General features: G+C 43.7%; 4 protein-coding genes across 11 annotated transcripts in view; 2 read left to right on the top strand and 2 right to left on the bottom strand.

Moving 5' to 3' along the window:
* The first annotated feature begins 12,263 nt into the window (after positions 1–12,263).
* Positions 12,264–35,507, top strand: myo1ca (myosin Ic, paralog a). Of its 3 annotated transcripts, none has more exons than XM_015960995.3 (33): positions 12,264–12,486; positions 17,157–17,342; positions 19,920–20,078; positions 20,166–20,281; positions 21,338–21,536; positions 21,673–21,753; positions 21,897–22,076; positions 22,148–22,246; positions 22,390–22,503; positions 22,581–22,652; positions 22,737–22,856; positions 22,951–23,033; positions 23,116–23,221; positions 23,312–23,392; positions 23,463–23,554; positions 25,778–25,872; positions 25,993–26,039; positions 26,152–26,232; positions 26,336–26,441; positions 26,576–26,693; positions 26,779–26,892; positions 27,439–27,515; positions 27,803–27,871; positions 27,954–28,038; positions 28,123–28,282; positions 28,392–28,475; positions 28,566–28,659; positions 28,735–28,790; positions 28,868–29,003; positions 34,649–34,719; positions 34,791–34,888; positions 34,976–35,075; positions 35,207–35,507. In XM_015960995.3, exons 2-33 carry the CDS (start codon positions 17,325–17,327, stop codon positions 35,231–35,233), a joined length of 3,138 nt encoding a protein of 1,045 aa, XP_015816481.3. In that variant the 5' UTR covers positions 12,264–12,486; positions 17,157–17,324; the 3' UTR covers positions 35,234–35,507. The 3 variants fall into 3 exon arrangements, with proteins under 3 accessions (XP_015816481.3, XP_015816480.3, XP_015816483.3); XM_015960994.3 differs by lacking the exon at positions 12,264–12,486 and adding an exon at positions 16,887–17,071; XM_015960997.3 differs by lacking the exons at positions 12,264–12,486; positions 17,157–17,342 and adding an exon at positions 19,178–19,313.
* Positions 35,508–35,564: 57 nt separating this feature from the next.
* LOC139072094 (uncharacterized) lies at positions 35,565–36,459 on the bottom strand. Its single transcript, XM_070555314.1, has 2 exons — positions 36,078–36,459; positions 35,565–35,973 (listed from the first exon to the last, which is right to left on the bottom strand). The coding sequence occupies exons 1-2, from the start codon at positions 36,234–36,236 to the stop codon at positions 35,788–35,790; spliced, it is 345 nt and encodes a 114-aa protein (XP_070411415.1). The 5' UTR covers positions 36,237–36,459; the 3' UTR covers positions 35,565–35,787.
* A 14,666-nt stretch (positions 36,460–51,125) lies between these two features.
* On the top strand, positions 51,126–52,675 carry epd (ependymin). Its single transcript, XM_015960993.3, has 6 exons — positions 51,126–51,277; positions 51,464–51,495; positions 51,579–51,716; positions 51,801–51,987; positions 52,063–52,144; positions 52,247–52,675. Exons 1-6 carry the CDS (start codon positions 51,202–51,204, stop codon positions 52,371–52,373), a joined length of 642 nt encoding a protein of 213 aa, XP_015816479.3. The 5' UTR covers positions 51,126–51,201; the 3' UTR covers positions 52,374–52,675.
* A 5,688-nt stretch (positions 52,676–58,363) lies between these two features.
* Positions 58,364–69,469, bottom strand: part of taf1 (TAF1 RNA polymerase II, TATA box binding protein (TBP)-associated factor) — a 14,405-nt gene continuing 3,299 nt past the window's right edge. For 2 of the 6 annotated variants that reach the window (XM_070555707.1, XM_070555708.1), the window contains exons 12-41: positions 69,411–69,469; positions 68,641–68,748; positions 68,329–68,502; positions 68,019–68,192; positions 67,829–67,933; positions 67,549–67,749; positions 67,319–67,460; positions 64,660–64,790; positions 64,510–64,590; positions 64,270–64,419; positions 64,064–64,183; positions 63,778–63,953; positions 63,467–63,699; positions 63,159–63,366; positions 62,870–63,041; positions 62,508–62,719; positions 62,313–62,421; positions 62,138–62,236; positions 61,886–62,063; positions 61,717–61,784; positions 61,517–61,639; positions 61,345–61,437; positions 61,186–61,270; positions 60,568–60,635; positions 60,369–60,485; positions 59,976–60,083; positions 59,726–59,821; positions 59,394–59,604; positions 58,993–59,158; positions 58,364–58,797 (exon numbers count right to left, since the gene is read on the bottom strand). The exon at positions 69,411–69,469 is cut by the window's right edge and continues 69 nt beyond it. In XM_070555707.1, the coding sequence (XP_070411808.1) occupies positions 58,575–58,797; positions 58,993–59,158; positions 59,394–59,604; positions 59,726–59,821; positions 59,976–60,083; positions 60,369–60,485; positions 60,568–60,635; positions 61,186–61,270; positions 61,345–61,437; positions 61,517–61,639; positions 61,717–61,784; positions 61,886–62,063; positions 62,138–62,236; positions 62,313–62,421; positions 62,508–62,719; positions 62,870–63,041; positions 63,159–63,366; positions 63,467–63,699; positions 63,778–63,953; positions 64,064–64,183; positions 64,270–64,419; positions 64,510–64,590; positions 64,660–64,790; positions 67,319–67,460; positions 67,549–67,749; positions 67,829–67,933; positions 68,019–68,192; positions 68,329–68,502; positions 68,641–68,748; positions 69,411–69,469 (4,190 nt within the window). In that variant the 3' untranslated portion in view covers positions 58,364–58,574. The remainder of the gene's footprint in view (positions 58,798–58,992; positions 59,159–59,393; positions 59,605–59,725; positions 59,822–59,975; positions 60,084–60,368; positions 60,486–60,567; positions 60,636–61,185; positions 61,271–61,344; positions 61,438–61,516; positions 61,640–61,716; positions 61,785–61,885; positions 62,064–62,137; positions 62,237–62,312; positions 62,422–62,507; positions 62,720–62,869; positions 63,042–63,158; positions 63,367–63,466; positions 63,700–63,777; positions 63,954–64,063; positions 64,184–64,269; positions 64,420–64,509; positions 64,591–64,659; positions 64,791–67,318; positions 67,461–67,548; positions 67,750–67,828; positions 67,934–68,018; positions 68,193–68,328; positions 68,503–68,640; positions 68,749–69,410) is intronic. The other 4 variants (XM_070555710.1, XM_070555711.1, XM_070555712.1 and 1 more) reach the window with 3 other exon arrangements.

Genomic DNA, 69,469 nt, shown 5'->3' with positions numbered 1-69,469 from the left:
GAAAAGGGGGGGGGGGGGGTCAGACAATCAAAAATTAAAATAAGGAAAAAATACATTTGCAAATATCAAATCAGGCAAACACAGTACATTTAACTTTTGTACATATTAAGAGACCATGTAAATAAAAAAACAATCTTCCATATGTTGTCTGACAAGCACAAATACAAACTACAATAATCAACTTTAATTGACTATAGAGTAATGTGGTCCCATTCTTTGTCCCTTTTCTTTATTTCCAAAGGACCTAGTAAGGTCATTATTGAAGGCCACATAACACCTTATGCTGGCTCTTTGGTTTAATCATGCACCACGTTTGACCCTTTCCAAGCAGCAGTTAATTGTGAGGAGTGTGAAATCACTTCATTAACAGTATTATTGCACAGCTTCAATTTGTTATCAAGAAGTGTTGTTGTTGGCATCATTCATAGTCAGTAGCAAAGCATAATGAGAGCCAAGTCACAAGAACGGTGATGCCAAACAGCTATATCTCCTCTGAGAAGCCACATGGATTCTTGCTGTACTGTACGATGGGTAAAAAACAGAATAAGAATTTATGTTTTTTTAAAGGCCTTCATCCAAAAGGATATGTGGTTGAATTGATCGGGTTTTTTTTTCTTTTAAAAAAGGTGGGTCATGGTCTGACATGATTGTGTTAAAAACCACTTTTATTAAGAAAAATGTTACTTAAATCTGCATGTCTTTGTTGGTTTTTCCTACTTTTTTTGGTCGGATCGTGAATCAAATTTATTCATTTGCCTAAACATGTGGTGAAATTTTGAGATAAGCAATCTGATCATGACATTTTAATATTTTAGAAAATGGAGGAATACTCTTTAAATTCCTATATCAGATAAGGAGCAAAAAAAAAATCTAAGAACAAACAGTTTGGGAGTTGTGCTCTTCAAGTGACATTATCAGCTGATCAGTAAGCGGAGTGACAAGCATTTAAATGACTCTGTCGTTGACAGCCCACTGAGCCCAGTCTCCATTTTTATCCCAAGCATCTTTTGGAGAGACTAAATAAAACAGCAGCTTCCATGTGCACCTCCATGTACAAGATGATCACACAATACCATTTAAAGCTGGGGGGGCATTGAACTTGTTCACCCCTTCTACTTTAATGCACTGATAACTGCTTCCAGTATAGCTTCTGATGTATATGTTACAAACGTTGTCTCATTATTATTTGAAGTGACAGATTATGCTGATGTAGGATGAAGCATGTTGTGATATTTAAAGCATTAACCCATCACGTGTGCTGCCCTTTTCAGTGAAGACAAACGGGGTCAAAAGCAGCCAGGCCAGCTGAGCTAGGCCTGGATCAAAACACACAAGTTCCCTGCACGCTAAAAACCTGCAGAAACGACTTTTATCTGGCAACTCTGGAGCAGCTGCGGCCCGTGCAAAGAAGCGGCCCGTGTTCTGCAGAGGAGCGTGAACATGGGCTTCAGGGTGCACACAGAGGGGCTGACCACGCTAGGCCTGATGCCGACATGCACCGCCTGGATCTGGGATAGATGACCTGCCTTCTAAACACACACCGATTAAGGGGAGCATACGGGTGTGTGTGTGTAGGGTGTAGCCGTATTCATCTTCACTATGAAAGAGCCAATAAAGAGGAGGAGAGGGCTTGTACATACCATCGCGTTTCTCCCTTTCTCCTCTCGCATCTGCCAGGCCAGCTCTTGCCGCAGCCCTCTCCGCCGCCCGATGTGCAAAAAGCAAAAACCGCAGAATTACCGCTCCGAGTCGGAACCATTCACAGAAATCACAGCGGTCGGCGCGACAGACTGAAATTAATCTTCATCACCCATGTCTAGATTCTTCAGCTTAGTTTCCCTTAACACCGTTTTATTGTTGCAATCAAACACCGGGGTGGAAATAAATGTCCCAAACAAAAGAGCGATGCAGTTTTATTTCGGCAAAGATGCTTCTTGTCTTCCTCTAGCGAGATTCAGGGGTGTAAAAAAAGTCTGCTTCAGGTCGCCTTCCTCTGTGTTCACCACGTTGCTTTTTCAATAATTATTCTGTCCATTGTTGTGTCCACATATTAACGCTGGACCGGCCACGAGACAACACGGAGTCTGTTGTAATCGCAGCGGCGTTTCCTTTAAAACAATGTTCCTGCTGCAACGCAGTTCACTGGTGTCCCGGTGAAATCTGGTGGACAGACTGCGTGTGTGAAAGTGGGATTTCTGTCAGCTTTCCGATAATGGCGGCGGCCCTCCTCCTCCCTGGACCTAGATCTCCTCTTCTTTTCTTTGGGAAAAAGGAGCTGTGGAGATCGAGGTAGTAGAGAGAGGGACTCACCCAGCGGCGCCCTCACACAACTGCAGCAGGTCGCCTCTCTGTTGCTACTCACCACTACACTTCTGCCTCTGCGGAGCTTCACTCAAAATGCTCACTTCATCAACCTTCGGTCTGCATTTCTAAAGTAATGTTGCAGTTTTGATTAATATAGGAATATGTCATTCATACCAGAGGCGTGCATACTTCACATGGAAGGAGACCCAGCCCACAAGGGGTCCACCCCAGACTCTGATTTACCCTCTTCTTTACTTCTGATATTTTAATCTTTACCCAGATAATTTAGACCAAAATGCTGAATAAAAAAAATCACACATTTTTGATAAAATGTATATTTTTTCTCAGATGTGCATTTCACACAGAGCCAAAGCTGAATAACAGGATCTGGGTAAAACTAGAGGGACACAGAATAAAATGGCTTCTACAGCACACAAAGTAGCAGTAACAATGTGCAAAATACAGTGTAATGTCATTGTTGTGATCTTGCAAGTTAAGTGCGGAGGATGGCAAAAGTCTTGAGGGATTTTTTGATCTTGCGAGTCCAGCAAGTAAGCTGATCCCCAGCCAAGAGTCTCCAGGTGTGTAATGGGCCGCATCGAAGCTCACAAATACAACGTTCCACCAATGTTCTGCACTGTTGATGTGCAGTGTAAAATAGGGGCTAACCATGTCCCAGATGCAAGTAGGGCTGTTTGATTATGGAGAAAATTATGTTTTATTTTATACTGAAATTACAATATTTTAACACCTATTAAATTAATTAAAATAGAGTTTGCATTTTAAGGAGATAAATTTAAGTCAGCAGGTGGCAGATTTGGGTTTAGTGATGATGAGACCAAAATTACTTTTATCATACTAGAATCATCTACTAAAAATGTATAGGCTTACTTACATTAGCATCAGCTCCACTCCACCTGGACTGTGTTGGGAGATTTCTATTTTAGGATTTTCCTGACATCTTTTCAGCCCCTCTTTCGAGAAGGTCTGCCTGGAGCCAAACAGGGCCGACACGCCTACTGCTGACTGACTGGCTGGATTAAAAGCACACCTACCATTAGGGAGAGCCTCCGATTGGCGGATAGAATCAGTGCGCGGGGGCTTCTCGCATGTGCGATTCATTATCGTTCTGGATGCCGTGGTATTAACGAACCTCTGACTTTAGTGTGTGTGTGTGTGTGCATGCGTGCGTGCGTGCGTGCGTGCGTTCGTGCGTGCGTGCGTGTGTGTGTGTGTGTGTGTGTGTGTGTGTGTGTGTGTGTGTGTGAATGATTGTTTATCTCTGTGTCCCCGTGATAGACTGGTGACATGTTGGATATGTCTGGCATGTATCGCTGCAGACTGCTGTCGATGGTCCTGGCTCTTTGAGCATCAACTCTGCTTTTGGCTCAGTGTTGACACAGCTCCGGTAGCCGAGTCTACAGTCCCATTTTCGGGCAGAGAATCGACAATGACAGACTCGTGGATCTTTGACTGTGGGGGACCAGCAAAACCCGATATCTTCAGTCATCTTACCTAGTTATGATTTCTTTACGAAGCAGGCTGGAGGTGCCTTCACTTTGAAGTCGCTCTACCGTGTTTTTCTTGCTAAGAACGCTTGGAAAAACACTGTTAGCTTCGGGTTACCATAGCTAATGTCCCGTTGATCTCCAATCGTTGTGCTTGAGCTGATGTAAAAGGCCACAGCACCGGCTACGATTGCAGCGGTCTGAGGCTTTGCTTGTATTTTAACAGTCCAAGTCCATAATAGATCTCCACAGATGACCAGCAAGACTACAGCGTTGCACCAAAGCCAGTTGTCCGTGTGGGTGGGCTACCCCGGTCCTCGGAGCTCCTTCTTAGTCTGGCAAGGTGGGGAAGCGAGGGCCCGGGCGGGATTCAATCCCCAGACTCCTCGGTGAGAGTCATGCAAAGGGACATTCCCGTGGCCAAGTAGCCAGGGTGCATGATCAATCGGGATACAGTGACAGGATGCTCTCACTGTCACATTAGCTTCTTAGGTTGGCTAAGTTAGCTAGTAGCTACATTGGTTCACTTGTTCCAACTGTAACAGCCCCTCCATCAGCTCCGCCTCTTTTCCCATTTTTGCATTGTCTGGGCGTGATGGGACGTGTGACATAGTCAAAATGGCGGTGGTGAGAACCTCCCAATTGGAAACAAAACCTTGTAATTTGAGTCTATGTACATTACATGTCCAGTATATATGTCGATGCTGCATACATACATACAGAAATAAAGTTTTCTTCAATGTTATTCTAAGTGAAACATTGAATGGTTGGGAATAGTTGTGCACTCTGTGCAGTAGTACCTGGATTGGAGTGAGTAGGGTGTGTATGCAGAGCGTTAGTGGGTGTATGACATACTTCTTAGTGTCTTTAGGTTGAGTGTTAATGGATGAGCACAAGGGTTAGAATGTGTGACTGTATCTGTCAGGTGGGGTCTTGGAGTCTTTCCCTCTTCTGGGACATCTTGTGGTGCTACAACATATTTGCCTACCCCTGTCACATTTCCTGCTGGTAGGTGGTGTCTCAATTTGCCTGCGTATTCAGCAAGCTGAAGCTATACTGCTCCACCTGTGAGAGTAAAACTGCAAGGGTTGTCTTCGGCACTCGGACATCAATTCTGGTCGTTTTACAGCCAGATAGGACACGGAGGGGGAAAATGAAACAATGACATCCTGTTCCAGGTGCTACCATGTTGTGATTTTGGAACCAGATGCTGTGTTTAAATTCAGGGGCTGGATCTTTTGAAGGGCTCAAACCAAGCCTACCCTATTTTTGACTAAAATATGTAGAAAATTCTTTGACAAAAGCCTGACAACATTTATCCTTCCTTCCATTCTGCCTGCCTTGGGATAGAGTGGACCATGAAGGACACACCAAACCGCCCTTCAAATTTGGTGTAAAGAAAAAGGTATATGTGGTCTGTATTTGAAGAAACCTTCAAAGATGCGCATCCTTTGTTGCACCACAAAACAGCTGCTCATTGTTCTATACTTCTGTCTCCATTACTGAGTCCAGTTACTTATGTAAAAGGTCTTATTTACAAGTTTTTAAAATTCATTTGCTGTGTTCCCTTGTATGAATGATTGATTTCTGAGTATTTTTTATTTTTTTTTTGCGGAAGAAAAGCTCTCGTGCTCCTATTTGAGAGGTACAAATTAGGTCTAGATTATACTTCTCCATCTGCGAAGGTGCTAAGACACACAGCACCATTATCCATTGGCACAAGTGCTCTCCGACAGGCAAGCAAGGACAGATGGAGTAAAGTTGTCGTCGTTGTCTTCCTCCGCTTATCCGGGTCCAGGTCGCGGGGGCAGCATCCCAACTAGGGAGCTCCAGACCTTCCTCTCCCCGGCCACCTCCACCAGCTCCTCCGGCAGGACCCCAAGGCGTTCCCGGACCAGATTGGAGATGTAACCTCTCCAACGTGTCCTGGGTCGACCCGGGGGCCTCCTGCCAGCAGGACATGCCCGAAACACTTCCCCAGGGAGGCGTCCAGGAGGCATCCTGACCAGATGCCCAAACCACCTCAATTGACTCCTTTCGATCCGGAGGAGCAGCGGTTCTACTCCGAGTCCCTCCCGAATGTCTGAGCTCCTCACCCTATATCCAAGGCTGAGCCCGGCCACCCTACGGAGGAAACTCAATTTGGCCACTTGTATCCGCGATCTCATTCTTTCGGTCATTACCCAAAGCTCATGACCATAGGTGAGGATTGGGACATAGATCGACCGGTAAATCGAGAGCCTGGCTTTCTGGCTCAGGTCCCTTTTCACCACGACAGATCGGCTCAGCGTCCGCATCACTGCAGATGCTGAACCAATCCACCTGTCAATCTCCCGATCCCTCCTACCCTCACTCGTGAACAAGACCCCGAGATACTTAAACTCCTCCACTTGAGGTAGGACCTCTCTCCCGACCCGGAGTTGGCAAGCCACCCTTTTCTGGTCGAGAACCATGGTCTCAGATTTGGAGGTACTGATCCTCATCCCAGCCGCTTCACACTCGGCCGTGAACCTACCCTGCAAGAGCTGAAGGTCAGAGCTGGATGAAGCTAGGAGGACCACATCATCCACAAAAAGCAGACGAGATTCTCCTGCCACCAAACTTGACACACTCCACACCACGGCTGCACCTAGAAATTCTGCCCATAAAGGTAATGAACAGAACCGGTGACAAAGGGCAGCACTGGCGGTGTCCAACCCTCACCGGAAACAGGTCCAACTCACTACTGGCTATGCGGACCAAACTCACGCTCCTCTGGTAAAGGGACTGAATGGCCCTTAACAGAAAACCACCCACACCATACTCCTGGAGCGTCCCCCACAGGGTGCCCCTGGGGACATGGTCATAAGCCTTTTCCAAATCCACAAAACACATGTGGATAGGTTGGGCAAACTCCCATGCCCCCTCCATCACCCTTTCAAGGGTATAGAGCTGGTCCACAGTTCCACGGCCAGGACAAAAACCACATTGCTCCTCTTCAATCTGAGATTCAACTATCGATCGGACCCTCCTCTCCAGTACCTTGGAGTAGACCTTTCCAGGGAGACTGAGGAGTGTGATCCCCCTATAGTTGGAACACACCCTCAGGTCACCCTTCTTAAAGATGGGAACCACCATCCCGGTCTGCCACTCCACAGGAACTGTCCCCGATGACCACACAACATTGCAGAGACGTGTCAACCATGACAGCCATACAACATCCATAGCCTTGAGATACCCAGGACGAATCTCATCCGGCCCCGGGACTCCGCCGCTGTGTAGTTGTTTGACCACCTCAGCAACTTCTGCCCCCGAGATTGGACAGTCCATCTCCAGGTCTCCCGGCTCTGGTTCCTCCTCGGAATGCGCGTAGGTGGGATTGAGGAGCTCCTCTAAGTATTCCTCCCACCATCCGACTATAGCCCCAGTTGACGTCAGCAGCTCCCCATCCCCACTGTAAACAGTGTGAGCGAGTTGCTGCCTTCCTCACCTGAGGTGCCGGACAGTTTGCCAGAGCCTCTTTGGAGCCAATCGACAGTCTTTCTCCATGGCCTCACCAAACTCCTGTCATGACTCGAGGGAGATGTTTAACCCAAGACATGCAGAATCAACACGACTTCAATGGTGAGTAAAGAAAATTCCTTTTATTTTAGAACAGGAACTAAAGGAGCACTGGAAGGTCCAGTGAGGGTGTGCCGTTCGGCTTAAGTCCATTTAATAGTCCCAGATATGTGGAAAGGATGTCAGCCTAGGTGAGCATAGGTGGTGACACAGCGGGCTGAGGTGGATGAGGCAGCGGAGCTTAAACGAGCGGGCATGGAAGAGGAGGATGGTACGTGGTTCTGGAGCTCCGGGGTTCGAGCGGCGAGAGTAGTGTGTAGAGTTGAGTATCCTAACAGGTGCAATCATCCGGCGTAGTGTGGTGTCTCCATCCTCCCTTTATACCCGACCTCCAGATTGGAGATTCGGCACACCTGCAGCTCCCTCCGCTCCTCACCTGTGGAAAATTTCCTCAGAGATGGTTGTTGTGGAAAGTGCTCACCTCAGCTCAGGAACATGACAACTCCTCCCACGCCCGAGAGTTTGCCTCAGCAACTGCCACTGCTGCACCCCGTTTGGCTATCCGGTACCTGTCTGCTGCCTCCGGAGACCCACAGACCAGCCATACCCTGTAGGCCTCCTTCTTTAGCCTGAAGGCTCCCCGAACCTCTGGTGTCCACCAGCGGGTACGGAGGTTGCCACCACGACTGGTACTGGCCACCTTGCAACCACAGCTAGCAACAGCCACCTCAACAATCGGCGAGTGGAACAAGGCCCACTCTGAGTCAATGTCCCCTACTGCTCTCGGGATGTGGTCAAAGCTCTGCCGGAGGTGGGAGTTGAAGACCGTCTTGACAGGTTCTTCTGCCAGGCGTTCCCAGCAGACCCTCACTATGCATTTGGGTCTGCCAGGTCTAACGGCATCTTCCCCTGCCATCTGATCCAGCTCACCACCAGGTGGTGATCAGTTGACAGGTCCGCTCCTCGGGTGTCCAAAACATAAGGCCGCAGGTCAGATGATGCAACTACAAAGTCTATCATCGACCTGCGACCTAGGCTGCCCTGGTACCAAGTGTACCAATGGGCATCCTTATGTTCGAACATGGTGTTCGTCATGGCCAAACTGCGGCTTGCACAGAAGTCCAATAACGAAACACTACTCGAGTTCAGATCAGGTGGGCCGTTCCTCCCAATCACACCCCTCCAGGTCAAGCTGTCATTGCCCACGTGAGCATTGAAGTCCCCCTGCAGGACAATGGAGTCCCCTGATGGAGCACTATCTAGTACTCGTCCCAGGGACTCCAAAAAGGGTGGGTACTCTGAACTGATATTTGGCCCATAAGCACAAACGACAGTCAGGACCCGTTCCCCGACCAGAAGGCGCAGGGAAGCTACCCTCTCGTCTTGGTAAACTCCAACACACAGGCAGAGAGTCTTGGGGTTAACAAAAAGCCAACCCCAGCCCTCCGCCTCTCACCCGGAGCACCTCCAGCAAAGGAGAGTGTCTAACCCCTCTCAAGGACTTGGGTTCCAGAGCCAATGCTATGTGTCGAGGTGAGTCCGACTATATCTAGCCGGTACCGCTCAACCTCTGCCACAAGCTCCTGCTCCTTCCCCACCAGAGAGGTGACGTTCCATGTCCCAAAAACCAGTTTCCTTGTCTGGGGATCGGATCGCCAAGACTCCCGCCTCGGTCTGCCACCCGATCCACACTGCACCCTTCATGGTCCTCCTGCGGGTGGTGGGTCCACAGTTGGATGAGCCCATGTATCCGGTTCGGGCTGGGCCCGGCCGGGCCCCATGGGCAACAGCCCGGCTACCAGGCGCTCGCTCATGGGCCCCAACCCCAGGCCTGGCTCCAGGGTGGGACCCCGGTAACCCTCCGGGCCGGGTACTTTAACTCTGATTTTGAATCCATGAAAGATCCTCTGAACCGTTCTTTGTCTCACCCTTCACCTAAGACCAATTTTTCATGGGAGACCCTACCAGGGGCACAAATTGCCCCAGACAACATAGCTCCTAGGATCATTAGGGCACTCAAACTCCTCCACCATGATAAGGTGACGGTTCAAGGAGGAGTCGTCGTCTTCCTTCCGTCGTCTTTTTAATTGTCTGTCAAAGGCAACTGAGAGTGCACGTCAGTGATTGGTCAGCCCAACAACAGTCCAAGATCATTTCCAGCTTGATGCAACTTCATTTAAATTTGTCAGCAGTGCTGATTACTTTGCTCTTGTTGAATTCTTTGTAACAAAGTTTTGTTCCTCAAGATCAAGCAGTTCCAGCTCAATGAAAGCATGCCCTGTAAAGTGACGTTGAACAGACATTGCTGATGGTAGGCAGGCCTGCTAGAAAAAGGTCTACGCCCCCTGATGTCCTGGAGGAGAATTGCTTTGGAACCTTGACACACCAACTGAGAATTTGAAAATGTGTAGCTCAGAGAGATTGATTGTATTTTAAAAAAAAAACAAGAATTACATGATTTCTCAGATAACAAGACCATTCAACAATGCAAGCGTAACACTTTCTCTGGATACTTTGCATTCAAACACTGAATGTTGGTGAATAGCTAGAAAGGTGCTTTGCTTGGGAATAATTAATGAGATACAAACAACACTAATTATAAAAGGACTGAAAATAAAAATGATCTTACTGCAGCTACCACCGCTTATCATTGCTGATGTAGCCATATTGGATTCTCAGATCATTTCGATTGATTTCTTATTTTATGCACCATTCCAGCTGATTTTCCTGACTTGGAACTCTCAAATTTAGACTTTGGAGTAAAAATAAAATTCACCATCATTCACTAATGGAGTTCTAAATCCAGAAATTTCTTTAATGTTACTGTTTTCTTTCATTCATTGTTATAAAGCCTTTTGTGCAGCAGTCTTCACAGAGAACTTTTGGGAGTGGATCAGAGCAAACAAATCAACTACCAGGTGGTTATTATATCTGTTTTTGCATGAAGTCTTTCACAAAGCTGAGGATTTGGGGTTTGGAAAAATCTTTTAAATGCACATAACCAGAGGTGTGGACTCGAGTCACATGACTTGGACTCGAGTCATTATTTTAATTACTTCTGACTTCACTTGATAAAATCTATAAAGACTTACTTGACTCGAACTTGAATGCCAATGACTTGCAACTTGAATCGACTTGCATCTGTTGACTTGATGATGACTTGAACATATTTGCTTTAAGAAGCTTTATTTCTGGGATTTATTTATTATCATTGTCATTAAAATGAAGTTGGATAGATGACTTGATTATGACTTGAAAATTCAAAGTTAAGGACTTGGACTTGACTTGGACTTCCAGATCATTGACTTTGGACTGGACTTGGACTTGGTTGTGTTTGACTTGGACTTGACTCGAGACTTGACTAGAAAGACTTTTGACTTACTTGTGACTTGCAAAGCAATCACTTGGTCACACATCGGCACATAACAGAGTCAAACATGCCTCAATTTCTAAATAGATTGCTTTTGTCTGAAATGTAAAAGCATGCTGACATTTTTCACTGTCTTTTGCCTCATGACAAAACATTGAACAGTGATGACACTGCTTTTCAGAGGCTCCACACCGTTTACGTGCCAAATGCCAAGGTCCAAATAAACTCAGTGAATCCTGAACACGATGAAGTACAGGTTATGCATTAACCCTCGGGTCATTAATTGTATTTTCCATGTTTGTGTTGGACATTTATGTTGTCTGACAGGTGGTTTATGATTTGAGGCAACACTCACCCAATATTTTATGGAGAAACTCCTCACATTTAGCTTGTTGTCATCAGACTGGTGAAGAATAGACCTAGCTGCAGCTTTCAATAATGAGTCAAGGCAAACACGATGAGATGAGTCTCCCTGTTAAGACCCCAGAAAGAAAGAAAAAAAAACATGCAGGCTCAGGAAGAACATGCAAACTCCACACAAAAGGTCCCAGTTGAGATCTGAATGTGTAACCTGCATAACATTCTCAATTTCACTTCAATTCAGTTTATTTGTACAGCGCCAAGTCACAACAAGAGTCGTCTCAAGGCACTTCACAAAGTAAACGTTCCAATAGAGATCAGTTTATTAAGCCAATCAGTAAAAAGTTTCAACTAGTCACTGACTAGTGTCAGAGTACTTACAGCAATCCTCATATTAAGCAAGCATGCAGCGACAGTGGAGAGGAATACTTCCTTTTAACAGGAAGAAACCTCCAGAGGTTCCTGGCTCAGTATGAGCAGCCATCCACCACGACTCACTGGGGATAGACAGAGCAGACACACACACAAATACACACAAATACACACACACACACACACACACACACACACACACACACACACACACACACACACACACACACACACACACACACACACCTCCTGCACCACAAAGTATCTTGCAGGGAAATCTTTACTTTCTATATATTTTGATACAAAGAACAGTAACAGACTTGAATTTTCCTGCAGGTCTTTCCCTGCAAACAGTCAACGTCGCATGGACGTGCAGATCATGTCTATATTGATTCCGTCAGTCCAGACCATGTCTGTAGGGCATCCAAACTAAGTCTTTGCAGTGGGTTACTACTAATTTATATGTAAACGGAAGAATTGTCTAACCATCAAGTTATCACATCTGATTCAGTGTCTCGTTAATAATAATGAGGTTTTCAGGTTACTACAGGAGTTATCCAGGATCAGCTTGACAGACACAACGATGTGATGGGTGGTGTAAGTGTGGAGCGGTTGGTTGAGAGAGAGAGCTGATCCAGTCCAGCATCAGCAGTCACTGGCTGCATATCTGATTACTATAAAGTTTACTGTTGCTGCCTCCTAGTGGAGTTATACACCATAAATTGTAGCTGATGATTCATTTCTCCCCTCCATGAGATCTGGTCACAGTGTGTGTGTGTGTGTGTGTGTGTGTGTGTGTGTGTGTGTGTGTTTTATTTTATTTAAACCTTTTACTCTTAAAAACTTTTAATGTATTTTCTTTTTGCTTTTCTGATTGCTTTCAGAAGTTCCAGACAAGTGGTGCAGATGCTTGTAGAAACGATGGATTTTTCGGTCAGCAGGCTGCTGTAAGCTGTAGCAACCACCGGACTGAGTGGAGGACAACATGGTGGAGAACTGTGACTGGTCAGACTGATCATTCAATGGAATCAGGTACAATATTTTATAAGAATGTGTTTAAATGTAATAATTGATCTGTTTTTTCATTGACATTTAAATAAAAACAAAAGGTTTGTCTTAGTTACATGAATGATTGGTGCTCAGCAGAGACAATAGGTATTGTTTTTCTGTAAAGGTGAATGAAATGTCCACCTTTGTCTTTACAACTACTCAAGTTCTATGTAACTGATATTACTACTACTAGGCAGAGCTCTAAACCTATCCTCAATCCAGAACACTGCTGCGTAGCTGTTGTTGCAAAAATCTAGCAAATCATGCCTCCAATGTTTTCTTTACGTTTCTGTCTCATTAAATAATTAAAACCTATTTAAATGTTGTTGTACCCACAGCTTTTTCCAGAGGGGTTTGTTTTTCACATCAGTCCGTGTATAAAGCGTCCTTTGTGGTGTAACGAGGATCAGGGGAATGAGAGGTTAGACCGGGGTGAAGGGAACAGCAGATGGGAACTGAGGGAGCTCAGCACAGATGGACAATAGACAGGAAATATATTTTAATAACAAAAACATAAGGTCAGATAGGTTGCATTTCAAATGCTCAGCTTTTTCTACATATTTTTGAACTGCAGTGTAATAAATGCAATGTAGATAGCTGAAAATAGTGAAAAGAGAAAACAGCCAAAAAGGATCAAATTTAACTTGACTGCTGACTGAAACTGGCTTTGGGTAAAGCAGGATACGGAGAGAGAGGAGAGTTTACCCCACTATGAATAAGTCACAATTCCTCATTCCTCATGGATGAACTGAATTGCAAAACCTCTGAAATCTCAGTAAAAAACAAAAATATACGAGCAGCAAAGCAGTTTAGGACAAGGAGCTCATGCTGGAATCTCTGGATCTCATCTTGTGACAGATGTTCAGGATTAGTTTGGAAATGTATAATATGATTATCTCAAATTGAAATCAGGCAGAGCGCAGTTGCATAATAAAGAAAGGAAATAATGAAAAAAAGAGGAAAGGAGAAGCATTGCTGGGATAGCCCGATCTCTCGTTCCCTTTCTGTAAATGTGCTTTGTCCTGTTCGGAGCGGGGGGGGATGCCTTACCCTTCTGTCATCAGGTGAGAGGTCACCTGTCCATCACGGGACCAACACAGAGACACAAGAGACAAAGTAACACTCAACTTCACATTTGGACTGTGGCTGAAAACAGGAGAAAAAACTCACATCTACACAAGTTTCAAACCAGAAACCTCCATGTGGCAAGGCAGTGGTACTAGCCACTGCTCTACTGTGCAGCCCGCGCACTTCAGCACATTTGTGCAATAAGAATATTACAAAATCTGACGTGTTTTTGGATAAATCCAGAAATTCTCTCGACTCTGTCACATCAAACACATTCAGTTCTGGTTAGGTTACACCCTGGATCACGTTGGTGTTAAATGAATCATTCACACAAACAAAAGAAGAGGAAAATAATGCTTTTGATGGAAAATCCTGAACATCAGGAAACATTTAGGAAGGAAATCCTTCTTAGAGGAACTCCTGAACAAAGATAGGAAGAGTGACTGAAAAACAACCAATAGGTGTGATGGACAGACTCGGCAGCGAGTTTCCTCTATTTCTACACTTACTGCCTGGATGATTTGTAGTAAGTGCTGAGGGGAGTTCTCTAATGCTTTTCACGTTCCTAAAAGTAAGTGAAAGTAGTATTAGAGGCTTAAAATGTCAAAAATATCTAGAAAGTGACATATATGGTCACTTCCAAGCAGTAAATGTGACTCAAGCAGCTTCATGATGTTTGAAACTTTTTTTTTTGGACAGATGCCAAAGCAGAACTGATAAACAGTGTCCTGGAATAGCTGCTTTGGTCAGAAATGTTTGCGTTCAGTTAGCCGTCAGAGTGTGTGTTATGAATCACTCTATCTGTCAGTCAGACTGAGTTATAGCTGTGTTTGTTTGTGTTTGCTAAAGCTGATTAGCTGTGGCAGTCGTCGTCTTTGGGTTGGACTCCAAAAGTTAATCAGTTGTAGACGAACATCCGCTGATTACTTTCTGAGAGTTTTATTAAAATCAGTTTAGTGGTTCAGGAGGTATGTTGCAGAAAATTAAACGGCACACACAGGCAAAAACATCGTTTGCCTTTCGTCATTTTCAGCAGTTAAAATGTTTCATGAAAGGAGTCCAACATGCTTTTGTGTTACAAGTAAACAACCATCTGTCAGTGTGTTGTACAGGCCACTGCTGGATTCTGATGTTGATCTGCAAACTGATGAATAAAACTTTTTCTCTCACAACAAAATTACAGATGAGTACATCGGTGCTTTATTTAAGGTGTGAAACACCGAAAATACATTTTTAATTCCTATTTCTGATCATAATTGGTCACAACATTTTTCATGCAAGCTGAACGTAAAAATAGTCTTCTACACCTAGCTCATGTCTTAACTGCTGATAGAAAATAAACAGAAAAACGCTCATTTCAGAAAAGCCTGACAGAGCTACGTCACACTGTCGCTTAACATTCATAGACACACTTATCTTGACTCGTGTTGAGGAAGGCTGTTGTTGGTTTAGCGTCCAGAAAACAGCAGAGAGCGTCTCGACTAGAAGACGCTAACCATTAGCATTAGCAACTCCACCACACAGCTGAACTCCTCCAGGCTTGAATTATTTGTGGAGATAAAACATCAATGTCACTGAGCAAAGAGAGGCAGTTGTAAAGTTGTTAGTCAATCCGAGCAGTAGGCCCGAGCTCCGATTGTAGCCACAGCCACAAGGGCGCACCTGTAGCAACAAATGACTGTGACTGTTATCCCGTCGCGATGAGAACAGCCAATGGCTATAGCTATGAATTGCTGTGACAGCACCCACTGCCTGGACAGAGTCCTTTACGTTAAAGGTTTTGTGATAGGTTACACTTAACTGAGGAGCATTGTTTTGGTAGTTTATAAGTACAGTAATTAAAAATGTGTTCACATTTGAAACTTTGTTCGTATTTGATGTTTAATCTTAGTCTTTGGTGTACTTTGAACTCTTTCCCCGTCATATCATGCTGACGTGGCTGTGCGGTGCTCTGCCCGTAGCACAGTAGCTGTGGTCATGGCAGTCAACTGCTATGCTCATAGTACTGTGGCTGTAACACAGCTACGTTAGCATAATAATGTAAAGGAGTCTGTCTGGGCAGTGGGTGCTGTCACAGCAATTCCATAGCCATTGGCTGTTCTATACGGGATAGCAGTCACAGCCATTTGTGGCTACGGGTGCGCCCTAGTGGCTATGGCTACAATCGGAGCTCGGCCTCCCTCAATCTGAGACGAGATGTCCAAGTAAGACTCCAAATTGTGCTGTGTTCACCTCTCCTCTAATGGGGCATTCTGGTAGTTCTTGAAACAAGTGCATCTGAACTTTTTCCCTAAGTATACAACTTGCAAGCCTTTGATTCCTTCTAGAGACCACTGCAAAAGTATTAAACAAGTGTCCCACACCTTTAATCTAGACAGTTTTGGCTAGATTTAAAATCCACTAGTGTCTGTTTCAAATCACTGAGGTAAATGTTATTTGTGGTCCGTGTTTTCTAACAAACAAATCAAATTTATACAAGCACAATAGCATGATGATGAGGTCTGCATCCAAATGTAATATTCAGTTGTCTCTGAGCTCCTGTCATTCAGAAAACTCCTGATGTTGACTCTCCTCTTGTGGTCGGTCGTTCTTTTTCTCATTTAATTTTCAGATATGGCTCTGCCATTTTGAACTTGAGAAAGCCAACCATCTGTAGCTTGTTCTGAGATGTAAACATGGATTGTCGTAAAGCGGTACTGCTTCTTGTGAGAAAGGTCACCAGTCTGAAGAGACCCATGTTGCAAAAGAGTTATTCTGCTGACATGAGGCAAATGGGGCTGAGAAACCAAGGTCATTTTAGCACACACTGGTTCAGGATAACAACTGGAAAGATGTCAATAAATAAGGTTAACAGAAGAAAATCTGACGTTATTCAGATTCCTTGGTTCTGAATGTTTGATGATTCTAGCCAGAAGAGGGCGGTGTTCTCCCAGAGAAGGCATGTGGCCTTAATTGCACTCCCTTCAAAAGAATGCCAAAATGGGAAGCAGCATAATAAGAAATGCATTTTGATGATCCATACACACAGCACAAATGCTAAATTGAAACGGTAAAGATTTATGAACGTTGCCCTGAAAACAAAATGTCCCTGACTCATGTCACATCTGCAGAGCTATATTTTTACAGAGAAGAGAGGGAAAGCCACGGAGAGACACGGGCAGCCCTGTTCACCAAACGTTTTCATAACTCACATATCTGTCTCAGCTTGTGGGAGAAAACAGGAGGGAGGGAACCTAACAGGGAGGGAAGGACGGAAAGGAAGAATGTAGTTGGAGCTCCTCATGTGATTTCTGTTTCTTTTGGTTTTTCAAAGCTGCTCAGCGATTACATCTTAAGGACTGCAGTAACTTTTTCCATAGCCTCCCTGCTTCCCTGTTTTTCCAACTCTCTTTTTTTCTATTTTTTCACCCTCCTGCAGCAGACTTCCCCCTTTTTTTCTGTCAGAGTGACGTTTAGGTGAAGTTCCTGGCCTTTTTTGTAGTGGCTTAGTTTACAGAAGGTAGAAGAGGAGCTGGTGGAGCTGTGGTCTCTGAGCTGTCAAAGGTGGGATGTGTGTAAACTAAAGGAGCTGTTTCTCTTCACAGGAGACTAAAGAGGAAGGAAAGGCAAGGAGACAGGGACCATAAGGGCGAGACAAGGACGAAGGTGAATGAGAAGGTTCTGCTAAGTTTGTTTGACAGAGGAGGAGGAGGAGGAGGAGCACCAGCCTAGGGGGAAGCCACCACGTATTCTCCTAACTGTAACGAGACAGGATGAGGTACCAGGGCAGGGTAAGATATGCATCATGATGCTTTTTGTTGTCTTTTCATGCTTATTGTTGCTCTTTGAATCATCATCTTTACTCAGACAGTAACTCCGATGAAGCCAGAGAGGGAAAAACAAAACAACAATGAGTCACGTAGGGAGGATTCTGGTTTTCATACAAACTGTAACTGAATCTTTCCAAAGAGGATAAATGTGGGATTTTCCCACCTTATTCTGCATTAGTGGTGTGCAGCCAGTCGTAGTACCAGACCAGCTCGTCCTGGTGGTGGTGGGGCATGCCTTATAAGGAATGTAATCTGGTTGTAGTCAGTCCAGCGTGGGTTTGTGGGGCCAAGCCACCCTCCCCACTGGCTGTCAATGCAGCTGCACCTACAGACCTGCTGCTCAAAGGCTGATCCCACCATACTGGGTCTGTCAGAGGAAGTTCTCACTGATGGAACCACTGGCCTTGGGTCAGGTTTCTGATAGTAATTAAGCTGTAGGGATTCCACCGTTTTCTGTTTACGACTTTCTCTGATGCTCAAGGATCTCAGCCAAAAGGATTTTCACTTTCCCAGTGAGCTAATGAAACTTACTGTGGGGGCTGCAGCCTGTGATTAAACATGTTTAAAATAATCACAGCTGGTCTTTTTTATCTGAATTTCCTCAAGGCACTTTACTTCTTCAGGCTAGTAATTTGAGCTCATTATCTACTGTGCGGCGTTCCCGTATGTCCTTGCAGGAAATTGACGAAAATTCAAATATAAACACATTGAACGGTTGTTTGTTTTCAAAGTCCATAGAGTTGTCTTGTACTGCATGACAGCCAGACTTTGAATTTCTGGTTTTCAAACACTTTTCTTAACCTTCTTAGCTGGTCAGATTATTCATAAGCATTTAGGTACACATCCTTTTGTTTAATGGCCACACGTTGACCACATTAACCCTTTCTGAGCAGAGACACCACTGATTCCTGCACTAGACTGAGCTTCATTTATTCAAAATCTTTTGACCTCATGTGCCAGATTGAATGTGTTTGTGACCCAGATATGGCCCAAGAGCCACCAGTTGATGATCAGGGCTTCAAGATTGAATTTTCTTGCCCTTGTAAGTCAACTACTGTGTGGAACAAGGCATCTCTCTGCTAGCGGGTATTTTGGTCCAGCAATGCAATTCCTGGAACTGAAGTCATTAGACTCATGACTCATAACCACAAGAGCCTTAAAGTTTTTTTTTTTTTTGTGTCTTTTGAGTTGTGAGAGGTGCAAATGGATTTTTACTTCAGTGAAATTTGTTAGATTTTGCGCATCTACTGCACATTTAATAAAATGTCAAACAAGCCTGCAATGAAACTGATATAAAACTGAATGCTACATATTGGTGTGGAGGACCTCTTAGAGCAGTGATGTAAACATGTCAAGATTTAAACTAGTGTAAATTTTCTTGTGTGACGTTGCTCCTGAGCACCAGGATGACAGGTCACCTTAAAGAGCTGCCCCACCTCTCTAGCAGCAATCTCAGGATATTTTTCTTCATGTGTGAACTCCCCTCTAGTGAACACCAGCTCTGAACGTGACCCTAACATTCCTTACATATATCCTTTGGAAAATCACTGCACTTTCTGTAGGAAGCCCACCTGCAAGTGGGAGAACAATGCTGCTGAAGTGAAGCAGGGAGGAGAGGCCTCGGTGGAAGTGTTCGCCGGCTTTTCCTTTGCACTTGGCTCTGTTCCACTGTTGTCCTCTTGTTTGTTTCTCCACATCAAGTGTTCAGAGATAATGACCTTTTAGCAGCGTTAACCAGCTAAATGAGGCCCCTGAGAGGCTCTTGGAAGAAAAACAGAAGTCCCATGGAAGTCTAGCCCCTTTCTTCCACTTCTTTTTATAAATGTGGAGGAGAAGGGCTGCTCCTCTGGCTGAATAGGGTCCTCTCAGTTTGGCTGGAGTGTAGCGGACTGATGGCACACTGAATTGATTTTTTCTGGATTATTCTAATCAGTAAGTATAGACTAGTAATACTTGGTTTCTTTGTGTGTGTGTGTGTGTGTGTGTGTGTGTGTGTGTGTGTGTGTGTGTGTGTGTGTGTGTGTGTGTGTGTGTGTGTGTGTGTGTGTGTGTGTGTGTGGGTGTGGGTGCATGACTCTATCAGATTGTGTCATGCTTTGTCTGCCCTCTGCAGTTTTCCCAGCTGCTGCTGACATGTAAACACATCTTCATAGAGATTAAACCTTGAGTGGGTCCAGGCGTGTTTGTACCGTACATAAACTGTAATCTACCATCTCCCCGTTACACAATCTTGTTTGTTTATCATTCTGATTCCTTAAATTCCCAATCTTGGTGAGTCTAGGAGGAACTGCAGCTTGTTTTTGGTCTTGTGTCCTGATGTTTTATACGTGTCGTTTAAATAACTCCTCTCTCTGTAAACTGGTTCCATTGTGCTGAATGCCACTGGTGGCATACCCTTTAATCCTGAGAACCAGATGTTAGAAAGTGAGTTAGTAAATGAAACGAGGCCTTTTGTGCCCCCTGCTGCCATTGTTGAGATACTACATAAATTGAAGACTAATACTCTCCTATTTGCACCTCCCTTTCCTTTCTGTGTAGGAGGTGGACGTTGAAGGACGAGTGCGTCTGGTGATGGAGAGTGCACTGACAGCCCGGGACCGGGTCGGGGTGCAGGACTTTGTTCTGCTGGAAAACTACAACAGCGAAGCAGCTTTCATTGAGAACTTGAGGCGACGCTTCAGGGAAAACCTCATCTATGTAATTGAACAAAACCATCTTTATATGTTCTAAGAAAACATTTCAGTCAGTGTGGTGATCCATAACTTCAGCTCGTCTCTTCCTCAGACGTATATCGGGTCAGTGTTGGTGTCGGTGAATCCTTACAAAGAGCTGGAGATTTACTCCAAGCAGCAGATGGAGCGTTACAGAGGGGTCAGCTTTTATGAAATATCACCTCACATGTGAGTCGCTGTATGGGAACCAGACACTTTGGGTTCACTTTGTCTTTAGGACATTTGAAAACAAACAAACATGATGATTATTTGTTGTTTTAAAAAACATATTACTTATTATAATAGAAAAAACACAGATCTATCAGAGAATGCATTATTATTATTATTATTATTATTATTATTATTATTATTATTAATAATAATAATAATAAAAATAGCTGTGCAGTGGTGCAGTGATTAGAGCTGTTGCCTTGCAGCAAGAAGGTCCTGGGTTTGCTTCCCGGCCTGGGATCTTTCTGCATGGACTTTGCATGTTCTCCCTGTGCATGCGTGGGTTCTCTCCGGGTCCTCCGGCTTCCTCCCACAGTCCAAAACATGACTGTTTTTAGGTTGATTGGTCTGTCTAAATTGTCCTTAGGTGTGAGTGTGTGTGTGTGCATGATTGTTTGTCCTGTGTGTCTCTGTGTTGCCCTGCGATGGACTGGCAACATGCAGTTTCCGTGTACTAATCAGGCAGGGTACACCCTGGACAGAGAGTCCAGGATTGCCCATTGACCGCTGGAGATAGCCCCCCCCCCCCCCCCCCCCCACCCCCACCCCGGCGACCCTACATGGACAAAGCGGGTTCAGACAATGGATGGATGGATGGATAATAATAAGAATACGAATAATTGTCTTTGTACTTTAGCAATATTTAGCAACAAAGAAAAGCAAACATTGTCTTTCTTAATTATTTTTTTATTGTCAGATTTATTTCATCGTTCTGGAATGCTTTATTATTTATTTCTCTGACCATATTACTGCGCTTTCTGTTATTTCTTCAGTTTTTGTTATAGTTTCTTTATTATTTTATTTATAATAAGTGAATTATTTTAGAAATCTTTTCATTACTTTAAATTTAAAAAGTAGCTTGTTTTGATTTCCAAACTGTTGCCTTTTTACTTTTATTTGCCTCTTCACCATTCCTGAACTTTCATAACATAAAGAATAAATTACTAAGAAGAACGCTGGCTTTTGTGGTACATCTGTAGCTCATCTGTGGATCCTTCTTGTGTTTTTCACCAGCTATGCCGTATCAGACAACACTTACCGAGCCATGAGGACCGAGAGGAAGGACCAGTGTATTCTTATCTCGGGTGAGAGTGGTGCAGGTAAAACTGAAGCCTCTAAGAAGATCCTCCTGTACTACGCTGTCACCTGCCCCACTAACCATCACCTGGTTACCCTTGGCGACCGCCTCCTGCAGTCTAACCCTGTCCTGGAGGTGTGTTCAAAAGATAATCTGATCCGTTTATTTACTTACACAGATTTTTTCTGCTTTGTTTGACTTTATTAAAGCATAATTTCCTCTAATTTTCCACCGTAGATGAAATCCTTTTTTGTTGTATTTTTTTGTAAAGGCGTTTGGCAATGCCAAAACACTGAGGAACGACAACTCCAGCCGCTTTGGGAAATACATGGATATCCAGTTTGACTTTAAGGTGAATGTTTGATTTAGAATTCCTAAACGCTTTCCCGGAAGTTATAACGGTGTTCGGTCACGAGAGACTTAAAACCTGCGATTCTGAGAACAAATAAACTGAATCTAACAGAGATGTCCTTCTCTCATTGTTCCGTTTGTAAGGGAGCACCGATTGGTGGCCACATCCTGAACTACCTGCTGGAAAAGTCTCGGGTCGTGCACCAGAACCACGGAGAAAGAAACTTTCACATCTTCTATCAGCTCCTCGATGGAGGCGAAGACGACCTGCTGAACTCACTGAACCTGGAGAGAAACCCTCAGAGCTACAGCTATCTGGTCAAGGTGCTGACTGATGGGATGTTAGCTGGTAGAAGTTCCTGAAGCTGCAGCCTAACTTTTTTACATTTGAACAGGGTAACTGTCCCAGAGTCAGCTCCATAAATGACAAGAATAGTTGGAAAGTTGTGATGAAGGCTCTTGATGTGATTGGCTTCACCCCAGAAGAAGTGCAGGTAACGCAGACAGCTGCTGAAGACAACACTTAATATCATATATCTGCTGTTTACCTTCAAACTTCTAACATTACACAAACATTTAGAATAGCTGGATCCTCTACAAGGCAGTTTTCAGCTGTTTTTCTCATGTCTGACCTCAGAAGTTGCTCAACATCATCGCCAGTGTTCTCCATCTGGGTAACACTCTCTTTGGGGAAGGAGAGGAAGGAGAAACTTATATCACCACTGAGACACAGCTATCAAATATTGCAAAGGTCAGAGCAGGCCCTCAAGTTTTACTGGATGCTCAAATATGCAGAAAAGCAACAGATGTGTTGTTGTCGTGCTGCAGCTGCTGGGTGTTGATGGCTTGGCCCTGAAGGAGGCACTTACTCACAAGAAACTGACAGCCAAAGGAGAGGAGGTGACTGTCCTCTCCACCATTTTACAAAGGTTTTTCTTTTAGAAGATTTTATGCAACAGTTTTTATTTGCTTTGTGTATTGCAGATGATCAGTCCACTGAGTTTTGAGCAGGCTGTCTCGGCCCGTGATGCTTTAGCCAAGGCTGTGTATGGTCGGACCTTCAGCTGGCTGGTGGAGAAGATCAACCAGTCCCTGGCTGTCAAGGTGCTGGGTGTACCAGCTGTCAGATTAGTTCTAAAATAAATATATTTGAGGCACCTGCTGTGTTTTACCATGATTGTGGACTTTGTTAATGCAGGAAGAACTCTATCACAGCAGCAAAGGCTCTTCTGTCATTGGGCTTCTAGATATTTATGGCTTTGAGGTTCTGCAGTGCAACAGGTAAAGCTAATATTCATTCTCTGCTTTATTTTGCATCTCAGTCTGCATAAACATGGTCTCTGTTTGAATTATTTCCCTGCAGTTTTGAGCAGTTCTGCATCAACTACTGCAACGAGAAGCTCCAGCAGCTGTTCATCGAGCTGACACTCAGATCTGAGCAGGAGGAGTACGAGACAGAAGGGCTTGCAGTGAGTTCAACAGCAAATTCTTCTGACATACTGGGTAATATTTACATCTCCTTAATGACATAACACAACATTGTGGTGCTTAAAATGCAGTGGGAGCCAGTGCAATACTTCGACAACAAGATCATTTGTGACCTGATAGAGGAGAAGCACAAAGGCATCATCTCCATTCTGGTGAGGACGGGATCAGCTGTCCGTCCACATGTTGCTGTTTGCTAATGTAAATACTGTGACTGTCTTTTAGGACGAGGAGTGTCTGAGACCAGGAGAGACATGTGATATCTCCTTTTTGGAGAAGTTGGAGGACACAGTTGGTGGTCATCCCCATTTTGTCACGTAAGAATCATCCATACTTTCACGCTACCAGAGAGCAGTTAGATCTGCTCGTAATAACTATTTTTCTGCTATCATTTCACAGCATCATGGAGACCAGTCCAGGCTGTACAGCACAGTTAACTCCCTGCTACTGTTAAATGAGTCTGATGGTCTAAATCCTACTGTTGCTTTATGCACAGAGCTACAGAGCTTTTTCCTCAACAAGATCCTTGGTATTAGGCTTAGCCTCCAGCCTCAAATACACACTATCCATGTAGAACCGCCAGATCCACCTGCCTTCTCAGACTTTGCTCCTGTTCAGCTTGCTGACTTGATGAAACTGATTAGCTCCATGAAGCCAGCTGGCTCTTCGGTGGACTGCCTCCCGGCTAAATTGGTGCGTGACGCGGTGTCTGCGCTGAGCCCGGCACTCATGAACATTTTTAACATTAGCCTCAGCACTGGAGTGTTCCCTAAGGTTTTTAAAGATGCGGTTGTTCAGCCGATATTGAAAAAACCTGGGTTGGATCCCTCCACTTATGACAACTTCCGCCCTATATCGAAAGTCCCGTTTCTCTCGAAGGTCCTTGAGAAAATTGTGCATGGCCAGATCTCTGCCCATATGAATAGCAACTCGTTGTTGGATGTATTTCAGTCAGCCTTTAGACCAAACCATAGCACTGAGTCTGCTTTGATTAGGGTGCTAAATGACATTCTGGTGGCATCTGACTCTGGGTCTATGGTACTGCTGCTCCAGCTGGACCTTTCAGCGGCTTTTGATACGGTCGATCACCATATTTTATTGGATCGGCTTGGGTTGGGGTATTGGGGTGGCGCTTAAATGGTTCCGCTCCTACCTATCAAACCGTACCATCTCTGTACAGATTGGTGACTGTGCATCCTCCAGTCTTCCACTGCCTTGGGGGGTGCCGCAAGGTTCCGTTCTTGGGCCATTGCTGTTTTCAATCTACCTTCTGCCTCTGGGCAATATCCTGAATCAGCATGGCCTGAGCTACCACATCTACGCAGATGACTGTCAGCTATACGTGGAAATGGACGAGAAAAATGCAGGCTCGAAATTGGCTGCATGTATGGATGACGTGAAGGGCTGGCTGGCATCCAACTTCTTAAAACTGAATGAAAAGAAGTCTGAGTTTATTGTTTTTGACCCCTGCAACCACCATGGCTCTCACCCTGTTTGTGACCTTTTAACCCTTAACCCCAAACAGTGTGTGACGAGTCTCGGGGTCAAGCTGGATGCTGGACTCACAATGGCCCCACAGATAAACTCTGTAGTGAGGTCTTGTTTTTATCAGCTTCGCCGCCTTACTCACCTCAGACGAATCCTGAAACTGAGGCATTTGGAGTCAGTCATTCATGCATTCATTACCTCTCGCCTGGACTATGCAAATGCCCTACTCATTGGTGTTCCGGACTCTGCCCTGAATCGGCTGCAGGTTGTTCAGAACGCTGCTGCCAGGTTCTTGACGGGTACACACTGACGTAGCCACATTACCCCTGTCCTGGAACATCTTCACTGGCTCCCTGTCATTTTCAGAGTGCAGTTTAAGTTACTGACTTTTGTTTTTAAAGCACTCAATGACCTGGCACCTTCCTACCTCTCTGCCCTTCTCACTCCATATGTGCCCACCCGCTCGTTGAGGTCGGCTGACCTTTTGCTGCTGTATACGCCGCGGATGAGACTCAAATCGCGGGGGGATCGAGCATTTGTCCATGCTGCCCCAAAGCTATGGAACTCATTGCCCATTGGAGTTCGGCAGGCTACATCTCTGGCCGTTTTTAAATCTCGTTTAAAGACCCACTTTTACACTTTGGCTTTTAGACAGTGACTCGTTTTAGTGTTTTATTGTGTCATTGTTTTAATGTGCTCTTAGTATTCATCATGTTTTTCTGCTTTTAATTGAGATTTTTATCCTTTGTTTTAGCTCCTTGTAATGGTGTGTTTTGTTTTAGCCTGTGCAGCACTTTGGGCAGCTCCCATGCTGCATTTTAAATGTGCTATATAAATAAACTATGCTATGCTATGCTATACTTCTGTGCGGGATACCACAGGGCTCAATTTCCGATCCAGTAATATTTAATTTTTATGTGCTCTTCCTTGCATTTGTGATTCAGAAACATATTTGACAGCATTATGTGTGAAACGTGTTACTAAATCATCATTCATTTGAAATTCTTTTTTTAGTTCATGTTGTGAAGAGCATCTATTTGTGGGTGTTTCAGGCACAAGCTGGCAAATGGAAAAGCACGCAGAGTAATGAGTCGGGAGGAGTTCCGGCTGCTGCATTACGCTGGGGAGGTCAACTATAACGTCAACGGTGAGTCGTAATTCATTTTTGAGCATTTCTGCACACATTTCCTTTTTAAAACGGCAACATTTACTACAAAGCAGCAACCTGCTGTTATTTTAATGTCAACCATTGCTCCCACTTGTTCAGGTTTCCTGGACAAGAACAACGATTTACTGAGCAGGAACCTGAAAGAGGTGAAGATAATGAAAACAAACACATGGCATCAGTTGAGCGAAGATGCGAATGGGAGAGGGTGTGTTGTGTTGCTTTGTTCTCATGTGGTTTTGTGGTTTGGTTTGTGCTCAGGTCGTGTGTCAGTCAGACAACCAGATCCTAAGTTACTGCTTCCGCAGAGAGGAAGCCATCGACCAGAAACGTCCAGGGATGGTGTGAATCAGCCTCTCTGTTTCTTGCACAAAGACACAAATGAGACACAGAAGCACAAAACAAACATAAACCACTCCACAAATTCATGTTGTTTTCTCTTCAGGCTGCTTATCAGTTCAAAAACAGTTTGATGAAACTGATGGAGATCCTGATGTCTAAAGAGCCGTCCTACGTGCGTTGCATCAAACCGAATGATGCTAAGCAGCCAGGTACAAGAGAGAAGTTTAGCCTTAAAAATTGAAGTCAGATTGCAGATTTATTTTATTTTATCCAATTCAGCCTTACTTGATTATAACTGTAAATTGTTGCTTATATAACTGTGTGATAAATAATCTGTCTGCAGGACGGTTTGATGAAGTTCTGGTTCGACACCAGGTGAAGTATTTGGGTCTTATGGAGAACCTGAGGGTCAGGAGAGCTGGGTTCGCCTACCGCCGTCGCTTTGAAGCGTTCTTGCAGAGGTGACTCACCTTTTCTTCAGATGACTCGCAACTGCTGTTTGTTCTGTTGAACATTTTCTTTATTATGGTGTGTAAACTTCTTTAGGTACAAGCCCCTGTGTCCCGAAACGTGGCCCAACTGGCACGGGAAGCTGGTGGATGGGGTGTCTGCACTGGTCAGCCATCTTGGCTACAAAGCAGAGGAGTTCAAACTGGGCAGGTAATCAAAGATAAAAAGAAAATTATGGAAAGTTTTTATTTAGCTGAAAACTTGTCATGTAAGCAAAAGTGAAATTGAATGCAATAATCCTGGATTTATGCTGTGATGCTGTTCAATCACAGATTTAATCCTGGATTAAAACTCCTTTTAAACAGCATCAGGAAAAGCCCCCTTTCCCACGCCTGAGCTTGATACAATAGACCGAAACAAAAAACTAAAGAGAAGAACAGCTCATTGAGAAAATACCAAACTTCAGCATCATGGCATGAAGAGTCCAGGTGTTTCACCAGCCTGCAGGCCTGAAATGTCTCCTGCTAAAGATATTTGATGCATTAAGGAGTAAAAAATTAGTCAGAGGAAAAAAAGCTTGTTACTAGGATTCTGTCGGGAAAGTTTCGTCTTCATTTGTTGTAAAATTTCAGCTTTACATGAATAAAATGTGACATAAATGTTTGTTCCTCACTCTCTGTGCGTGCATGCATGTGTGTGTGTGTGTGTGTGTGTGTGTTTGTGTGTGTGTGTGTGTGCATGCGTGTGTGTGTGTAGATCCAAAATCTTCATCCGTTTCCCTAAAACTCTCTTCACTACGGAGGACGCCCTGGAGGCTAAGAAGCCAGAGATCGGTATGCAGCACTGATTCATGACAGCCTTATAACACGTGAGGTATGATGGCCTCAGGTGAATGTTACCTGTGAGAGAGACTCTTATTTCAGGTTGTCAGGAAAGGTAATGATTCCCATAGAGGCCCATTTTCTGCATGAACACATTTTCACACATTATTGAAGTAATTATTGGACATACAGTAATGAACAAAGGCTGAACAATCACAATTTCAGTGGAAACCTTCACAAGAGGATGTTTGGACCTCGTTAAATGAAGCTAAAATAACTTCTTCTTTGTTCTGCTGCAGCGGTGGTCCTGCAGAAGTCCTGGCGAGGCTACAGAGAGTGGGCCAACTATCAGCGCATCAGACATGCAGGTTTCCTCCCATCTACCCCATTTCTGACTTGGTGCTTTTGGTGTAGCTTTTTTGGTAGTTATGCATGCATGAATGTGTGTAGTGATCGTGATCCAGTCGGCGTGGCGAGGAATGAAAGCACGCAGGAGGGCGAAACGGCGTCGTCAGGCTGCAGAGTTGATACGCAGGTGCATGCCTATTGTGTGATTTTGGTCCTAACTTTGCCTTGGGTCCATATTTATTCCCACATATTGTTTCTGTTCATTCTTTAGACTCATAAAAGGCTTCATCTACCGTCATGAGGATTACTGCCCGGAAAACCAGTACTTCCTGGACCATGTGCGCTACTCCTTCCTCAAAAAGCTGAGTAAAAACCTGCCTACAAGTGTTCTGGACAAAAGCTGGCTGACACCTCCTCCCTCTCTTGTTGAAGTACGCACAAAGACTCAATAAACCCAGATGATTCATCCTTTTTAGAGGTCATTGAGAAGGAACAAAATGTGAGCAAGGCTTACTGATGAGCGTTTTGCATCCTCCACAGGCCTCTGAACATCTGCAGACGCTGCACATGCGAAACATGGTCATCAATTACTGCAGGAGAGTCCAGCCTGAATGGAAGAAGCAGGTACTCTGACTATGGATAACATTATTATTATTGCCCCTCATATCTAAATCAGTCTGAAAGTCTTTACTCTTGTGTTTGTCCTTCATCCAGATGATGCAGAAGGTTGTAGCGAGTGAGATCTTCAAGGACCAGAAGGACAACTATCCTCTGAGTGTTGGGAGGCTGTTTTTGGACTCCAGACTCGGTACACGTTCACACAAACACTGCTAAACGCTTTTTTTGTGTAACATTTACCAACTTTTTCCATTGGTCCATGCAGAACGGGAGCAGATCAGTCTCAAAGTCCTCCAGACTCTCGGCAGTGAAAAAGTGCAGGTGATCATGCTGGGATTACGCGATGAGGATGAATATAAATGCTGCTCGGCGGTGATGTGTCTCCTTGCTCTTCTCAGTACGGCATCTCTGTGATCAAGTATGACAGAAGGGGCTTCAAGCCTCGAGCCCGTCAGCTGCTCCTCATGAACTCCTTTGCTGTGCTGGTGGACCGGACCAAGATCAAGCAGAGGATTGATTATGCTATTCTGAGAGGTGAAGTCCACCCACACTGGCTTTTATTAATCACATTTTGTTAGAATGTTTGTCCTGTGGTGTCTGTCTCTAATGTGAGGGCTGCACCTGGCGGTAAGGCGTTTCCTCTTTTCAGTGTTGCACTACGTTTAGCTGTTTGGTGTTTGGGACTCGCGAAAACTGATTTAATTTCTCTGTACTAGGATATCTCTGAGTTATTGTAGCACATAAGCACGCTAAAACACACATTTTCTGTTGTTCCACCTAGCTTTTAGGGAACCATTTGAGTTCGCACGCAGTTTATTTGGTGTTGAACAGTTTGCTCGTCCAGTTAGCTTAGCCTCAGCACGGCTATGGCTACTTCTGTCTCTGCTTCTCCGCCTCCTATCTCTTGCTCTCTGTGTCAGATGTTTAGTTACTCCTCTGCCTCCTTTAGCGATAATGGTACGTGTAATAAATGTAGCATTTTTGTAGCTTTGGAAGCGAGGGTGTCGGAATTGGAGGCCCGGCTCCGCGCTGTTGAAAAACCCGTAAACAGCCGTAGCTACTTAGCTAGCGTGGGGCTAACTAGCTCAGAACCACCCCGTAGCGATCCTCCAGCAGAATCCGAGCAGCCGGGTGGGTGACGGTACGCAGGAAGCATAGAACCCAGCCTGTGGGCCACCACCAACCCGTCCACGTTTCTAATAGATTTTCCCCGCTCAGTGACGCGCCCGCTGACAATCATTGGCAGCTCTATAGTCAGAAACGTGGCATTAGAGGCTCCAGCAACCATACTTAAATGTTTACCTGGGGCCAGAGCAGGCGACATTAAATCTCATCTGAAACTGCTGGCTAAGGATAAGCGTAAATACAGTAAGATTGTTATTCACGCTGGCGGTAATGACACCGCCGATCGGAATTCACTAAAATTAATGTTGCTTCGGTGTGCAAGTTTGCCAAAACAATGTCAGACTCCGTAATTTTCTCTGGCCCCCTGCCTGATCGGACCAGTGACGACATGTTTAGCCGCATGCTGTCCTTCAACCGCTGGCTGTCTAGGTGGTGTCCTGAAAACAACGTGGGCTACATTGATAATAGGAAAACTTTTTGGGGAAAACCTGGTCTGATGCGGAGAGACGGCATCCATCCCTCTTTGGATGGAGCAGCTCTTCTTTCTAGGAACATGGCCAGTTTTATTAGTCCTCCATGGCAACCCAGGGTCCAGACCAGGAAGCAGAGTCGTAGTTTAACACACCCCTCTGCAGCTTCTGTACTGTTACCCACCCACTACCCCATAGAGACAGTGTCCTGCCCACGGCCAAAACCACACAGATTAAATATCAGGCTTAATAAAGCAAATCATGGAAATCTCATAAATATTAGAACAAATTCAACTGAGCAGAAAACTAGAAAAATTAAATGTGGTTGTTGAACATTAGATCCATTTTTTCTAAGACTTTGTTAGTTAATGACTTGATTTGTGATAATCAGATCTCTTTGCTCTCTCTCACAGAATCCTGGCTGCAGCAAGAGGACTATGTTAGCTTAAACGAGTCGACTCCTTCAAATTATTTAAATCATCATATTGCTCAAAGTCCGGGGCGAGGAGGAGGAGTAGCAACCATTTTTCATTCGGATTTATTAATCAGTCCCTTACAGATTATTAGTTACAGTTCATTCGAACATCTTATTCTTAGTTTTCCTAATCCAGATTGCAAAATTGTAAAACCACTCTTGTTTGTAGTTTTATATCGTCCACCAGGCCCTTACTCTGAGTTTTGGATCAGATCTCTGATTTTTTATCTGATTTGGTGCTAAATACTGATAAGGTCATGGTAGTGGGGGATTTTAATATTCATGTGGACATTGAAAATGATAGCCTCAATGTAGCCTTTAGTAATACCCTAGACTCAATTGGTTTTACTCAAAGAATACATAGCTCCACCCACTCCTGCCATCATACATTAGAACTTGTGCTGACTTATGGCATAGAGTGTGAGGAAATAACGATCTTTCAACATAATCAAGTCCTCTCGGACCACTTTCTGATAACCTTTGAGTTTTTTATAACTGAGTTCTCGAGACATGAAAGTAAATTTCACTATAGTCGGTCTCTATCTGACAACGCAGTTGCATCTTTTGAATCAACTGTTCCATCTTTACTGTCCTCAGCATCTCAGAGGCATGTAGCAGAGGGCAATATTTTCAGTTCTAGCCCCTCACAAATTGATGTCTTAGTTAATCATGTTAATTCCTCTTTACGTGTGGCATTAGATGATGTTGCCCCTTTAAAAAAGAAGGTAATTAGGGACAGGAAGTTGGCTCCCTGGTTTAACTCTCATTTACGAGCCTTAAAACAAAACTCTAGGAAATTGGAGAGAACATGGCGCTCTACACACCATGAGGAGGCCTACCTATCCTGGAAAAATAGTCTTGTGCTTTATAAAAATAAGCTTAGACAAACTAGAACTGCTTATTTCTCAGCATTAATTGAGGAGAATAAGCATAATCCTAAATTTCTTTTCAGTACAGTTGCTAAACTTACACAGAATCATAGCTCTGAGCCATTTATTCCCTTAGCCCTCAGCAGCAATGACTTCATGGGATTTTTTACAAGTAAAATTAATTCTATTAGAAACAAAATCTTTAGCATCTTCCCTAATGCGATTTCTTCTTCCTCAGTAAGTGAGGCAGCATCAGAGGTGACTGTAGAACCTCATCTGTGCTTGAACCGTTTTGATCCAGTTGAGCTTTCAGAGTTATCAAAAATATTAGCTTCATCTAAACCTTCAACTTGCATTTTGGATCCAATCCCAACCAAATTATTTAAAGAAGCATTTCCTTTGGTTACTGCCCCCATTCTTGATATAATCAATCTATCCTTAGTAAATGGATATGTACCACAGGATTTTAAGGTTGCTGTAATCAAACCTTCACTTAAGAAGCCTTCTCTGGATCCAGATGACCCAATGAATTATAGACCAATATCTAACCTTCCATTTTTATCCAAAGTCCTGGAGAAAATAGTGGCCATCCAAGTATGTGAGCATTTAAACTCTAATGCTCTGTTTGAGGAATTTCAGTCTGGTTTTAGAGAGGATCACAGCACTGAAACTGCATTAGTGAGAGTTACAAATGATATTCTCATGGCCTCAGACAAGAATCTTGTGTCTGTTCTAGTCTTGTTAGATCTCAGTGCTGCCTTTGACACAGTTGATCACAATGTTCTTGTAGAAAGACTTGAACATGTTGTAGGGATCAAAGGAACAGCGCTAGGCTGGTTTAAATCCTACCTGTCTGACAGATTTCATTTTGTAAATGTACATGACAAATCTTCTTCATACTCCAGGGTTACTTGTGGAGTACCACAGGGTTCAGTGCTTGGACCAATTCTTTTTACTATGTATATGCTCCCAATTGGTAAAATCACTAGAAAGCATGGGATAAACTTCCACTGTTATGCTGACGATACTCAGTTATATTTATCCATTAACCCAGATGAACCTAATCAGTTGGGTAGATTACAGGCTTGTCTTGAGGACATAAAAAATTGGATGACTCTAAACTTTTTGCTTTTAAATCAAGAAAAGACTGAAGTTCTCATCTTTGGACCAGAAATCCAGAAAAGGAAATTGCTTAGTCAATCACCTGACCTGAATGGCATTACATTAATCTCCGAGAACAAAGTAAGGAACCTTGGTGTTATCTTTGACCAGGACATGTCATTCAAATCCCAGGTTAAACAGGTTTGCAATATTTCCTTTTTCCACCTTCGGAATATTGCTAAGATTAGAAGCATCCTTTCCAGGAGTGATGCTGAAAAACTAGTTCATGCATTTATTACATCAAGACTGGATTACTGTAATTCATTACTCTCAGGAAGTCCTCAGAATGTAGTTAAAAGTCTTTAGCTTGTCTAAAAGGCTGCAGCTAGAGTTCTGATGAGAATTAAAAAGAGAGATCATATATCTCCTGTCTTAGCTTCCATTCATTGGCTACCTGTTAAATTCAGAATAGATTTTAAGATCCTTCTTCTCACATATAAAGCTCTTAATAATCAAGCTCCATCATACATCAGTGATCTGATTGTTCCATACGTTCCTAACCGAGCACTTCGCTCTCAGACTGCAGGTTTACTGGTGGTTCCCAGAATATGTAAAATTAGGATGGGAGGCAGATCTTTTAGTTATCAGGCTCCTCTCCTGTGGAACCAGCTCCCAGCTTGTCCGTGATGCAGACATCTTGTCTACTTTTAAGACTAGGCTTAAAACATTTTTATTTGATAGGGCCTATGGTTAAAATCTGATGTTAGCCTAAATCTGGACAAGTGGGGGAGTAGAGGGAGGTGGAGTGTACAGTCGGTAAAGACGGCTCTCCCTTGCCCTGCCTCCAACATGCCTACATCTAAAAGGCTAGATTATCCAGAGTTATCTCTGTAGTTATGCTGCTATAGGCTTAGACTGCTGGAGGATACACTGACCACTTTTCACACTCTACTACTTTCTTCTACAATCTGTTCTTTAACTGTATTATTTTCTGCAATTTCAGCTGTTAACTTTATTTTCTCTCTAAGTGTTTTTCTCCCCAGAAGAAGCTACAATGATGTTCTGCTGAGCTGTGGTGGCCTCATGGAGGGGGCCATCGTCTGGCACACTGCTACTAACCACTTAAACTTTTTGCTTTCCTTGACGTTGGATGTGCTACTGGTAGTTTATCCATTTAATTATATATCCACTAGGATAAATACAATAAAGTTTATCTCTCACCAAATAGAATATTTACTAAGAAATCACGATATAACTATAGACACATTACTTTGTCTTGTGTGTGTGTGTGTGTGTGTGTGTGTGTGTGTGTGTGTGTGTGTGTGTGTGTGTGTGTGTGAGTGTGTGTGTGTGCGTGCGTGCGTGCGTGCGTGTGTGTGTGTGTGTGTGTGTGTGTGTGTGTGTGTGTGTGTGTGTGTGTTCGCCTGCTCTGTCTTCTCGATCCCCAGTGAGTCGTGGTGGATGGCTGCTTATACTGAGCCAGGATTCTCTGGAGGTTTCTTCCTGTTAAAAGGGAGTTTTCCTCTCCACTGTCGCTTTATGCTTGCTTAGTATGAGGATTGCTGTAAAGTCACTGGCACTAGTCAGTGACTTGATGCAATTTGCTGGGTTCTTTATTTAGGAAACATTATTTCTCACTGGCTTAATGAACTGACCTGAATTGGAATGTTTATTATGTGAAGTGCCTTGAGACGACTCTTGTCGTGATTTGGCGCTATATAAATAAAATTGAATTGAATTGAATTGAATGTGATGATTTGTCTGAATTTTACTATAATATCTTGTGAATCTGGGAAAATTTGAACAAAACTCAGAGAAATCATCAGATTTTCCACTTCTTCTAATCCAAGATGGCTGCTACAGCTTTATCAAGCACAGATTATCATCCCCGTCACGTTCAAGTGATCAAACTTAATATTATTTGACCTTCAGCAGTCAAAGTACTTGAATTTACTTTCAGCAGAAATATCCATGGCAACCAAACTGATTATGCCTCGGGTTATCTTCAGGAAAAATTTTGAGCGGTTTGTGAAGGTTTTGAACCTGTAGTCGATTCAGTTTTCTTGCTGAAAAGTTATTTTCGTTGTGATCGTGTTGTGTAGATAAATGAGTTCAAACCAGATTGTTCTTTTGAACCAGGCATCTCAGTGAGCTCCCTAATGGATGGGATGGTTGTTCTGCATGTGCCGTGTGAGGATAACAAACAGAAGGTACAGCAGAACAAGGCACTCGTGTCTGTTTTCTACAGACAGCTACTTTAAATCCTGCTGGTGTTCCTCAGGGCGACGCTGTCATACACTGCAGCCACGTGATCGAGCTGGTGACTAAACTATCCATGCTGGCCGGCAAGACCAGCTACGTGAACGTCAGTCCTGGCAGGTGAGACTAGGGCTGCCTGGTTCATCTTGTGGGTGTGAAGTTTTCCAACATGATCTCCTGATGTGTTTCCTCCGTTGTGGAACGCAGCATTCGCGTCGCTGTGGCCCGGAACAAAGAAGGAATAATTGATTTCATCAGGGGTTCGGAGCTGAAGGTGGCCAAAGGCAAACGAGGACATCTGGTCGTGGTGAGTCAGCAACTGTTCTCGTGTCATGTGAGGAGTCTGCAGGGAGGAGGCATGGCTGCTTTTGTTTTGTTTGTTTTTAAAGAGAAACATTTCATCCAGCTGACTATCTTAAATCTGACTGGACTCCTCAGATTGCTCCTCGGATCGCCGCCACCTGAAGAGAACCAGATCGATCCTCCCACCCGAGGCACACTGTTTTTGTCAGTGTACAGCAGACAGAAGCAGACCAAAGAATGCAAAAATATACTCCACAAGAAGAACTATTAACTACCAGTAACTATTTAAACATTACAAGCTGGTGAAACAAACTTTTGTTTTGAAATCGCTTTATTGTTGGACACGCACACAAATGTAAAAATCTCTCTAACACTGTATCTCCTTACTCCTGGATAACTTAAGCAAACAACTTTTAAATAAATAACATGTCAATAAATAAGTCAATAAATAGTAAATATTTCGTCGGAAAGTCCAGAAGTTTAGAGTTGTGGTAAAAAAAAAGGAAACAGGATGTTGGGATGTCCTCTGAGAGTTGTCTCTGACTTCCAGTTAGAGGTGAGACAGAAACTGGAAAATACCCCAAAAAAATGTTTTGATATCACCGCTGAAAAGAATACCAGAGTCCCGAGTACCAAACTGTGTTAGTCCAACTGTGTTTCCCATTCTTGTTTTATGACATTCCAGCTTTTCCCCGTTTTTTCTGGCTGTTTTCCTCTCATGAGAGCGGTTTTGAAGCCAACAGAAGAAAGTCTCTTGCCAGCTTTGTGAGGTAAAGATCCAGGTCCCTCAGGACGATGTAGCCCTCCACTCGGCTGTCCCACAACGTTTTCACGCTTCCCTCTGGGTGCATGTGTACAATACTAAGTGCCGGCCTAATCCAGGAGTTCCTCATTAATTTCATCTGGATGAAGAAAGCAAAACAAAGATCATGAGAACAGATTTAGTGTCACTTCCTTTGTGGGGACATGCTCTAATGTTGTCGGGTGACAGTAAGACTGCGGATACCTGACTGCTGACTTGGCTCATCAGGTCCCGTAGATCCAGCTGAATGTGCCTGAAGTGCTGGATTAAACTGTGCTGGGTGGCGTGCACAGTGTTCAGCTCCATCTGCTCCCTCTCCAACTGTTTTCTCTTCTTTTCCAGCATGTTCCAGTAGACCTGCATGTCCCTGAACGCACCATGCAGCCGATCCCGGTCCTAAAAGCACGACAGGAGACAGCCCAAAAATTACATCATGGAAAACCTTGCACAACTCTGCTATCTGTGTTTGATGCTCTTAAAAGGGGAATTCCACTCAAATTTTCATTGAAGTTTATACTCTGCAGGAGCAGACATCCAAATTAGGCCTTTTTTAACATTTTCTGTCCTTATTAGACACAAAAACTCAAAAATCCTTAAAAAATTTACTAAAAACTTTGCATATTTTAAGGACAGCAGCTAGCAAGTGAGTGAGGGCTTTTTTTCAATTAAATAAGTATGAAACCGATACTAACCGATAAACTGAGCCAACTGTAGAAGTCAGTGGAAAGTGAAGGCAGTTCCCTCAGGTGTCTGCTTCTGTCCTCAAAATGTACATTTCCCATCTGCTCCTCCTTCTTTTAAATGAAGAAAAAATGTTATCGACAACAAGAAAGATGCATTTGCACAGAAATAAGGGTTATTTTCAGTACTCACATAGTTTCTCAGTAGATGCTGCACGCTGGCCCGAGTGGATCTTGTGAGGTGAAATGAGTTTTTGTACATTTGCCTCTGATTGAAGGGGGTTGGCGCTGACTCCACATGGAGCACAACACAACAAAGGATGGAGACAATCCACCAAACAGTCATCTGAAACAGACATGGGACCTTTAGCGTCATAAACCTGTTGTTTACAGATGTCTAACAGTCTTTGGGGCAAGAAAGAGCAGAATACAGTGCTGAGTTCGGGGGGGGGGGGGGGGGGTTGCATATTTGGAATCTGGAGTTTTTATATATATTTTTAAGAAGAAATTCCGCATCACATGTTCAATCTTTCCCCACCATCTGGTTAACATGCTTCATTTCTTGTGCAACTCGTTTCCACTGTAGCTGCTGCAGTTGCACAAGCATGCAGAACTACCTTAATTCCTCTTAAGTTGTTTCACTCTGAAAGGAAGTGTTGGGTACATGTGGCCTAGCACCTGAAAATGTCTCTACACCAGATGCTGGTCCACAGCCAGCAGACCATCATCCCAGCTGGGTCGCAAGAACCAGCTTGTTAAATAAAAAGTCCCTGTTCTGGGGATTTTATTGAATTGCATGTTGTATCACAACTTTCTGGAGCTTTCTGCTCAATTTTGTGACTCAGGACATCGCCACATTTTCTCATTCCTTGTAAATATCACTAAAAAAAAGTGTTTTTTTTCTCCATATAGAAGTAGAAGACAAACTAAAGTGCTGACGTTCAGTCCTGGTCATCAGTTCTATCAGCGTGCATGCTTTAGTTTTCTTCCTACCTCGATCCCCTTTAGGGTCGGATCAGGTGTGTAAAAGCAGGGTGATGGCCCCTGATGATCAGGGTTGGACACCACTTCTCAAATCCAACATTACTGTCTGATGGTGGCAGAGGAGTTAAGTGCCCGCCCTGTAACCTGAGGGTTGCAGGTTTGAATCCCATCCATCTTTCTGACACTTAACCCGCCTTAACCCATGGTGCCAGTGTTTGGCAGCCTCGTTTCTGTCAGTGCACCCCAGTGCAGCTGTGGCTATAATGTAGCTCATCACCACCAGCATATGGATGTGTGTGTGCATGGATAAATTACAGGTTATGTTGAAATGTGCCTTGGGGGACTGTAGAACCCTAGAAGGTGCTATAACAGATACAGGCCATTGACCATTCGTTTTTCCCATTTACTCAAAATTAAATGGAAACGCTTAAACGAACGTGTAAAATTTCATTATTCTTGTGCTTTATTCTCATACATCAAGCATGTAACATACAAATGTGTGTGTGTGTGTGTGTGTGTGTGTGTGTGTGTGTGTGTGTGTGTGTGTGTGTGTGTGTGTGTGTGTGTGTGTGTGTGTGTGTGTGTGTGTGTTGTGTGTGTTGGGCTTACCTTGAGGAGTAGTGTGCTCCACTCTTGTGCTTTGATGAAGCTCCTGTACAGTAGCCACTATTTATATATGTTCTTACTTTCAGTTTCCTCCTAGTTTCTCTCCCCCCTCCTCCCTCCTTTTCTCACCCTCTTTCTCGCTTGCCACAAATGTTTCAGCGTCTTGAAGTCATAATTTGATTTTCGTTTTCTCTATGACTCATGAGTTACAGTGGCCAATAAGGAAGTGTGTCATCATTAAAGAGAAGCTGAATTATCTGAATTTAATAGAAAAACTTTAAACTCAGTTTTATAATGAAGTCTGTCAGTTATTTTACATGGCAAAAAAATGTTGGCAAAATTTTCTCCAGTTCGGATTGTTGGCTTTGATAGCAAAAGTGAAAATTTGCTGAAACTACAAAATTCTGAAACTTCTGTTTTTTTTTTTGTTTGTTTTTTGGGTGAGTTTTTTAAAGTGTGCACACATTTTAAGAGGATGTGGAGTTGAGTCTTGACTCTGCATCTTCAGGGAATATTTCAGCGTCTCATGATTCTCACAGTGTCTGTATATCTAAAAAAAATTTGGAAAACAATAAAAAAATAACTCTGTCAACGTGATTGTTGTCAGTAATTATAGGAAATGGAAGACCTGGTTTAACCTGATAATCTAAAAACAAGTGATCAGTCATTAGAGGCCATTTTTGAACAGTCACATGTAAATTTGGTTGAAATGTGGGTTTTATGACCATGAATGTTTTTATTTTTTATCACTTATTCTATAAATAAATGCAATTAATAATGCAAACTGTCTGCAGACAATTTTATGACAGCAAAGAAATTGTAAAGGTGGGAACTAATTAAGCAACATTATTTTAAAGAACAAAGGTTTTTAAGTAAAGCAAACTGCAGATTTTTTGTATCTTTAAGTAAATGTTAGCAGTTTGGGGAAAAGCCAAATGTTTAGTCATCTGAAGACCTGAAGCAATAAAATCATGAAAAAAAAATATTTAAATTTCAAATCAAGTATTTATCAACAAATCCATTTTTATGGCTTTGGTTTGTTTTTCTCACAAACCTGGAGGCTCATGTCAATAATTGCAAACTAGTTTTGTTTTTATGAACTAAATACAAATTGAGAATTTTCTTAAACCTTCCTTTGTTTTTATTTTGTTCACAGCGTGTTTTGGGAAAAAACATGGTAGCTCTTGCAAAACAAGAATCTCCACTAGTCCACGTGTACAGTGCAGGTTTCTGCATTTCAACCCAAAAACACAACAGTTACTCATAACAAGACTGAAAGAAGGGAAGGTTTAAAATGACCTGTGTTTGGGGAGAAGTTTCACAGTGACTGCCTAACATATGTGAGTAGAGGCTAAAACCACAGAGCTTAGATGTTCAGAGTCTGAATGCAAAATAAAATAGAATAAACCTTTTTAATATTTTGCATTCACAATTTATTCAGTTTTTTTTTTCAGATTATTTTTTTTTCCGAAACTGTCTCACTGCTTGTCCTGACATGCATGTGTGTGGTCTGGAGGAAACCAGAATACCTGGAGAAAACCCACGCATGCATGGGGGGTACACACTAACTGCACAGAAAGGCAGCAGCAGCGCTACTATCTGCTGCCACGTAGCTTTACTTTTTCATTTATTTCAAGCTAATAACTGCTTTAGTTATGATCTTCTTTGATGTGCCAATCTGCTAACATGGGTCACACCTGTTCTAATATGGTTAGAGCTGTTCTGCCTGTACACATTGTTTTATTGTTACATTTCCAATTTTAGCATTATTTGCAATACACTTGGCTTTTTAAAAATTGTTTTGGCTTGATAGAAAAAGAGTTGCAAATGAGCGCCACCTGATTAGTATTTCAGTGTTTTCAGGTCAAATTAGTTAAAAGAACCAATAAGGGGGAAAAAATACATGTCCAAATACAGAGCCTTGATTGACGCCACAGCTAACTAAACAACATGACATAATAGACATGATGTGTATCCTCAACAATTGAAAGCACAAACTTTGTTTAATTACCTTTCATAATGTTTGGTTTATGGGTTCAAGTCAGAAGTGGGACATGCAGACTTTTGTTAAACAGCCTTGTTATAATTGAAATCACATTGAAAAAGAGAAAATCAAGTAATTGTTCTGAGAACCTTAAAGCTGCCATAGCAAAGTTGGAAAACATATTAGCTTAAAACATTTTTTCATATCTCTTAACAATGTTCTAACATAATATAGCTATAAATATATTGTGGAGATTTTAAAAACGAAGAAAAAATTATAGTTGTTCTCTCGCATTTGTCTAAAAACCTCAGCCAGTAACACGTTTCAGACTGAAAGCCTCCATTGTCTCACTGAACTGCTGCACTCCGCTCTTCCCTGGGTCTTCCATTCGTTACACACCACTGGAGTGAGAGGTTCTCTGCTCAATAATATCAAAGGAGGAGAAATAGTCAGCTGCTACCACTTCAACTTCAGTACAAACTACCAGAGTCCCAACAAGAAAAACACAATTTGAAGTTACAAACAAAAACAAAAAGACATTTGGACCTAAGAAACTGCAACTGGGGTTCAGCACTGTCTCGTTTCCTCTGGCATCGCAGGTTTCTGGTTCCGGCAGAAGCATCTCAGGGAACATACTGAGGGCAAGGGTGACCGTGCTTGTGTTCACAAGCTAGCTGGTTCTGCAGATTCACTAAAACAGATTTAATCCCTGGAAAGTAGATTGCAGAACTGTCAGTGAGTTTGACTTTTCATGAGAAATGAGTGACGTTAACATGAACATGAGTTACAACAATGCCACCAAGAAAAACAAGGCTCCTGGTGGTTTCTGGGGATTTTTATCTAACATCTTTTTACATCTAAACGTGCTTTACAATATTAATGAACCAATGAAACAAAACATATCTTTAATTAATTGCCACCTTATCGCTGCAAACGGTCAACGTCGCATGGACGTGCAGATCATGTCTATATCGAGTCCGTCGGTCCAGACCACATCTGTAGGATGTCCAAACTAGGTTATTGCACATTTCTGGGACAGACAGAAAAAAAATGATCTTCCTCTGAGTGACTTTGAATAATAAAGGTTATCATTTGACCTGCTAATATTGTGTCACTGTTAAAACTTCTATATTTAAAAACACAAATGATGCCATGTTGTGCACGATGCAGGAATTACTGAAAACTGCCACTTCATTCATCAGGGTAATTCCCTTTAGACAAAAAAAGAAAACGATTAGCTGCAGTTGAACTGTGACAATGTGGTCATGGAAGAGGAAGAGACACAGGAACAGAAGGGCTTTCCTTATTTTCGCTACCCTCCCCCAGACCAGGGATACGGTAACATTAAATTTCCCTTTACTCTCAGTCTATTTTTGGTTTCCTTTGTGGTTTCAAACATCCCTTTAAGTTTTGGTATGTGTTTCCTTCATTCTTGAAACTTTTTGTGCTGCAAACAAGCATGCATCTACTGTGTTATCATAAACTCATCTCGTTTTAATCATGTGCTTATTATTAAGAAGACCCCGAGTCATCTAGTCACTGTTTTTCTTCTGTCACAGAGGCTGCTGAGAGGCTGAAAAGGCTTTAGTAAAAACCTATTAGGCAGAATTGAGTTAAATGTCAAAGAAATCTGGCTCATGATGACATCCAGACAAACAGAAGTCACAAAGGTGGAACTCATTTCTGGCTTGCTTTGCTCAATTTATTTGCTTCTAACTCTGCAGCCGCTCAATTCCACTGTTTCACCTTTCAAAATAAACACAAAATTCTAAGACAAATTAGTTGTTATTCAGTCTGATGTCATTTAGGTCTCTGCTGGATCATTTCAAATCTGAAAACATTAACATTATTATTGGTTTGAGCAAAGATTTGCTTTAATACTCCATGATTTTGCTCATCAACGCAAGAGCATTTTATTAGCTAGCATATGGGTGAGTAGTATAAACAATACCAAAATAATCCATCTATGCATATAAAAATCTTTAAATGAGTTCTGAACTAAGATTTTGAGTTGACAAATGATAAAGCTATTTAGGTCAAATGTTGAAAATGTCTTCTCGATCTCACAGTATTGCAAAATCTTTCATATTTTACAGTTTTTTATTTTAACTGTGTGTTTTACCTCTTTTTTTCGTTTTACTATCTATCTTTGATTTTATTCCCTTGCTCTTTTGCTCTTTGTCTTGATTGTCATTTTTGAATCACGAATTTTGCTCTACAGCATTTTGGTGATTTTAATGTTTTAGGAATAAACTGACAAGATCTGTTAAGGTATGAAGGTATGTGAATGACTCTCGGTCACTACCTCATATAAACTGTGTACGAGCGTAAAACTGACTCCAACCACTTATTTGTGTTTACTAAGGTCATTTAGCTTTGGCGACCACCTTGAATGGGGCTTGCATCCAGTAATTACGTTCAAAGATTTTCATTCAAAATTTATTTTGCGTTTCAGGTAATTTTCTAGCACACAGACATTCATCCAAACTCAGAAGAAACCCTAAAAAACGATTTAGAATACAGTAACACCTAATCGTGCCAAGAAAAACTTTGTTTAGTCCTATTAATACAAAACCTACAGAGATTAAATATGAGGTCAAATTATAATCATTTGGCCAGTGGGCAGTTTTGCTGTCAGCATCACAATCAGTTAACCTGAATAATAAAAACCTGATATTAAATAAAATAAAACAAGAGCAGGCAGCGAGATTACCATGCAAAGAGAAGTGAGAAACTCTCCTCTCATCTCACCCCCCCCCCCCCCCACACACACACACACACACACACACACACACACACCTTTCTCACACACACGCATGCACACAACAACAGCTCTTGTGATGACTTCCCGGTGAAACATTTATTGTCATTAACTCTTTCTTCTGTGGGTATTTCTGCTGGAGAGAAGCAAAACGTGACTTTCACGTTGGCAGAACAACAACAGCAATGATAATAAGAAAAAGAAGAAGAAATTTTTTTTCAGCGCCTCTGAATATAAAAATGACAAGGAAAAATTCACAAGAACAAAAAGAAATAAAAAAGAGATTAAAAATATATTGTAATAAAAAAGGAAAGAAATAAAACTAAAAACTCTTAAAAAAGACAAAAATAAAGGAGAAAAGGTATTACCGGATCCCGAGAAAGAGAGAATTGGTAGAAACAGCAGAATGAAGCAAAGCTAGTGATGAAGAATCAACAGAAGGTAATGAAAAAGCCTGAACAGGTGAGTTTTCAGCTGCTTTTTAAAGGAGACCATTGAGTCCACTGATCTCAGGCTCAGGGGGAGAGAGTTCCAGAGTCTGGGGACAACACAGCAGCAAGTGATCTGTCACCTTTGGTCTGTAGCCTGGTGCGCTGCACAACCAGAAGACTTTGGTCACTGGACCTCAGGGACCCGCTGGGGGTGAAGGGACTGAGAAGATCACCAATGTTAGGTGGTGTTTGTCCATGTAAGGCCAGAACCAGGATATTGAAATGAACCTTGAAGTTACCATCAGTGGAGCTGGAGGAAAAGTGGGGTGATGTGGGTGTGTTTGGAGGATTTGGTCAGAAGCTGAGCACAGGCATTCTGAACCACCTGTAGACGGTTCAGGGAGGTTCTGAAGATGGCGACTGTGTGATGCCAAAAACTATCAACCGATCAAGGTGAAAAATAATTTGCTACGTTGTGCATTAAACAAGACAAAAACCAACGGAAATTGAAAAAGTAGCACAGAAAGAACATAAATAGGAGATTCGGGGAGGTTTTACTGTAAGTGAAAAGCGAGTTGCAGTTCTCTAACTGTGAGGAGATGAAAGTGTGGATAACAATCTCAAGTTCAGAGAGAGACAGACCTCGGCTTAGCAATGCTCCTAAGATGGAAGAAGGAACTGATATGAGGATCCAGGGTGAGAGCTGGGTCAAAGGTCACACCAAGATTCCTGATGGAGGGTTTGGTGTGAGAAGCAAGCTGACCAAGAGAGCCTCTGACTTTGGGAACCAGCTTGTCTGGGGCACAGATGAGGATCTCAGTCTTGTCATTGTTCAGCTGTCGAAAGTTTCCAGCCATAAAAAAGTCTAAGCAAGTGTGTTCAGCACAACTTATGGGACAAATTCAACGATTTCACTTCTCCCTGGGCCTCCTGGGGGACTTTAAAGCTCATTTTTGGGAGGAACGGCACCCCCTGATCTAAATCCGAGCTGTGTTTGTTATTGGGCTTCTGTGATCATCTGGATTTTCCGCAATGAACATCATGTTCAGATATAGAGGTGTCCATTTGTGCTCTTGGCACCAGAATACCTTAGGCCGCAATACAATGATCAATTTTGTTGTTGTCTCATCTAATCTGCGGCCGCATGTCTTGGACACGTGGGTGAAGAGGGGGCGGAGCTATCAACTGACTACTACCTGGTGGTGATTTGGCTTCGATGGTGGTGGGGGGTGGGGGGGGGTGGGGGGGGACGCCGGTCAGACCTGGCAGGCCCAAACTCGTTGTGAGGGACTGGTGGGGACGTCTGGCAGAGTTTTCTGTCAGAAGGAGCTTCAATTCCCACCTCCAACAGAACTTCCAAAATGTTCCAGAGGAGGTGGGGACATTGAGTCAGAGTGGGCCCTGTTCTGTGCTTCTGTTGTTGAGAAGGCCGACCGCAGCTTTGGCCGCAGGGTCGTTGGTGCCTGTCATGGCAGCAACCCCTAAACCCACTGGTGGACATCGGTGGTTAGGGATGTCGTCAGGCTTAAAAAAAGAGTCCTGTTGGGTCTGTTTAGCCTGTGGGACTCTGAAGGCAACTGATGGATACCAGCATTCCAAGCAAAATGCAGCTTGGCCCCGAAGGCAAAAACCCAGGTGTGGTAGAAGTTTGTTGAGACTATGGAACAAGATTTCTGTATGGCTTTGAGGAGATTCTGGTCCACCATCCGGCATCTCAGGAAGGGAAAGCAGCAGAGGTGTGGACTCGAGTCACATGACTTGGAATCGAGTCTTTAATTTAATGACTTCTGACTTGAGTTGATTAAATCTATGGAGACTTACGACTTGACTCGGATTTGAATGCCAATGACTTGCGACTTGAACTGACTTGCATCTGTTGACTTGATGATGAGTTGAGCATATTTGATATTTTAGCACAAAGTGGCACGACATGGACAAAAATCATAAATCATTCTTTAAGCTTTATTTCTGGGATTTATTTATTATTTATTGTCATTAAATTGAAGTTGGACAGATGACTTGATTATGACTTGAAAATTCAAAGTTAAGGACTTGGACTTGACTTTGACTTCCACATATTTGACTTTGGACTAGACTTGGAATTGGTTGTCTTTGACTTGCAATTGACTCGAGACTTGACTGGAAATACTTGTGACTTACTTGTGACTTGCAAAGCAGTGACTTGGTCACACCTCTGGAAAGCAGTGTGCTACCAACACTGTTAAGTGGGGACATGGTGCTGCTGACCTCAACTTGGGACGTTGTGGATTGGTGGACGGAGAATGTCGAAGACCTCCTCAATCCCGCACATCTTCCACTGAGTAAGTGGAGTTTGGGGACATTGGGTTGGGCTCTCTAATCTCTGGGGCGGAGGTCACTGAGGTGGTCAAAAAAAACCTTGGTGGAAAAGCTCTGGTGGTGGATGAAATCCACCCAGAGTTCCTTGACATTATGGGGTCTCATTTATCAAACATTGCGTAGAATCCTTACTAAAACCGTACTTAAGCTCAGCAAAAATAATGTACTTACGCCAAGTAGGTTTGTGATCTATCAAACATGGAGTACGCACAGCTGCACGCAATCTCCGCTTCATAAATCGGAGGCTAAAGAGAATGTTTCTCAGCTGCATTTCAGTCACATCCCGCCTTCACCACGCCCACTTACTGCCATAAATAGTCAATGCAAAGTGCTTTGTGGATCTCATGCATATACATAAGCCGGCTGTTGCAGCGCTCCGCCAATGACATGGCGACCGTAGATCAAGGCAGATCAAGGAAGCGCAATTTCACAGAAGCAGAAATTGATGTATCTGTGGGTGAGGCGGAGAAATGAAAGGAAGTGCTTTTGCAAAACAAATAAGAGAAAATCCACGGAGTGGCACAGCGTTGCTGAAGCGGTCAATGTTGTGAATTCTTCAGAGAGATCTGTGGCGGATATTAAAAAAAATGGTCCAATCAGGATTTGAACCCCATACTCCCAGGTGAAAGTCACACATGCTAACCAGTCAGCCAGAGATCTTCCTTGTCCAAATAGCCAGGGCGCATGATCAATTGGGTCACAGTGACTAGACACACTGTCACAGACGTATGACATTCTGTCTCAATCTGTCCCCCTGCTGATATTCTGCATTCCGTATTCTGCGATTCAGGCTGTGTGTGAGTGTGCGCGCATTTGTGTGTACGCACGCGTGTGTGTGCGTGTGTTGGGTCTTGTTCTGTGTGAAAACGAAGCAGTACAAGTGATAATGCTGCAGGATTTCATAATTTTATCCTTCTCAGCAGCAGCACTGCAGGTGCTCTCCATGTCCAAAATGTGCTTAAGCAAGGTCCTTAGTCAACTTAAAGTTGCGCACCTTTTTCCGCTAAGTTTTCTTTCATAAATCCCAAAGTTTGCGTGGAAACTTGCTTACGCAGTTTTTCTACCCCGTTTTGTGCGTAAGCAAGCTTGAGAAATGAGTCCCCTGGATGTTTGGTTTTTCTTAATCTCTTCTTGTATTTTACCAATACTGACATGACTCCCAACCCTTCACCCTCCTCTGCCTTCATGCAGCACACCTGGTCTCATCATCAAGCCCCAGCCAAGCCCTGTTTCCCTGACTACCACAATCAGCTTCATCCACTTCACCTGCTTCTGACTCCTCAGCTCATCACTCACACCTGTTTCCCCTGCTACAAAAGAACCAGCCATCCAGTCATTCAGTGCCAAATTATTGAAGACTTCGTGCCAGTAAATTCTCCAGCAATTCACCCTGCCTGATCTCTGCCTCCGGACCTCGTTTTTCTCCTGACCCCTGCCTGAACTCTGCCTGCCTCCACGACCTTCGCCTGTCCTCAACCTCGCCTCTTGCCTGTTCCCCGCATCTGCATGTCTGATCTGGTTTTGACTCTCGCCTCCTCTCCGACTCTGTCTCCAGCCTCGCCCAACTCTGGTAACTCTGCTTCAAATAAAGACTTTTTTTATATATTTTTTTTACTGTGTTTGGCGTCTTCACGGGTCTTCCTTGTTCAGTTCATGACAAATGCTGTTTTAAGTGTTGTGACTGCCTTTAACAGTATTTTATCTCTGTTTTGTATTTTATGTGCTCTTCCTTTATGCATAATGACTGCTTTGTGCAGCACTTAGGTCAGCTGCCTTATAAATCAACCTGACTTGACTTTTAGGGGTAGACGCGACTCTGCAATATTGCATGGATGGCAGGGGCAGTTCCACTGGATTGGTAGACTGGGGGGGGGGGGTGGTCCCCTTATTTAAAAAGGGGCACTGTGGGATGTGTTCCAACTACATGGGGATCACACCAGGGATGTGTCCAGGGAGTGGCCTGGGGTAGCACATGCCACCCTTAGAATCTGATTGGCCACCCCAGGTGCCACCCTACTAAGTTCCAGTTTAAATTGACTTTACATTGTCGACAAAAGGCTTGAGTTGTAAACTCCAAAAATAGTGTGTGCACGCACCTTTAACATTGTCTTCTAGCCCAGGCCTACAGAACATTTCAGTAGTATTAATATTTATTATTTTTTTCATATTCACATAAATAGTATTTAGAGTCCCACTCAACTCCAGTTGGTGGCAATAATGCAGCAAGAAGTGACTTGCTAACCACCACAAAACTAGAAGATGAATAGAAAAAAATGGTGATTGTGCAATGTGAAACTCAAAAATTCACTAGAAAGTAAATAAATAAACGATTTGTGTACATAAGCATAACCATTGGTGCCACCCAGGCATAAACAAGTGCCCCACATGGGCCACCCCATTTTAAAAGTCCTGGTCACGGCTCTGGATCACACTCCTGAGCCTCCCTGGTCTATTCAGGGGTTCTGGATAGAAGGTCCATCGGATAGTTCAACCTCAGATTCAGGAGGAGCAATGTGGTATTTGTCCTGGCTGTGGAACACTGGACCAGCTCTATAGAGCTCCGGACGTCACGTGACTCTCAGAGAGTAGACGCCATGTTGGCAGGCAACAAATGTAAACAAATTGAACGGGATCAGCTTGGACTTTACTTTGTTGGAGTTTACTTCACACTTTAAAACCGAAGAAATCATTTTATATAGTCAGAAATTAAATAGACTAAACATCTCCGACCCTTACCGTGCCCCTGGGATACTTTTTAAAAATACCAGAAGCTGTTGGAGCGGACTTCTTACCGGACCTGGCCGGGGAACCCCTTGGGATTTCCCTGGAGGAGCTGGCCGAAGTGGCTGGAGAGAGGGAAGTCTGGGCCTCTCGACACTACTGCCCCCGCAACCCGACTCTAGATAAGCGGATGAAAATGGATGGATGGATGGATAAATAACAGATTTACATGTAAGTAGTTTAAATAGAGTGCTGTGCTGTTTGAATGTATAAACTGAACGCCAAGAGAACTCACTAGTTTGATTTTTTTTTTCTGTGAATAAAATAAATATGTCAGGCAGGAGCGTCTCAGGATCTGTTGGAGATCTCGGTGAGACAGATAATAGCAATCCAAAGTGCTTTTTATGTGTGATCGCACAATTGATCAACCATTGCTTAAAAATTAAATACAGCTTAGCCGGTTAATTGCTGTGATCATAAAACACGTTAGCGGCAGCACGCAGAACTCACGAGGCAACGTTTTACGTGATGTTTACTTGCTGCTATGAGTAATAAGACAGAAAAATCCACGGCAAAATAAGTTTAGGAAGCCCACTAAGAATCATAATAAAAGCATTTAAAATAAATACCATACACTGTTGAGGAAACGTTGGTTTAAGTACCTGATATGAAGTGGTCGCTGCATAAGCAAAAACCTTTACACTCTGGATCTCACAGCTTCATTTTAGCCCGGTCACTAGCGCGTTTTATTACAATGATCCAACGTTTGCTGCGTTCCGGATCTTGGGGAATCCTGTAGATGGCTCATTGCTTATGTCGTCCGCGTCTGTTCTGCATCCTGGGGCACAACAGGAATCTACCATATTTCCCGTTTGAGTTTTCTGACAATAACAAATAGTCCAGCTGCGGGCTTCTGCCTGCCAATATGGCGCCGTTTTGATTTGAACTGTTGTATGCCGGGAGAAGTGACGTCAACTCCCGGAGCTCTATACCCTTGTAGGGCTTCTGGAGGGTGAGTGGAAGTTCGCTCAACCAATCTACATGTGTTTTATGAATTTGGAGAAGGCGTTTGATCGTGTCCCTCAGGGGGCCCTGTGGGGGGTACTCTGGGAGTACGGGGCACTAGGCCCCTTAATGTGACCAGTGTCAAAGCTTGGTCCACATTGCTGGCAGTAAGTCAGGCTTGTTTCCGGTGAGAGCTGGACTCTGCCAAGGCTGCCCTTTGTCACAGATTTTGTTCATAATTTTTATGGACAGGATTTCTAGGCGCAGCCAAGGTGTTGAGGGGATCCATTTTGGTGGCCTGAGGATCGAGTCTCTACTTTTTGCAGATGATGTGGTCCTGTTCTCCTGATCTCCGGCTTTTGCTAGAGCAGTTAGCTGGGATGAGAATCAGCTCCTCTAAATCCGAGAACATGGTTTTTTTTATCGGGAAAGGGTAGACAGCCTTCTACAGGTCAGAGATGGGGTTCTGCCTCAAGTGAAGGAGTTTAACCATCTCAGGGTCTTGTTCACGAGTGAGGAAAAACGGATGGGGACATTAATAGGCAGATTGGTGCTGCATCTGCAGTGATGCAAGCATTGTACCAGTCTCTTGTGGTGAAGAGAGAGGTGAGGTGGAAAGCAAAGCTCTTGATTTACCGGTAGATCTACATTGCCACCCTCACCTATGGTCACAAGATTTGGGTGGTGGCCAAAATGAGTTTTCTCCGCCGGGTGTCTGGGTTCTCCCTTAGAGAATGGGTGAGGAGCAGGGTCATCCAGGAGAGGCTTGGAGTCGACCTTCTGCTCCTCCACATCGAGAGGGGCCAGTTGAGGTGGCTCGAGCATCTGGTTGCCTCCTGGACACCTCCTTGGTGAGATTTTCTGGGCATGTCCAACCAGGAGAAGGCCTAATAGAAGACCCAGGACACGCTGGAGAGACTATATCTTTCGGCTGGCCAAGGAACACCTTAGGATTCCTCCAGAGGAGCTGGCCCAAGTGGCTTGGAAAGGGAAGCCGAAGGTGTTCCTTGCTTGAGCTGCTGCCCCTGCAACCTGACCCTGGATAAGCAGGAGAGTACAGATGGATGGATGGATGGATGGATGTGAGATTTCATAGAGGTAACCAAATATAAATTTCTATCATTGAAATTTAAAAATGTCCTTTTTAAAGAAAGCATAGAGGTGGCTCTGATGATATTAGAGGTTGCAAAACCACATATAACCAGTGAGTCATGGTTCTTTATTCTGATACTCTCATCTAAACCCCCGCACTCACTCTGACTAGACAAAGTTCTGCCAGTTAGATGTTTTCTGGTGAGAATTGACTCATTAGGGGTAATTTTAAAGAAATGTTTCATTTTCATACCGATTTCATCTCAGCTGACACTTTTTCTGCACTTCTAGTCTCCACAACCCTGTAATTTGTGTAAATCTTAACGTTGTTAATGTTCGTAAGCAGGATGTTAACATTTACCTCACATGAACCCTGATTGTCCTCTGTGGTCAGTCTCTTCCTTGCATGATCATGAGGCATTCAGCCAGACAAAAACAAGGACAGCTGTGCAATCACAACAAAAATTACCCAGATAGACTAAATACTTGTCCATTTGGGTCACCACCAGCCGGGCCATAGACTGACATGTTTAGACAGCTTGATGTTTGAAGGCTAGGGAGGGGGCGTCTACGTTTGCGTAAGAATCTCAGCCTGGACCAACCTCAGGACCTATAAAAGATGATGTGAAATTGTTGATAGCTAGGTGAGCTTGTGCTTAAATTTTTGCCTTCTTTATTATTTTGTGATTCCATTTGGACCAGGGAAATGTTTGCAACTATAGTGCTTTTTGTTTCCATTTGCTTGACCAGCGGCAGCCGTGCAGACCACCACCAGCACTGTCGTAAGAACCAGTCTTTATTCTAAAGTTTGGGTTTCTAATAAGCATATATATATATATATATATATATATATATATATATATATATATATATATATATATATATATATATATATATATATATATATATATATATATATATATATATATATATATACACACATATATTAATTGAAATTTTCCTTTCAGATTCCCCCAACATGACTGGATTAATGCGAGTGGTGAGTCTTTTTGGTGGGAGTACATTCTCTTTAGCATTTTAAAACATGTAAAACTATCCCCTTCTGCTTTTTAATTCAACCAGATGACCCTAAAGGGTGAGATGAGAGCAGTCGGTGCATTCACTTATGATTCGGTGGGTAAGAAACTGCGGTTCAGATCCAACGAGAGCCACCCCGCAAACTCCTCCCTTGGTTTGGACCTGCTGATGCTCTTTGAAGAGGTGACGCCTTCTGTTTCAGAGTTTCACATGAATCCATCTGGTGACCTGAAACTCAAATCTGTGGTCCCTTTTTTTTTTTGACAGGGGATTTTTTACGAGATTGACAGCAAAAACCAGAGCTGTGAGAAAAAGAAACTGCAAATGGACTTGCATCCGCTGGACATCCCTGACGACGCCACGTTTTCCTGCACGCTGACCTCTGGGAGCCTGTCCATTGAAGGAGAGGGGCTGAAAGTCAACATCTGGACAGGATCACTGACCAACATGAAAGGTGGAGTGGAGTAGAAAGGGTTTTTGTACACTTGTGTGGCTGAAATCATAACTCTCCCTCTGATTTCCTTCCCAGGCTCCTACTCCATGTCTGTAACTATGGGATGTTTGCCTGTCAGCACTTTCTATTTCACTGAAACCACCTCATTCTATTTCAGGTTGGTGACACGTTTTAAAACATTCTAGTGGATGCTAAGAACAATTCTACCATAAAACCCCTTGATCATTTTTTCATGTAATTTGTGCACTTTTATTTACAGCAACACGGATGTTGAACTTGAGGTCAAGGATCCAGATCTCCTTGTGGTTCCCTCATTTTGTCATGGAAAGCCTTTGGAGGAGACTCCTGAGGGGACAGTAAACAGTTTCCTGAATGAGTTCATGTAGATGAAACCTGCCAGTAGAAACGTTAACCTCAATCGAAACGCAACTCACTCGAATTTTCTCTTTTTCTTTTATGAGTTTACCTTTGACACTGAACTTCATCTCCTCTTGATGCCATCACTCGTTCTGCTACCTTAAAGCAAAAAATACTCATATTGCATTCATGCATTTTAATGTAAGAGGTAAGAGATAGCATGTACTACAGAAATAGACAATAGTACTAACAATCAGCGGCTCTTCAAGTTGGTGTACCACTTACAACACTTGTATGACACGATTAATGGAACAATAAAATGTCAAAGCTATTTAAAGCTTGTCTTGTTTTTGCCTGTTTAGCTTTTGAATGAGACGTTTTAGAACTACTTTATTAGCTGAAATAACTGCAAGAACTCTGAAGCGTTTTTTAAATTATACACAAAATATAAGGGGCATATGGCATATGTCATATGAAAAGATCTGTTTTTCTGCAGATTTCATCAGTTATACGATCAGTTATAAACTCTGCCATGGCTCATAGTTACTTTTGCTAAAATGAAAAAAAAAAACTAACTCATTATTTTCATTTTTCCACAGAATATTTACATTGAATTGCCATAAAAGAATGACAAGTACCAGTAAATAACTATTGAAGCTTTACCAAATTGAAATCTCTGTTTTGTAGCTAGCTGCTAATAGCTTCAGCTGTAGCTCGTTGGTATAATTTTGTTGAACACAAATAATAAAAATAGATTTGTTCAGATTTAATAGTTTAGTAGTTTATATGGGTGAAGACATTATGTCTTTCCCATTATTTAGATTAATTTAAAAACTGCAGAATTTTAAAGAGTAAAGTTAAGAAAAGTCTTAGAAAATGCAAACTCCAAACAGAAATTCCCAGCCCCGGGAAGCGAACCCGGTACTTTCTTGATGCAAGGCAATAGCTCTAACCATTACGCTACTGCATAGACAATAGAGTTTTAATTTGACCCATTTAAAATACAACATTTCGGCCACCTTGTCTTAATGAAGCTTTAAAAAATCTTAATGTTTTTAATAAACATTTTGGGAATTATAATATTATGAAGGAGAAGGGGGAGGATTTGAAGGGGATGAACCTGTATTGGTAAAGATAAAAGACTTCCTTAGTAGAAACACTAATTTCTTCAAAACACTGTTTTTTTTCCTTAAAAGAATGGGAAATTTGCGCCCTCTGGTGGCCACAAACAGCGGTAAGGAATAAAGAGAAGGTGGGAAAATGCTGCCCTCCGGTGGCTGTTTGCTGTAAGTGCACCTATTTCATTTTAGCCATTTAGAATAGATCATTTTAGCCTCCTTGTCTTAATGAAGCTTAAAAAAGTCAAAGAGTCAAAGAGCAAAGAGCAAAAGTTAATGAATGGGGAAATTGTACCCTCTGCTGGCAAAAAATAGAAAAACAATAGGATAGAAAGGGGAAGAAATCGTTGTTATTGTTGTTGTTAGCCTCAAGGGCAACATGTAGATTATCACTTGTAAGTCGCTTTGGACAAAAGCGTCTGCTAAATACATAAACATAAACAAGATGGGGAGTTGCTGTTCTCCAGTGTCTGAAAGTAGGTACTACACCTTTTGTCTTTTTAGCCATTTAGAAGACAATATTTAGCCTCCATAATCAAGCTTAATAACAGTAAATATCTGTTTTAGCTGATAATAGATCCAGCTGTTGCTCATGGACTTTATTCTTGTTGAAGATACATAATTAAAATAGATTTGTTAAGATTTAATAGTTAAGTATTTTGTATAAAGGAAGACATTATGACTTTTTCTATGTTTAGACTAACTGTGCTTTTGACACTAACTTAAAACCTGCAGTACTTTTAAGCGGTATTGTTTATTTTGAAGGAATCGACAGGAAGTGCGGTTGAGTTTGTGTCGTTAGGCTTTATCAAAGCTGCCTGTAGAAACAGCTTTGGTCCAGCACATGTTGCTAAATATCCTTAACATTGAAAGGCAGAAGATTGGGTTATTGTGTACCCCTTCAATTGACCTAAATAATACATAGAAATCCTTTCCGGACAAAGTGTGTGGCCATCAATGAAACCAAATGTCAGATTACATGTATAAGTTTGTAAAAGTTTATACCTGCAACCAAATAGAATTGCATTTTATTTTTACTGTTTGTTCTTTCTCTAAATAGATGTTTGCAAGACAAACATAGTAGAAAAACTTCCTCTCCTCCTGGTTGACCGAACTTCTCACCCTATCTTTTGAGCCCAGCCACCTTGCAGAGAAAACTGCCGTAAATCCTCTAATACAGGCCCGGGCCCGTATTTGACTCAAGCTCTTCAAGCTCCAGGCCTTTATTGGAAGGAGGGCCAGAATTAGAGGCAAGCCTCAATTTCTATTTGAGCAAAATGAACTAATGGTTCGCTGGAGTTTTTGACAAATAAAATTGCGCCCACATTTTCAAAGTTAAACACATTTCTTTTAACAACGGTAGTTTCTGCTTCAGCCCCCCCCCCCCCCCCCCCCCCGCGCAGCAGCCGCAAACTCACTGATGCACCTGCAGACTCAGTGTTCCTGCTGCTCTAAACATTAAAATAATTATTTCATTTTCTGTTCCTCACTTCTGATTACCTTCAGTGGGGTTTGTTTGTTGCAACCACCAGGTACAAAAACTAACTTGTTTTTATTTGACTATTTTTCTGTCCTGCCTGTTTATTATCTTCCTGCATCTCCTCTCAATCCCAAAGAAAAACTGCTACCTGGGTTCATATATATTCACCGTATGAGTTACCTTTGAACAGCAATTCTAAAAGATCTACCGACCGCAAAAACAACGGAGTGCTCGCCTGCCACATCAGTTAGGTGCGTCACCGAGGACAAACCAGGTGATGCGCCCCCGATCCACAGCAGCGAAACGCATCAGGCACAAATAAAAGAATAAAAGACAGAAAACATAAAAGGAAATGAGCCGACATGAACGATTGCATGCTAAATTAGTTTTTGAGGTGGCAACACCTGATTTGATAATGTTACTGTGGCCGTGCTCAGGAGGCAGATGTCTGGAGCGCGTCAACAATCAGAGCTTTGCATGCGCAAGCTGGTTAAGGTTAGGATGGGGGTGAGGGGAAGGTTAAATTGCAAGAGGGTAAATGTCACAATTTGGTTAAATGTCCGTTTTACAGCGGGTGTCGGTACCGACGCTCTGGCACAGCTCGTTACCTCCCGACGCGCAAGAGCCTGTCACCTGCTGACAGCGGGCTGCTGTCTTTTCCGAGGGCTGCATCTTACCGGTCATTATCACGTGACAGCGACTAGTCGATGACAGGCATACAAAGTCACTATAGAGCGGTGAAGTCGACTAGTGACTAGTTCATACAACCCCTACTGCTCCCCAGTGTTCTGCAGCATAATCAGCACTTTCTCTTTGAACTTGATATCAAATTTTCGCCTCCTCTTCGTCTCCGTACGGTTAAAGTTACCCTCGCGGTCTGTCACTGGCAAATCAAAAGTGAGACGGATGACACAACTGCCCCCCGTACTTGCTTGTTACCACATTCCACCCGGCCACAATAAAAATCCGGCCATTATTCACCTCCACCGACTCCGACACCGGCCAAAATATGATACCCGGCAGTTAATTAAATACAGGCTAATATTAGAGGATTTACAGTAATTTCGACCGCTTGTCCATGTGGCAGAGTGGAGTGAATTGCTCCACTTGCTGCCACTTCCTCTTGATTATGGAGCCAGCCAATCAGGGCCCTGGTGGCCACCTTTAAAAGACTCACCAGGGCAGGTGCGTTTAGGCTTCTGATTGCTGTTACTCCATCAGCATGGGGTGACTACTCCTTCCGTTCCACGAGCTGAGGGGGGTGGCGGAGCTTGGGCCTTCTCAGTCTGTCCCAAGTAGTGTTTGAGAAGAGGGCACAACTGAGGAGCAGTCAGCTGATAGAAGAGCAGCTTTGACTGAAATAAGCACTCGTTACAACCGAGGAATGCAGCAAAGCGTTTGTGAAGCCACAACACGCACAACCTTGAGGCGGATGGGCTACAACAGCAGAAGACCCCGCCGGGTACCACTCATCTCCACTACAAATAGGAAAAAGAGGTTACAATTTGCACCAGCTCACCAAAATTGGACAGTTGAAGACTGGAAAAATGTTGCCTGGTCTGATGAGTCTGGATTTCTGTTGAGACATTAAAATGGTCGAGTCAGAATTTTGCGTAAACAGAATGAGAACATGGATCCATCATGCCTTGTTACCGCTGTGCAGGCTGCTGGTGGTGGTGTAATGGTGTGGGGGAAGTTTTCTTGGCACACTTTAGGCCCCTTAGTGCCAACTGGGCATGGTTTAAATGCCACGGGCTACCTGAGCATTGTTTCTGACCATGTCCATCCCTTCATGACCACCATGTACCCATCCTCTGATGGCTACTTCCAGCAGGATAATGCACCATGTCATAAAGCTCCAATCATTTGAAATGGTTTCTTGAACATGACAATGAATTGACTGTACTACAACGGCCCCACAGTCACCAGATCTCAACCCGAAAGAGCATCTTTGGGATGTGGTGGAATGGGAGCTTCGTGCCATGGATGTGCATCCCAAAAATCTCCATCAACTGCAAGATGCTGTCCTACCAATATGGGCCAACATTTCTAAAGAACGCTTTCAGCACCTTGTTGAATCAATGCCATGTAGAATTAAGGCAGTTCTGAAGGAAAATGGAGTCAAACACCATATTAGTATGGTGTTCCTAATAATCCTTTAGGTGAGTGTAAAATAAAAAAGCGAAATGCAAAAATTTGCGGCCGCAGCAACCATTGGTCTGTAGCCTGGTGTGCTGCACAATCGGTAAGCTTTTGGTCACTGGACCTCAGGAACCTGCTGGGGGTGTACCTACCATTGACGTATATATATATATATATATATATATATATATATATATATATATATATATATATATATATATATATGTATATATAATGTCGATGGTAGGGAATGAGAAGGTCACTAATGTAAGATGGTGCTTGTCCATGTAAGGCCCTATAGACCAGAACTAGGATCTTGAAATGAACCCTGAAGTTGACTGGCAGCCAGTGAAGCTGGAGGAGAAGCGGGGTGATGTGGGTGTGTTTGGAGGACTTGGTCAGAAGCCGAGCACAGGCATTTTGAACCACCTGTAGACGGTTCAGGGAGGTTCTGCTCAGACACGTGAAAAGAGAGTTACAGTAGTGTAAGCGTGAGGAGATGAAGGTGTGGAGAACTGTCTCAAGTTCAGAGCGAGACAGAATGGGACTCAGCTTAGCAATGTTCCTGAGATGGAAGAAGGAAGAGCGAACAAGAGAACTGATGTGAGAATCCAGGGTGAGAGCTGGGCCAAAGGTCACGCCAAGATTCCTGACAAGAGACCAAATTTGAATGATAAATGACCCGCACTTGTATAGTGCCATTCAGAGCCAGTTCTCCAAAGTGCTTTACACTAGTGTAGAAATTAGATTACCAAAGCAAGGGTATTTCTTTATATTAGGGCTGGGCATTAAATCGGAAATTTATTGTTAATGAAATTTCTGATTATCAAGATAATGTCTCCCATGTCAATAAATTTGATAATATAAAAACTAAAAGATCTGTGCAGGTTGGCAATGTTCATGTCCCTTTAAGCTGAATCACCTTGAGTCAAGTAGAAATGTGACTCAACGTAATACAGAAGACAGCCCCATCTAGTGGACAACTTCTGTTTATGCGCTTATCGTCCATTTATCGTTATCAAGGTGAAATCCTTAATAAATCGTGACATTGATTTTAGACCATAACGCCCAGCCCTAGTTTACACTGAACAAAACATTTTAATTCAGAAAATTTGGAAATATTTTTATTAAAAAAGATTAATTGCAGGAAGTGACACAAGGTTGCTTTAAGGAAGTTCATTTAGTAAATGTATTTAATGTTTTTCCTTTTAACTTTAATAAGTGGTGAGCAATTCAAGAAATTCAAGCGCTAAGCAAATGAGCTCAAATCTGCAAACAGTACGAAGACGCAAATACTAAACTTTATTTACAAAGTAAGAATTTACATATTTACCAGAGAAACTACATTTCTGTTATAAATGTGAGATTACAGTAGGCCACACACACACACACACACACACACACACACACACACACACACACACACACACACACACACACACACACACACACACACACACACACACACACACACACACACACACACACCCCTAGTTGTCAGAGTCCATGTCGCTGTCTCCTCCGATAGATCTGAACTCTTCGCTCTCTTCATCTTCACTCAGCTGGGCCTGAGAGAGCACAGCTGGGCCTCTCCTCCGAGCTTCATCTTCTTCGTCTTCCTCCTCCTCTTCACTGATGCCGTACTCCTCTCCGTTTCCCATGCTGGACGGCTGTATCTGACTCTGACTCTGTGTCTCCTCGTAGCTGCCGTAACTTGGAAAAACAAGAGAGACAAACTGTCATTTAGAAGTGCAGAAAACCACATTTTAGGTCATTTAAACATCCACCATTACGGTCTAAATGTAAAACAATTCTATGATAATTATTTTTAACAATTTCCCACTCAGAAAAAAGCTCAAGATGTTTAAAACGTCCTTTCTCTCTCTCTCTGAGAAGTGTCTGTTGTACCTAATGTTGCTGTCCTCCATGTTTTCATTCCCGTCTCCTTCATAGGACATCATGCTCTCGTCCTGCTCCATGCCCATTCGGGCTATCTCCTGAGCTCTCCGAGGAGGCGGGGCTCGCAGATCCAACTCCCGGTCAGAGTCGCTGCCACTCTCTGAGAGCTGTATGGCTGCAGGGACACAAAACACACAAGGACAGTTTAGACAAGGTGGCTGGACATTTGGAGACATTTTTAAAGGTGTTTCCAAACCAGCGCTGTAAAGGAAGGGATAATTATTCATAACTGTTTCACTTAAAGCTCACAATTTAAGGTGAAACTGCAAAAAAACTACAAACAAGGACATCCTGTAAGAAAATATTTAAGAAGCAGGCAGCTTGTGTCTGAGCAGCAGATGTGGCCTCACAGGAGAAAGGGTTGTCTCCTTCTTCCTCACTGGCATCATCCTCTCCATCAGACATGAGCAGGTCCTGATACAGAACGCTGGATTGAGCCGGATGGCTTAATCTGCTGTGGTCTCCCTCCTCTTCCTCGTCCCGATCGTGTGGCCGTCTGCGAGATGGCAGCAACATCTCTTCATCATCTTCATCCTCCAGATCTCCGTCAGCATCCTCCGCCTGGAAACACAGGTATCATTAACACGTAACCCACATAGAACAATTTTAAAATGTAGACAAACACCTTAGTAGAAAATAATCCTGACAAATCAAGAGAACCTCCATAATTCATCTCTCTTACAGGAGCAGGAGTCTTGGGTTTGCCATCATCTTCCTCCTCAAAGCCCTCAATGTCCACATCTGAGTCTTCCTCTCTAGGTCTTCTGCCGTGTCGCCCCTGAGAGCCAAGATAAGAACTCGTAACTCACCTGTTAGAACGCTGTGTTCTTTATTTTACATGAACGGGAGCATAAAAAGTGCAGGATGAAGCTGGGATGCTCTGAGGAGAGGCAGCGTGTGGTTATGAGCCTTGTTTTAGACACTCTCCATACCTGCCCCCCTCTCTTCTCTGGAGCAACCACTAGAGGTCCCTCAGAGAAAAGGCTGCTGGGCTCTCTGGGCAGACTCCCTGAAGCCACGCTGTCAAACAGATCAGCAGGCTGGACAACGCCACACAGGAGTGGCAACGCACAAAGAAGAGACGTGACGCGAGGGCAGGAGTGACGGAGAGAAACAGGTTGGGAGAAAGAAGACACTACGGTGAAGAAACCTCACTGTACAGATATAACATGACAATCTGGAGGAAGGGGAGGGGTGTTAGCACAGTGCACAAGTGAAGAAAGAGCAGGACGGGCCAAGAAGCTATTGGAAGTTTAGTCTACTTATTTGGACCCGAGTTACGACCTAGAGCATGTTAACAGACCAGGAGGTCCAGAGCTGCGTACCTGCGGCGTGTATGGTCCAGGTGTCATTGGGTCCAGACTGTCCAGGTCTGCCACATCCAGAGCTGCCTCCTTCGCAGCAGAGATGTCCTTCTCCAGCTGTGTCAGGTGCTCATCATACTATGGATAGTTATTTTAGCATCATTACAACCTGTGGAACTTTTTAGGTGAAAAACAATCTGAGAAAAAAAGTTCAACAAACCTCAGCCAAGGTGTGCTCACACACACTGATGATGTCCAGGGCTGTTTTGGTGAAAGGACTGTCAGGACCTGCAAAATAATATTGAACCAATGCTTTACTCGTCTAAATTACCTGTTTTGAATCAGTCGAGTAAAAACCTGGCCTGGCCAGCCATGCCAATGCTTCCTTATGAGAAGCAAAGGGCCTGGTGACGCTCCCATTCAAATAATCCCACCCCCTGGGAATTCTAAGCGAGCCAATCAGCGCTGAGCGGCGTACGTGGCAACGCAATGCTCAGTTTCTCACAAACAACGAAGACGGCATCTGAGGCGGAGCTCGCTGCGGCTCTTTGCTCTGTTCTAAATGACTCAGACGTGTCTTTAAAACCATAACAAGAAGCGCCTTTCTTCTAAAGACAGATGTTTGGACCGTTGCCAGACGCCATCTTTGACTACAACTAAAAACTACAGCGTTGAGCGATACAGTTGTCATTTCCGCCTTTTTTCTGACTGATTATTTTTGAGCTGGCTAGTCCCGCCCCTCAGGGTGCTCTCTTGAGTGTCCAGACTCGTACAGAGGCCAGGCTAGTAAATACCTGCAGCGGTTGTTATGGTAACAGAGGTTATAGCCATGACCTACCGTTGTATTTGATGCTGTTGGCATGGATGAGACTCACATCCGACAGGAACACTTCTCTGTTCTGGTATTTATGTTTGGAGATGTTCTGTTGGAAGATCGGTTAGATGTTGAATGCTGCTAAGGACAGAAATCAGGCTTGAAACATTGCGAGCTGCTCACCTTTCTGATGGACTCCAGATCCATGGGGTTCACGATGACTTTGTAGTAATCAGGCACAAACTTTTTATTAACAGGATGATGAAACGGCCAGGACTGAAAGAGGGGAACAGGAGGAGTTAACATGCATTGATGCTTTGTGATGACTGAAGCAAGACAAGGGAAGAAGACTCACGTCAGGAACAGCCATCATCTTCTGGGTAATGATGTTGTCCAGGATGAAGGAGAAAGCCACCTGATCGTCATCATCCAGCAAGGGGTTGATAGCTTTCTCCAGCCTCACCAGCCGGTCCTCCTTCTGCAGTCACAGGCAGAGGTTTGATGATTAATGAGAAAGACGACGAGAAAATCAAAACCTCACAGCAGCTGACTCACTTCTTTCAGCTTAGCGTCGCACAGGTCCAGCATGGACTGGGCCACTTGAGTTATGGGATGTTTTGCTCCTGGTGGAACCAAAGCAGAGATCCATCTCAGCACACTGGTGTGAGGTCAAAAGTCTCACTGGCTCTGAAGGTTTCGTTTTAAAAACCTGCTATGAAGTTACCGTTGTAGGTGGCGCTGTTTTTGACAATCAGCTCCACCGCTTCACGGAACTCCTCCCTCGATGGGTACATCCGCTTTCGTACGTTCTCCCTCAGTGTCTGTAGGTCCATGGGACGAGTGATGATCTTGTAGTAGTCCTTCACAACCTTGGCATTGACGGGTGTGTGGAACGGGTACGTCTGAATTTAAGAGACAGAGGGATGACGGAAAAGCCTGCAGAGCAGAAGAATAAGCAGGTGGTGTGTCTGCTCACGTTGGGATGATCCCGCATGTCGTTGATGATGTTTTCAAGCACAGAGGACAACGTGACCATCGGATCGGTGCGTCTGCGGTGGATTGCTTTGTGTGGTTTCTGTCCAAATTAAATGTAACACATCAGCTAAGAAGCCTTCATAACGCATCACAACATGCTGCACCACAATGCTTACATTGAGGTAGTCACAGTGGACTGCGCTGCCTACGCGCCTTTTCTTCTTCTGTGGAAGCTGCTGCTTGGGGAACTTCAGCACCAACGACTTTCTGCGCACCTCGTCAGCACTGCCAAAAGAAGAAGAGTCAGCAGAGGTCGGTGGCACAGGACCTCCACAAAGCACAAATGAACGGAGCTCTACGACATTTGTCACCTTTCAATGAGCTGCTTGCCCAGAACAATCTTTGTGCCTTCCACCTTGATGAGTTCTTCGTTGTCGTTGTGGATGACGGTCTTCTCCAGCTCCTCCTCCTGCTCCTCAGTCATAGCGACAGGGTTCGAGGGCGGGGCGTTGGTTTGATTGTACAGGGGGCAGAACTTGTTGGTCCTCATGTGACCGATGGCCCCACATGCTCCACACTTCAGCTGGAAAGCAGAAGCAAACATTAAGGAACACAACACCGATCAAGCTGAACTACAAAAATAAAACAACTACACAGCTCCAACACAAAATCATAAGCCCTGGGTTTGCAGAGGAGAAGATCAAATAAAAAGAAACTGAATCAGCAAGCTTACTTTTACCTTGAGGTCTGGTCTCTCTTTAACCTTCTTGGTCTTCTTCTCTGGCGGTCCTTTGATCTTGTCCTTTTCCTGGTTTCTCTTCAGCCTCCGAAGCTGCTCCTGAATACGCCGACGCTCCTTCCTCATCTCTTCTCTGTGCTGCTCATCAAAGACGGCAAACTTCCGTCTGCAACCACAAAGAGACACATTTCAATTTAGCTTCCCGCAACATGAGGCGCCTCATCAATGCACCACACTGGGCTAAAAAACAAAAGGTTGCTTCCTGCCTGCAGATGAAACTCACATGAACTCATCATCCTTGGTGGTCCTGATCCTGGTGTAGGCATCGATGACTGAAGCTTTACGAACGGTTTCACAGCGGACGTACTCTTTGCCGTCCTCATCCCTGAAGGTGCGATAGATCTTGAGTCTGCGTCCCGTAGCGGATGAGTTTAGGCTGGTGACAGACGACGTGTCGTCATCTTTGTGGGAGCTGGTGGACAGGGAACTGGCTGTGAAGTGGAGAAATGTAATGTTAACAGTTAAAGCCTTTAAATGAACAGGCAGCACAGGTTTCTGTGTAGAAACAAAATAAGAATGAGCCAAGCGTACATAAGCCCTTGCGTCGGTCTTTGCGTCCCTTATTGTCACGATCACTCTCCTCGCCCATCAGCATCCTCTGCAGCTCCTTCCTCTCCTGTTCCTCCCTCTCACGGGAAAGCTGAGAGCTGGTCTTTTTATTCTGCAGCATGTTCTCAATGTTCTTACCCATCTCTTCAAAATCACTGTCTTCAGCTGAACTGCTGTCGGTGTCTGTGGACAGCACCTCGGTGGACTCCAGAACTCTGTGGGGAGGGAACATGTAACCCACTCAGGCAGAACCCTGAATGAGAGATGTATGCGAGAATAAACGGGAGTCTGACTTGTTCTGCAGGTCAAAGATCCTCTGACACTCTTCCTTGTAGCGCTCCTGGTGTTCGGCCACAGAGAAGCGGGAGCCTCTGGCGAACTTGCTCATCGGACCTTCGCCTGACCGAGCCTGCTCCGTGGACATGGTTCTCACCACATCGATCACCTCCCAGCGGGAGAGCTTCTTGATCTGCCATGAGGACGATAACCTTTTAAAAAGGCTGAACCCTAAAAACTAAATCTGATGAACACATTGATTTATTCTTCTGGCTGATTATCAATCCGATCGTTTGGGCTCACCTCTTCTTCTGGAACACCAAACTTACGAAGGAGTTGCTTGGCGTTCTTAAGCGATAACCTCCTCAGATCTGCATCTGTCCCTGTCACCGTCTTTTTAACCGGCTGCGGCTCTTTGTCATCCTGGTATTACAACAAAGGAAGTGGAGTGAAACAAAAACAAAAAGAAGGTGATGAAGATGGCCGGTCTCCACCTCAGAGGATCTCACCTTCTGCTGGGTGGGTTTATTGGGGACTTTAACATAGGAGAAGCCCTCCCCACAGCCAGTAGGATCAGCCACACCCGTAACCTCCAGCAGGCACTTCCCCTTCATGGCAGAAATGAAGGCTCTGGTTGTGTTCCACGGAGCAGTCCGCACCTACAGCGAGTGACAGAATCATTGCGGATCTGGCATAGTATTTTTTTGTTGTTGTTGTCATTCTGAGGAAGACTCTTTAATCAATCATACCTCATCATCAATTTTCATTTGGAAGTCCTCTTCATTCTCCTCTTCTGGAGCAAAGAAGGATTTCTCACCGTAGCCAGCGTCCTGCAACAGTGAACAATTAGAGACTCCCTCTGTCAGAGCGTATGGGTACCTGGATGTGGAGACATTTACCTTGAGCCTCTGCTCTGCCACTAGCATGCTGTAGTAAGCACAGCACTGTTCTGGAGACACCATGGCTCTGATTTCTTCTTCTGTTGGCAATCTGAAGTCCGGCTTCAGCACCCACCAGTTTGAGTCCATCCCTGCCATGAAAAAGAAGCGTTTTATTCTTATTTATTAGGCCCGAGCAGTGAAGCTGCGAAGGCCTATTGTATCTGCTCCGTTTATTATTACGCTTTCTTTCTTTCTTTCTTTTTTCTTCCGCGTCTTTGACTGGCCTTTAGGGGGTCTTAGCATATCCAAAAAGTCACCAAATTCTGGCCCAATATAGAAAGTGCGTGAAATTTACGTATTTCACTGGCGATGTGAAAGTTCATAAAAAAATGGCTGAACAGCGCCCCCTAGAAAGTGAAAAATACCCCTCTCCATAAAGCTTAGTTTATCGTACAGTTATGAAATTTGGTACACTTGTAGAACTCAACAATACGCACAGAAAAGCCTCTTGCATCCATGGTCAATATCAAACAGGAAGTCGGCCATTTTGGACTAAAGTGGCCATTTTGACCCTGTTTCGGCCATTTCTTGGGTCTATATTTGGTTGAACAGTTTGGTCATTTTTCGCACGATCGTCTCAAAAATAGTGTGCGATCGAACAGAAGCGACGGACGATTAAAATGAGACATAAAATTGACTTTTCGTAAATACTGAAGGGGCGGGACCAGGCCTCAAAGTTCGAGCACTCGCCAAAAAAATTCAAATTGCTATAGATTCATAAATGAAAGAATTACAGTTAAAGAAATGTTCTACGGACAATCATCATCGCCCCCCGAAGACAAATGAATGGTCGATTGATGATGTCACATAAGCCCCGCCCCTTCAGGACTTAAAAGGTCAAGTTTTACTGAGAAATTTTCCAAAATTCGCCCTTTCCAATAATCACCCCAAATTTGTAGCGGGTAACTGAAGACAAGTTGGGGTTGCTTGGCGTCACTTTATGGGAGTTTTCTCCAGAAGGCGGGGCTGTGGCGGCGCGGCGAAGTCAGGCGTACCGCTTAGGCCTTACGTTTGCCTCCCATTTCGTCATTTCTAGAGATATCGCCACGAAACTTCTTGTGAGTGATCCTAGTCTGGCCCCCCAAAAAATCTGATGTGAAATTCTGGTGGGCGTGGTCTATTTTCTGAAATAGCGCCCTCTAGGACCATTAAAACTGACAGCCCCAAGCCATGCTTTGACTGAGGATTACGAAATTTGGTACACTAATGTGGTGTCTCAGGACCTACAAAAAAGTCTCTTGGAGCCAAGTGCAATGTCGCACAGGAAGTCGGCCATTTTGGTCCAAGTGCGCGATTTAGTGGTTTTCGCACACGTTGTTTGGAGAGTGATGCTCCGTCGCCCTTTTCACCAATCACCTTCACACTTCTGCTATATACTCTTAAGACATAGATGAAAAAATTCAACCGTCGGATTTTAAATAAGTATAAAGGTGTGGGCGTGGCTAAGCCTCAAACTCTGACCTGTCGCCACGCCACTCTTTTTTTCACAGCTCCCTATTGGACTCCTTTTATCCAATCACCACCAAACAGTGGCAAATAGCAGCAGACAAGATGAGGTCACTTGGTCTATAGTACTGGCAGGTTTCGAATAAAGGCGGGGCTTTGGGAGCATGGCAAAATTCGCCATCACGACATGGAAATACGTTTGTCTCTCATTTCTTCAGTCATTGTGACATCGCCACACAAGTTCTGATGAGTGATCCTACTCTGACCCCTAATAGAATTGGACAGCTGAAGTTTGTGGGCGTGGCCTATATTCCGAAACAGTGCCCCCTAGGACCATTAAAACAGTCAGCCCCAAGCCAAGCTTTGACTGAGGTTCACAAAATTTGGCACACTAATGTAGTGTATCAGGACCTACAAAAAAGTCTCTTGGAGCCAAGCGCAATGTCGCACAGGAGGTCGGCCATTTTGGTCCAAGTACTCAATTTAGTGGTTTTCGCACACGTTATTAGGAGAATGATATCTCCTCGCCCTTTCCACCGATCACCTTCAAACTTCTGCTATATACTCTTAAGACATAGAGGAAAAAATTCAACCGTCGGATTTTAAATAAGTATAAAGGTGTGGGCGTGGCTAAGCCTCAAACTTTGACCAGTCGCCATTACCTTATTTGACTTAACAACTCCCATGTGCATGATCAGATCAATTTCATACTTTTGTCTGTGTGATCACTGACCACATCTGAAGACAGTGACAATGTGGACAGCTGACATCACCTAAGCCCCGCCCCCTGACTACAGGAAGTCTATTGTTTTATGGTGAACTGCCCATATTTGTCCCCTCTAATTTAGTCAAGATGACACTAAGGTCATGCACTGTCTTCATGATGCTGTAATGACCATTCAGATCTGATAGCTTTTCAGAAAGGGAGGGGCTTTGATGCCATGGCGAATTCTGTTCTGGTGGACGTTTCTGTTCCGCGGACGTGCCCTGGTGTCCCGGGCTGCCGGCCAGGAAGGGGCGCGGAGCTGGGTTTGGAGAGCGTCGGGGATGGAGCGGAGGGGGTACGGACGGAGGACGAGCAGCTTCACTGCGAGGGCCGAACGACGCTGCTTGCAGCTTTAATTACATTTATTATTTCTAAGCTTGCTGTGTTTTGTCTCAGAATGCTTACCCGTGCGTTTGAAGTCAGCACAGAGTTTGAGCCGTTTCCGGATGCTGCTCTCCGAGTGGGAGGGAAAAGCTTTCTTTATGTCCTCCATTCGGATTCGTCGGGGTCGATCTTTGCTCTTCCAGAACAGACGGTAAATGAACACCTACAGAAAAGACATCAGCCGGCTGAGCGCTTGGAACGATCACGAGGAGAACTTTGTGGGAGGTGTTGATCGGGACACATAAGAATACCTGCAGGAAGTCTCTGATGTGGGTATTGGCACGTTTGGAGTTTGGACCTGGCACTTCAAACAAGGGGCACTCCTGGCCAACGACAAAAATGTCCACAATCTCTCGAATGTAGTAGCCATGTCGGGTTCGTATGACCAGGAAATCTGTCTCTGGCATCTTGTGCAGGTAGATCGGAGCACGGAAGAGGTTGTTTTCAAAAGCCTGTTGGAGAGAGGGAAACAGTCTCATGATACCAGAGAGGATTTAAAACATTATGAGTTTTAATTGTGATGGAACAGACCTGAAGCAGCTGCCCAGGATGTAGAGACCCCAGGAAAGGAGACGTGTGGCAATAAACAGTTTCTCCATATTTACAGTCAGGCGCTCCGGGATCTTTCCCAGGTTTCTGTAACAGCAACAGAAAATGAATCCAATCGACTTCACCCTTTCACACCAAAATACAAGAGATGAAAAGCAAAAGCCACTCTCACCCTTTTGTAGTAGTTTTTGATCTTGGTTGCCATGCCGACCTGCATGATGAGAGGAGCGTATTCCTCGCTGTACTCTGCTAAGATCAGGTCTCCGTCTTTACCCGTTAAGTCCTGCGGCGTTCGCATGAAGAACATGTCCCCACCTCCTGCTGCCTGCCGCTCTTGTTCTCTCATCTGTTTAACAAACACGTTTTCTCTCTGTCATTCACGGCATCATTAATGTAACAAATAAGAATAAAACAAACAAACAAAAGAAAAAAAAGAATATTTTGAAGATTCTCTAAATGAAAAAGTTGAATCTGGACTTTACTTTGGCCTTCTTCTTTATGTGTTTGAGCAGCGGCTGGACAGCGTGGGGACCTGGCTGAGCTAAAAGTCCAAACGAGTATTTCCTCAGAGTCGAACGATGGAACTGGCGAAGCTTCATGGGTCCCATGTGAGTGGGGAAGAAGGGCTGCCTCAGCTCAAGAGCAGGAATGGAGTGCTGTTGGGACGAGAGTATGTTCAGAATTACTAAACAGATTCTAGCAGCTTGTGTGTGTGTGTGTGTGTGTGTGTGTGTGTGCGTGCGTGCGTGCGTGCGTGGGTGTGTGTGTGTGTGTGTGTGTGTGTAACTTCTCACTTGAATGATGTTGCCTCCGAAGGTTCCTCTCAGGCCCTGCTGTTTGGGATAGTAGAACTCATCGTTGGAAAGGTTCCAGGGATCTTTAACCTCGGGCTGGGACATGTTCTGAGATGTCAGAAAAAAACACAAGACCTCATTATGAGTAATGACATCTTAAAGGCACACTTGGCAGTTTTAACTTGCTTTTATCACCCCCTAGTGTCCGTTTAGTAGAACCAAAAGCAAAACTTATCTCTTCCTTTTTAGCACCTTAATCTAACAGCTGAAATATCTCCCCAGCCTTCATTATTTTCTGCAGGAGTGATTCATCACTAAACCAAACTAATCTGATCTGCATGATCTGAAACATGTAGGAACTGTGCTGTAAGCAGACTCCAGTGCCAGGCAAGTCAGCTCCATTTTTTTCTAAAACCACTCTGAAGTTGCAAGTGCGGTATTCTGGCCACAGAGGGCAGTAGGGGTCTTAGTGACATTTCATTACCCTAAAGGGTAGTTTTAGCACAAACTGGCTCAAGAACATTACTTTAAAATAATTAAAAGTTGCAGAGTATGGCTTTAATATGGGTTAATTCATTCATATTTATTAAGAAAAATTATGGTAATTATGATGTTTTTTATGCTGCTGGTTTGAATTCACTGTCCTTGCTGATTATACGTTCGCTTTACAGATCTGGGATCATTTTAACAGTAATTAATGCCCATTTCACACCTTTAAGTTTGTCATTTTTCATAATTAAAACATCGTCTGCCTCCATGGCTCAACAAACCTGCTGGGGCTCATCTTTTATCACCCCAGTCTTTCCCAACAGAATGCGACTCTTCTTGA

This window comes from Nothobranchius furzeri, chromosome 10, assembly GCF_043380555.1.
Source record: "Nothobranchius furzeri strain GRZ-AD chromosome 10, NfurGRZ-RIMD1, whole genome shotgun sequence".
NCBI lineage: Eukaryota > Metazoa > Chordata > Actinopteri > Cyprinodontiformes > Nothobranchiidae > Nothobranchius > Nothobranchius furzeri.
Note: the sequence above shows the minus strand (reverse complement) of the source record. Positions and strands in the feature narration are given on the sequence as shown.

Bases quoted from the DNA above. Each gene is read 5' to 3' on its own strand.
- epd (XM_015960993.3), top strand. From the start codon at position 51,202: ATGTTTGCAACTATAGTGCTTTTTGTTTCCATTTGCTTGACCAGCGGC. The intron at 51,988-52,062 runs GTGGAGTGGAGT...TTTCCTTCCCAG, and splicing joins ATCACTGACCAACATGAAAG to GCTCCTACTCCATGTCTGTA. The intron at 52,145-52,246 runs GTTGGTGACACG...TTTTATTTACAG, and splicing joins ACCACCTCATTCTATTTCAG to CAACACGGATGTTGAACTTG.
- myo1ca (XM_015960995.3), top strand. The intron at 25,873-25,992 runs GTGAGTCGTAAT...CCACTTGTTCAG, and splicing joins GGTCAACTATAACGTCAACG to GTTTCCTGGACAAGAACAAC. The intron at 28,283-28,391 runs GTACGCACAAAG...CATCCTCCACAG, and splicing joins CTCCTCCCTCTCTTGTTGAA to GCCTCTGAACATCTGCAGAC.
- LOC139072094 (XM_070555314.1), bottom strand. From the start codon at position 36,236: ATGCAGGTCTACTGGAACATGCTGGAAAAGAAGAGAAAACAGTTGGAG. The intron at 35,974-36,077 runs GTATCCGCAGTC...TTCTTCATCCAG, and splicing joins TGAGCCAAGTCAGCAGTCAG to ATGAAATTAATGAGGAACTC.